At 53.1% G+C, this 69,153-nt stretch overlaps 3 protein-coding genes across 10 annotated transcripts; all 3 read left to right on the forward strand.

The window, feature by feature from the left end:
* Nucleotides 1-317: 317 nt before the first annotated feature.
* Nucleotides 318-20,331, forward strand: RAC2 (Rac family small GTPase 2). The gene is made up of 7 exons (XM_064283591.1): nt 318-473; nt 2,887-2,958; nt 12,885-13,002; nt 13,894-13,956; nt 14,476-14,635; nt 18,998-19,130; nt 19,784-20,331. The coding sequence occupies exons 1-6, from the start codon at nt 439-441 to the stop codon at nt 19,126-19,128; spliced, it is 579 nt and encodes a 192-aa protein (XP_064139661.1). The 5' UTR covers nt 318-438; the 3' UTR covers nt 19,129-19,130; nt 19,784-20,331.
* A 355-nt stretch (nt 20,332-20,686) lies between these two features.
* On the forward strand, nt 20,687-41,947 carry SSTR3 (somatostatin receptor 3). 7 transcript variants are annotated; one of them, XM_064283584.1, is made up of 4 exons: nt 20,687-31,144; nt 31,349-31,506; nt 32,230-32,379; nt 35,799-41,947. In XM_064283584.1, exon 4 carries the CDS (start codon nt 35,835-35,837, stop codon nt 37,113-37,115), a length of 1,281 nt encoding a protein of 426 aa, XP_064139654.1. In that variant the 5' UTR covers nt 20,687-31,144; nt 31,349-31,506; nt 32,230-32,379; nt 35,799-35,834; the 3' UTR covers nt 37,116-41,947. The 7 variants fall into 7 exon arrangements, with proteins under 7 accessions (XP_064139654.1, XP_064139655.1, XP_064139658.1 ...); XM_064283585.1 differs by lacking the exon at nt 32,230-32,379 and having other exon boundaries at nt 20,687-28,898; nt 30,095-31,144; XM_064283588.1 differs by lacking the exon at nt 32,230-32,379 and having other exon boundaries at nt 20,687-28,290; nt 28,774-31,144.
* Nucleotides 41,948-49,476: 7,529 nt separating this feature from the next.
* Nucleotides 49,477-56,403, forward strand: C1QTNF6 (C1q and TNF related 6). 2 transcript variants are annotated; one of them, XM_003419782.4, is made up of 3 exons: nt 49,477-49,693; nt 52,165-52,423; nt 53,930-56,401. In XM_003419782.4, the coding sequence occupies exons 2-3, from the start codon at nt 52,171-52,173 to the stop codon at nt 54,475-54,477; spliced, it is 801 nt and encodes a 266-aa protein (XP_003419830.2). In that variant the 5' UTR covers nt 49,477-49,693; nt 52,165-52,170; the 3' UTR covers nt 54,478-56,401. The 2 variants fall into 2 exon arrangements, with proteins under 2 accessions (XP_003419830.2, XP_064139662.1); XM_064283592.1 differs by lacking the exon at nt 49,477-49,693 and having other exon boundaries at nt 52,170-52,423; nt 53,930-56,403.
* Nucleotides 56,404-69,153: the final 12,750 nt, after the last annotated feature.

A 69,153-nucleotide genomic window follows, 5' to 3' on the forward strand; every position in this document is an offset into this window, starting at 1 on the left:
CCCGGAATCACCCGGCACTGTGCCTGGCACACAGTAGGTGCTCAATAAATGCTTATTGTTTAGAGTTGAGATGGACTGAGTTCTTGGAAGCCTCAAGTTCTTGTAGAGCAATCTCTGGCTCTGCTCCATGACAGGACGCATGTCTCCCAGCCGAGAGTCCTATGTCCCCGCTGGTGCCCAGTGCAGGGGTGGCCATGGGGCACCCGGCCCGGCCCAGCACCTAAGAGGCATGAGCTGTTCTGCCAGACCACATGCTCCGCCTTCTGCAAACGGCCATGGGGGAGCAGATTGGGTAAGTTCCCCTTCCGCTTCCTCTACCTCGTTCCCGCTGCTGCTGTCCCCGGCCGGTGCCTCGCAGGCTCTCCACACCCCTGGTGCCCACAGAGACGGTCCGCGCCTTGAGCTGTCACCACTGCTGCCCCCCAGGCCCCTGACACCATGCAAGCCATCAAGTGTGTGGTGGTGGGAGACGGGTAGGTACCTGTCAGAACTTCCTCACTGCCCCTACCAGGATACCCTGAGACCCTCCTGCTGATGTCCCTTGGGAAGCCCCCTGCCCGCAGGTGTAGGAGCCCCTGGGAGGCAGCTGGGAGGAGCTTCTTCGTCCAGGTTCCAGAGGGAGCAACTGGGGTGGGCTGCAGAAAGCTTCATTCTCTGGTCCATTCCACCCCGGAAGCTGCCTGGGTTGAGGGTATGGGACGGTGGGTGACGGGCCTGGGACTCCTGACCCGCATCCTGAGTGCTGGTGGCAGGTCCCCCATGGGGGTGTCTTGGCTTTCAACTTTGTGGGTGCAGGTGGAGGTGGGGAACCAAAAATTTGGTCTCTAATCACTGGCTTGGTCCTGCTGTGTGGCTTTGGGCAAGTCACAGAGCCTCTCTGAACCTCAGTTTAGCTACTGGGAAGAAGCCATAATAGTTCATGCCCCCAGGGCTGATTTAGAATCTCTTGGGATATTTTGAGTGGCTGCCTTGCTCTTGGAAACCCTGGTGGCATAGTGGTTAAGTGCTATGGCTGCTAACTGCCAGGCGTTCCTTGGAAACTCCATGGGGCAGTTCTGCTCTGTCCTATAGGGTCGTTATGAGTTGGAATGACTCGACGGCACTGGGCTGGGCCTTGATCTTAGAGTCTGCTCAAAAATGTTGGCCTCCAAACCCTTCCTGCCCCACCTCCTCCTCCCTCCCCCGCTTGGAGAGGCTGGCAGCCGCCCTTTCAACCTGCCTGGTCAGGAAGGTTGTGTAGGGTACGTGGGTGAGGATGAGAAGGGGGAGGGGGACATTGCACCCTGAGAGATGAAACTAGGCAAGAAGGAGTGAAGATGAGATAGAAGGCGACTGGGGGGAGGGACATGGGGCGGGGGGGCTGGGCTGAGGTCCTTCACAGCTGTCAAACTCTCAGTGACCTCAGGTTTTCAGGCCCCCTTTCTGGTCTTCAGTTTCCTCATCTGTAAATCCATCTCTCATGCCAGCTACCACAACGCCTTAGGGTCCAGCCCACAGGTACATTCTGGGGTTTTCCATAAGTCCATCTGGTATGTTCTAGGTGGGCAGGGCCCTCTTGTCCAACTCTCCCATCCTACAGAGGGACAACTCGAGGCTTGGAGAGACGCACTGTTTCCTAGCCTGGGTCCGGTGGCGCTGACTTTGGCTGGACACATCCTGGTGGGGGCGGGCAGGTTATCAGGCAGCCCTCAGCTGATTCTGATACGTGGTCATCATCTGCCCACTGCCCACCCCTGATCACTTCTGCTTTGTATCTAATCTGAGCACTGGAGGGCGGAAGTCAAGGGCAACGTCCCAGTCATTCAAAGTTACCTTGGTGGCAGGGCCAAGGAGGGCGGCAGTGGGGAAAGAGGGCATGCAGACTCCTCAGAACAGGAAGTGACGAAGCAGAGTGGGGAAGGCCCGAGGCTGCCCCTTTGGCCTCTTGGCTTCCCGCAGCGCTGCCTGGGCCCCACTCCCACACCAGCAGCCCGAGGGTGGAGACGGCATGAACAATGGCCATCACTGTTTATTTAGCACTTGCTGTGTACCAAGCATTGAGCTGGACACGCCTCCTCTGTTTTTCCTCCCACCGAGCCTAGAATCAGGCCCATTTTACAGGTGGGAAAACTGAAGCTCCAGGAAGCTAAGTAATTTGCCCCAGACCTCATGGGATTTGAACCCAGGTCTCTATGACTCCAAAACCCGGTGCTCTTAACTGCTATGCTTCATGGAGAGGTGGGAGGAAAAGAGGAGGGAAGGGAGTGCCAGGTACCAAAAAACCAGACCTGCTGCCATCGGGCCACTGCCAGCTCACGGCCACCCCATGTCCTCAGAGTAGGACTGCTCCACGGCACGCTAAGTGCTTTAACATGCATCATCTAATTTAATTCACGGCACACTCCTAAGAGGATGGACTTGCGTTATTTTCTAGATGGGGAAACTGAGGCATCAGGTTATGTGATTTGCCCAAGGCCATGCCACTGGCAGGTGGTGGAGCTGGTGGGCACTTGGACCCCAGAAGTGTGATGACAGGGCAGGTTTCCTGGCACCCCCTGCCCTTAACCCTCAGTCCCACACCACCACCTGAGAAAGCTGGTTAAAAATGCAGATTCTCAGTCCTGCCCCACGCCTATGGGTTAGAATCTCTGGGGTAGGACCTCAGTCTGCACTTTAAGAAACACCCCAGATGCCTCTCGTGGGCTCTTGGGTTTGAGAGACAAAGGGCGTTTCAGATGGGGAGACTGTGGGCTAGACTGGACAGCGATTTGCTCCCCACCCCCAGGGTTGGGCCTGGTTAGACACTGAGGTCTTCCCTCAGGGGTGGGATGGGTGACCCAGCAGCCTCAGAAATCTCCCCGTATCTGGGGCCCATGACTGCTGTCTCCTGTGCTTCCTGTCTTTCAGAGCCGTGGGCAAGACCTGCCTTCTCATCAGCTACACCACCAACGCCTTCCCGGGAGAGTACATCCCCACTGTGTGAGTGCCCTGGGGCCGGAGGGGCCAGCTGGGAGGGCGCATGGGCGGCCCCTTTCCAGGCACTTCCTGTGCGCCATGCTCCATCTGGGCACTTGGGGATGGGAGAATTCAGTGATGCCGAGCGAGCCCTAGTCCCTGCTCCCCCTAGTCCCTGCTCCCGTGGTGGAGGAGGGCTGTGAGCTGGGCGGGCTGAGTGCCGTGAGCTCCTGCTCAGGGCCAAGAGAGACTTCCTAAGGGTGGGGTGAAGGGGGTGGTGGGGAAAGGCAGGAGGTGGCCTTTCAGTGGGGCCTCAGAGACCATAGACCTGGGAGGAGAGCACTGGCCTGGCAAGGGCAAGGAGGGGAAAGCTGGTCTGAGTTGGAGAAATGTAAGAAGGGGTGGAGGGAGGAGGAGGTAGCCAAGAAAGCCTTGAAATCAAGATGCTAAGACCCCAATGGGGGCAGCACTGTGCTGTCCAGAGGCCAGCCTGGGCCCTGCCCTCTGGGGGATGCAGAGGCGGGGCTTCCATTTTACCCAGGTGTAGGAGTCAGACGTGGAGGGGAGGGATGAGCCAGGAAGCACCAGCTTCTCACTCACAAGCCCTCAGTGGCACCTGTCACTCACAGGACAACTTCCCAATTCCATCGCGTGGCATTCAAGGTCCTTTCTGGCCTTCTCTCAACCTTCCCTTCTAGCTTCCTCGCCCATTATTTTGCTGCACCTTCTGCTTCCGCACCCTCCTGTTTACCAAACACTTCCTGGGCATTTCTACCTCAGGGCCTTTTCTCAAGCTATTCCCTCTGCCTGGAGTGCTTTTCTTTCCCATGTCAACGTGTTGAGGGCCTCCAAGCCCAGCTCAAATGTTCCTCCTCCAGGAAGCCTTTCCAATCTAGTCTGAAGGGGTCTCTCACTCCCCAGAGTCCTGCAGAATTTATCTGATCTCTCCTGTGACTGCAAACCTGTGGAGATGCCCTCCACATTCAGTCCATTTTGAGTCCCCCCCGCATTGCCTTGGCACAAGGACTGACACACAACAGGCACTCAATATATGTGCTTTGCGTTGACCCGCCTTGAACTTCATGGGAGAGGCCCCAGGAGGATTGATTAGAGCTATCACCTGTTGCCAGCCTACCGTGTGCCAGGCCCTGCACGAGATACTGCCCACGTGTGATCTCTTTGTGGGTATCATTACCCCCAGGACACCCACGACGAAGCTGAGGCACACACAGGCTAAAAGGCTTGCTCCCCAGAGCCACCCAGGCCTGTCTGGCTACTGCAGGGCCTTGCTGGGGCCTTCATTTCTTGATCTTAATGCTGTGTTATGTTAGTTGCTGCTGTCATGTCACCTCCAACTCATGGCAACCTCAAGTACAACAGAACGAAATGTTGCCCTGTCCTGTGCCATCTTCATGATTGTTGGTATGCTCAAGTCTGTTTTTGCAGCCACTCTGTATTTTGAATGCCTTCCAACCTAGGGGGCTCATCTTCCAGCATTATACTGAACAATATTCTGTGATGATCCATAGGGTTTTCATTGGCTAATTTTGGGAAACAGATTGCCAGGTTTTTCTGCCTAGTCTTTCTTAGTCCGGAAGCTCTACTGAAACCTGTCACCATGGATGACACTGCTGGTGTTTGAAATACTGGTGGCATAGCTTCCAGCATCATAGCAACATGCAAGCCACCACAGTACAACAAACTGACACATGGGTGGTGGTCTTGATCTTAAAGGGGCTCCCTTTCAGGAGCAGGGAGGGGGTCAGGCTGTCCTGGGAAGGAGCGGGAGAGACAGGCCAATTTGCCTCTGCCCCAGCCCATGGCATTAGAGGAATCCCCATTACCAGGGGCTCTGCCCCTAGTACTGCTCCCAGACTCTACCCCCAGCCCAACAGCCCTGACCCTCTGGCCCCTGGACTGGGCTCCCTCTACAGACAGCCCTCCCTGGGACACTGCCCCAGGCCCTAGCTGCCTCAGGCACCCTGGCCTGAGCAGGAGGAGGTAGGCAGCCAAGGGAGGGCAGGAAGTTGTGTCAGGGTGCCTGGAAAACTGACTCCCATCCCAGCTCAGTCCCCAATTCCCCAAATAGCCTCTCTGCACCTGCCTTTATCTGCAAAATGGGGATGAGGGTCTCTGCCCCTTCACCACCAGTCATCACACGCTGACCAGGGACTTCCTCATGCTCAGCCGTCAGGAACCATCAGGGTTTGGAGAGGGCTGGCTGTCAACCTGGCAGCGAAGCAGGTGTGGAGTCGGGGATGGCAACTCCCGTAGAAGGCCACTGTCCCCAAGAGGAGTGTGTTGTCACTCCTGTGTTCCTGGTCTCAGGATGCCGGCTGGTGACCCTGTCCTGTCTTACCTGTCAGGCTGGGCTGGAGGATCCACTTGCTGGAGGACTCTGGACTAATCACTTCCTTTCCCTGAACCTCAGTTTCCCTGTCTATGAGAGGAGGGGGCTGGGCTGGAGTCATTCCCCAGGTGCTCCCCATGCAGGTGGGGCTACTGAGCCTGCTGAGACCATGCTGGGGCCTGGTGGCCCTGACTGGACTCGATTGTCCTGGACAACCTCTCGGAAGCTGACAGGATGCACCAGACAGGGCCTGCCTCCCTAGGACTCTCTGCCCGGGCCACCTTCACGGGTGCACCACACAGTGCACCACACGGAGCACAGGGCCCTCCTTTGTAAGGGCCCAAGCCTGGGTGCAATGCTCTGCTGTCTTCATCTTGACTTTCTTAATGATGTTTGAACAGGGGCCCCTGCGCCTTCATTTTGCACTGGGCCCCGCATGTAGCTGGTCCTGCTCCCCACCCTACTTTGCCTTCCAGCCCTGCGAGGCTCAGCTCTGGATAAGCCCCCAGAGGGGCTCCTGCTGCTGCCGGTGCCTGTGCCCCTGTGACGCATAAGAAAATAACCACCCGCCTGGCTGTTGAGTTGATTCTGACTTTTAGTGATTTTATCAGACAAAGTAGAACTGCCCCATAGGGTTTCCAAGGAACGACTTTTTTTTCTTTTTTTTTTTTCTGGTTAGCAGTGGTTCTTAACCACTATGCCACCAGAGCTCCTCCTGCCCCTGTGACAGGAAAGGTCAAATAGGACACACTGAGCCCTTGGCTTTGGAGGGAGTAGAGGGTAGGGGGAGGCGGGGGAGAGGGGGCATAGAGAAACAGGCGAGCGAGATCTCGGCGGCTGGAGATGAAGGGTGAGAGAGCTTGGGGGCAGGGTGGTGAGGTTTGCTGGGGCGGGGAGGGGGGCACGTGCGGGAGGCCAGGATCAGATAAGCCAAGCAGGAGCGGAGCTGGGCGGGCTGCCACCGGTTGGGGGTTAACAGCTCAGGGGCGGGCTTGAACTTGCTGCCTAGGAGGTGGAGTCCGGGGGACACCTCCCTAGCTGGGCGGGCCGCGCTGAGGCAGCCAATCAGGCGCCGGGCGAACTGCCCGCTGATTGGCTCTCTCTCCCCTCCTCACATTAGAGACAGTTCAGCCTTGCCCAGTTGTACACCTGGGGACACTAAGGCCTGGAGAGGTGGTGGGATTTACTCACCCCACCCGGCCACCATGGCACTTATAGCTTGGTAATTTATATCCTAGACCCAGTGTTGGAGCCGGTAGGGCCCTGTGAGAGCTTTTAGTCAAACCCCCATTTCACAGATGGGGACACTGAGGGCTGCTCTGTGGCTGGTCCCGTAATGGGTGTGGAAATACAAAGACAAGGCAGGCAAGACCCTACCCTCAGGGTGTCTGAGACACAGGGGCTCTCCTCCACCCACCTCCCATCCTTATAACCCATTATCAGACGGAAGCCCTGGTGAGCTTTTAAAAGTGAAAACAAAACTGAGCCACACTCTGGCCTAAATTCTCCAGTGGTTGCCCTTCGGTTTTAAAACTTACCTCCTCTCCTGGCGTTCAAGGCCCTGAATGACAGGCTGCACCCTCCTCCCAGCCTCACCCCTTACCCACTGCCCACCGCCTACTTTACTCCAGACACGCTTCCCCCCAGTCTCTGCACTTCCACTTACACAGCCTGTAGCCCTTTCCCCCCAAGTCTTCCTGGGGAGGACTCCTTCCCATCATTCTGTTCTCTGCTCAGGTGCCCTCTTCCCTGACCCCCTGGCTAAAGCACGGCCCTCCTCAGCCAGTCCTTCTCCACCCACCGCAGCGCTAGGGTTTCTCCGTGGCCTGTCCTGAGCTGACTCATCTTCTGCTTGGCCACTGGGCTCTCCTGCTGCAGTGGAACCTCCATGAGGACAGGGCACTTGTCCAGGTCACTCTGGCTGCACCCTGGCACGTAGGCAGGGCCCGCTCTGGCCTGCCCTGAGAAGGTACTGGACACGCTCTGCTCTGTGGTCTGCTGGGAAGGAACAGCTCATGCTGTTTGTTTAGGTGGGATTGTCCTGCCCTTGATTTTCACCTTCATGTGTGATCCTGTCTTCACTGAACGGGCAAATCCAGCCTGAGCTTCTGCAGGGGGATGAAATTCAGGCTCCCTGGCCGGCCATTCCGGGGGCGCTGCCAAGCTCTCCTGCCCAGCTCTCAGCTGCCCTGCAGCCGAGCCCCGGCCACCATACACGCGCTATGCCCTGGCTCTGGCGAGGAGCCGTTCCAAGCCTGCCTGCCTTTGCTCACGCACCCCTTCTGTTCAGTGCTCGGTTGCCTCCCACCCCACCTGTGACAACCCCAGCCGCCCTCACTGTCACCCAGTGACCATGTAAGAGCCACCCTACCAGCCTTCAGGCTGCTCCCCTGCCCCTTCTCCTGAGACTCCTCCACCCAGCTGTCAAGAGTTGTTAGGTGCCGTTGAGTTGGCCCTGGACTCATGGGGACCCCCTGCACAGCAGGATCAGACCACACGGTTTTCACTGGCCGATTATCAGACGTAGATCACCAGGCCTTTCTTCCTTGTCCACCTTCGTCTGAAAGCTCAGCTGAAACCTATTCAGCATCACAGCAACACACAAGCCTCCGCTGACAGGCGGGTGGTAGCTGTGCCTGAGGTGCCTTGGCTGGGAATCGAACCCAGGTCTCCTGCGTGGAAGGGTAGAACTCTACCACTGAATCACCGCTGCCCTCAAAGCCAAGAGGGGCCTTTTCTAAATGCAAATCCGATCATAGCACCCCTGCCTGCTAAACCCCTCCGTGGTTCCCATTGCCCTGAGGGCTAAGATCAAATCCTTGCTGTGGTCCCTGACCTGCCTGACCTGGTCAGTTCTCCCTCGCCCCATGTCACCAGCCACACACACGCTGTGGTCTCTGGGCCCCAGCCACAGGGCTGCACTATCCTCCCTCCTAAGAGACGGGCTGGGGCCCAGGCCAGGTAAGCCCCCTTCGCCTGCTCCCCTCCACTTCTTCCCTTGTCCCCCTCCCCCACGCCACTCCCGGCTCATGTCTGTCAGAGTGGGAATAGTCCTGGCAGCCCTGGGGAGCACAGACTCTGAGTGCCATGTGACCTTGGGCAGGTCACCTAGAGTCTTCGAGTCTCAGTTTCCCCAGAGGTAAAGGGGGACAGGGAGTCCCTGAGTGGTGCAAATGGTTAAGCGCTGGACTACTGACTGAAAGGTTGGCGGTTCGGACCCACCCAACGGTGCCTCAGAAAGCAGCTCTGGCAACTTGCTTCCAAAAGGTCACAGCCTTGAAAACCCTGTGGAATGCAGTTCTATTCTGTACACGAGGGTGACTGTGAGTCGGAATTCACTCGACAGCCGCTAATAACAGCAACGGCAAAGGGTGACAAGGATAGAATCTACTTCGTGGGCCTACTGGAGTGGTCTAAGTGTGAAGGGCCGGGAACAATGCGTGCCCCCCTGCCCCCGCCCCCCGCCCCCCGCCCCGCTCCTCAGCACTGTGTGCTCCCTGCCCTTCCCAGGGCTCAGAGGTCAGCTTCTCCCCACCCCTCCATGCACCAGCTGCAGCTCCATGGAGCCTCTAGCCATGAAATAGCAGAGATGCTTACCACGTGGGCTTTTCTGAATTGGGTGACAGGGCTAGTGCTTGCTATGCTACCAACTGACTGTGAGATCTTGGGTGAGTCTCTTCCTGTCTGAGCCTCAGTTTCCTCATCTGGGGGCTGGGGGCAAGGATTGGTTGCAGTGGTAGGTAAGAGTCTTCTGGTCCTGGCTGCCTGTGGGTCTCTGATGTAAGGGCACCCCTGGGAGATGACTTCTTCCTTGAGCTCTGGGAGATGCCTGTTGGGGGGCTTTTGGGGGCATCAAACATAAGGCTGCTCAGCTTCTCAGCATCTCCCAACAGGGTGACTTGAATGTCCTCTGTCTGTTTGGGTCCTTCTAACAGCCCCAAGAGGTAGGGCTCTCTTTACAGTGAAGAAAGTGAGGCTCAGAGAAGCTAGGTCCATCACCCAGGGCCACACAGCCAGGACATAGCTCCCGAAGGAACTCTGTTCCCTCCTCCCAACCCTGGGCGCTGTCTGGGGGTGAACCAAACCCTACAGTTCATTTTCCCACTCATGTGCTCACTAATGGGTGCCACAGAAGGAGCACTGCTCAAATCCCAGCTCTTACGCTTCCGAGCTAGGTGATCTTGGAAACATTACTTAACCTCTTGGGGCCTCGGTCTCCTCATCTGTCTAATGGGAGGGAGTAACTTGAAGTCTGTATCAGTCTCCTAGAGCTGCTGTAACAAATGGCCGAAACTGGGTGGCTAAAAACAGAAATTTATTCTCTCACAGTTCTGGAAGCTAGAAGTCTGAAATCGAGGTGTCAGCAGGGCCACGCTCTAGGGCACGACCCTTCCTTGCTTCTTCTAGCTTCTGGTGCTGGCTGACAAATCCTGGCATTGCAGATACATAACTCCAGTCTTTGCCGCCACCTTCACATGGCTGTTTTCCCCTCTGTGTATCTGTGTCCAAGTTTCCCTCTTCTTGTTAGGGCACAAGTCATGGTATTAGGACCCACCTTAATGCAATATGACCTCGTTTCAACTTGATTCCATCTGCAAAGACCCCAATTCCAGATAAAGTTACAGTCACAGGTACTGGGGGTTAGGACTTCAGCATATTTTTGAGGGCACATAATTTAACCCATAACGAGGCCCTTTTGTCTAGATTTCCATGGATTTCAATGCCCAATGTGCAAAGGTCCCTCACCCTCTGCCTGGCACCAGAATAGGTGCTTGGTGCCCTTACAGGTACCAGGACCCCAGCTCTTCCCCATCGCTATCGCCCCTGAGGCCGGGGGGTGGGGGGGTGGGGGAGGGCCGACCCAGAGGAGACAGACACCTTTGACCCAAGGAACCTTAAGAGACTTTTAGACGCCAGAATTTCAGTCTGGACATTGTAGGAGAGAAGCCAAAGGCAACACCAGTGAAATACCCGTTGTTGCAGAATCGATTCAGACTCATGGCGACTCCACGTGTGTCAGAGTAGAACTGCGCTCCACAGGGTTTTCAGAAGTAGGGTTTTCATCAAGCCTGTCTTCTGAGGTGCCCCTGGGTGGCCACAAACTGTCAACCTTTCGGTTAACAGCCAGGTATTTTAACTGTTTGCATCACCCAGGGATTCCAAAGACAACACGGGCGCCCCTTTCCCATCAGGCCCAGACTGTGTCTCCCTGGACAGCGCCTTCTGCCTGTGATCCCACAGTGCCGTTGAGCACCTAATCTGAGCCAGGCCCTGTGCTGGCTACATGGTGCAGCGAGGGACACACTTGGTCTCTGCTGTCTGGGGCTGCCGCTCTGGGGTGCTGAGTTCATCAAGGAGTGCTGGGTTGGGGCGGGGTGGGACCTGGGCCTGGCCTAAGAGTCAGGGATGGCTTCCTGGAGGAGGTGACATTGAGCTGGGCTGGAAGAATACGTAAGAGTCAGCAGGTACTAGGCTGGAGGAGGGAGGCAGGAGAATGGGATGTCCAGTGTGTGTGTGTGCGCGTGTGTGTGTGTAGGGGTTGCAGGAGCTCTCCTGGCAGGAGGGAGCAGGGCCATTTGGGGAACTGAGAGGTGACAGTAACACTCTCCAGGCTGATGAGCACAGGGTATTAGAAATGTCTTATTGCACACTTTTTTGGGAAGCGGAGAGACTTTCTTGGGAGTTACTCTAAAGCGTTAGGGCTTCTGCAGCCTTGCCCGGGAAGTGGCTTGGCTGGTATGTGCAGGAAGGAGTATGAGGAGAAGATGAAGAAGCCTGAGGCCTCAGTGGACCAAGTCAGGAGATGAGGAGCAGGGCCTGTGTGGGTGATCTCAACGAGGAGAGAGAAAGGGGTAGTCTCTAACCTGAGGGGCAGGGGGTGGGGGCATCCTTGGAGCCAGAGCTGTGGCATGGGTCAGTGAACACTGGATGTAGAGCCAGATGGAGCGGGCTTCTCCCAGTGTGATTACTCACACTGTGTGGCCTTGGGCAAGTCACTGTACCTCTCTGACTCCAAGTTTCTCTTCTGTAGTGTGAGGACCCAGCAGCTTCCTCTCGGGAATGTGTGGAGTGAGAAATTATTTTCTAAAGCCCCCTGCAGAGTTTGGAGCCTGGGCGTGGCCCTCCCAGAGCTCCTAGATTTCCCCTCCCCTGAAGTTTGTCCTGCTTCTTGTGACTTACTTGTCCAGTGTCTGGCTTTCCAGCCAGACTGTTGAGGGGCTGGATCAGGCTTGTGCTCCTCGGTAGCCCCAGCACCTGGCACTGTGTCTGACGAATACTAGGTGCCCAATAAATGCTCACTGAGTTAGATTTTTTAAAAAGCCTATAAACTCATATGTTTGCCCTGGGTGCCTTTCCGGTGCTGGCAGAGAGATTTTAGCATCTGCTATCGGTGCCCCAGAGTCCCTCGATGGCAAAAACAATGAAGTGCTTGACTACTAACTAAAAGGTTGGCAGTTCGAACCCACCCAGAGGCTCCTCAAAAAAAAAGGCCTGGTGATCTGCTTCCAAACAGTCACAGCCATGAAAACCTGATGGAATGCAGTTCTGCTTTGAAACAAATGGGGTCGCCAAGAGCCAGAATTGACTTGATGGCAACTGCTTTGGTTTGGTGTTGGTTGGTGCCCACCTGTTTCCCCTTGGCAGTCGTCTTTCGAGCATGCGCCTGTGGCGTTTCCTGAAAGCACCTGTGACTGAGGGCTTTCAGCCTGCGTTCTGGGGCTTACTGGAAGGCCAGGGATTTAATGCCCAGGAGCAGCCCTCTGCCAATGAGACATAGGAGATGGCAGATAAATGCCCTGGCTTCCTTGCCCCTATGGGGACACCCTAAGACATGGGCCATGCTGTCTCCCGCGGTCCCCAGCATGACTGAGCCTCAGTTGCTCACAGCAGTAACAGCTCAAGGACGTGGGTGGTGCAAATGGTTAATGGGATCAGCTGCTAACCAAAGGGCTGGAGTTTCAAGTCCCCCAGAGGTGCCTCAGAAGAAAGGCCTGGCAATCTACTTCTGAAAAATCAGCCATTGAAAGCCCTGTGGAACACAGTTCTACTCTGACACACATGGGGTCGCCGTGAGTCGGTGTTGGCTGGACAGCAAATTTTTTTTTTTTTTATTGGCTGTTGTCGCTTCCCTGTCTCTTCCTCTTTTCCCTCCTGTGACTTCCTGGGATCACTTCCCAAATAAACCACTTGCACCCCCTCCTTGTCTCAGGGTTTGCTTTTGGGGGGACCCAACCCAAGACAGTACGAACATTCGTTCAACAAATTCTGGGTGACCAACCTAAGTGTCCACACAGGAGATGGGTCAAGTTTACTCCCATCTAGCCCCGGAGGGAATGTTACTTGGCTTTGAAAAATCACCTTTCCAAAGAATAGTTAAGGATAGAAAAATGATCAAGAGGTAATGCTTTCCTCTCTTTGCTTACCTGCATTTTACATTTTTATGTAATGAATCAGTCGTGAAGAAGTGTGCCGTGTGACTTCAGTCCAGTGGCTGCTCCTCTCTGGGCTCAGCCTCTGCCATCCAGCATCACAGGACTGGACCAGAAGCCCCTGGGCTGTGGAGTCTGACCCCACCTTCTGTCTTGCCTGCTCCCCACAGGTTCGACAACTACTCAGCTAATGTGATGGTGGACAGCAAGCCGGTGAACTTGGGGCTGTGGGACACAGCTGGACAGGAGGACTACGACCGCCTCCGGCCGCTCTCCTACCCCCAGACGGTATGCTGCCCCCGCCTCTTGCTGTCCGACCTCTGCTCTCCCTATTCCCTCTGCTGGGGGTGCCCTTTAGGCCAGCCCTGCTGGTGAGCCCCGACTCTCTCTTTAAGGCCCAGCTCCAACGTGGGCTCCTCTGGGAAGCTTGGCGCCTCCTCTCTCTTGCTCTCCCAGCCCTTCATCAGCCTCCTTCACCCCGTTACCACTCTGCCCTATCTTCCCATTGTGCCTCTTAGGCTTGGGCCCCGCCTGGCTCACAGGGGCTGGGGCAAGCAGATCCTGGACAGGGCCCCAATACAGTGACCCCCCAACCAGGGGTACTGGGGGAGGGGAAGCAAGCTGGAGGGCATACCTGCAGGTGGCTTTGTGGCAGATAGACCTCAGGGTCCTTGGCTCTCCCTGTAGTGTAGGGGAAGGGAGAGCTGGGGCCAGTAACCAAATGGTGGGGCGGTGCAATGGTTAGGACTATGAATTCTGGAATCCCAGCTCCTCCCGTTAGTAGGGTGCACCTCAGGCAATTCTTTAACCTTTGTGGGCCTCATTTTCCCCATCTCTATAATGCGGGTATATATATATATATAATAGGGTCACTATGAGTCGGAATCGACTCGATGGCACTGGGTTTATAATGGGGATAGTAACAGTACTTCCTACAGAGTCCTGTCTGAGGATTAAGCACTTAGATCAGGGTTTGGCTTGTAGAAAGTGTTAGATTAAAAAGTAAACAGCATCCTGGGAGCAGAGGTGGAGAGGGCATCCCAGCTCTGCTCAGACCTTATGCCCCCAGCATCCCCCTGGGCTGTTCTGCCCCTCAGAGTCTGTCCAGGTGTGAGAGGGGCTGCGGCAGGACGCCTCCCAGCCTCCCTTCACAGCACCCACTGCCCACTCTGTCCCCAGGACGTCTTCCTCATCTGCTTCTCCCTCGTCAGCCCAGCCTCCTATGAGAACGTCAGAGCTAAGGTGAGCTGGGCAGAGTGGGGACATTAGTGACCTGTGATGGGGGCCAGTGGTCCCTGAGGGTGGGACCAGTGACTTCAGTGCTGCCCCTGGGCAGTGGGGGGGTGAAGGCAGTGAGGGACTCTAGTGCCAACCAGGGCTGTGGGGGATCTTGGGGAGGAGTCTTGGAGGGGACCCAGAGGGGGGCTGGGGCAGTTAGCTTTACACTCTGCCCTCCGTAACCTTGTGTTCCTCTCTTGTCTCTGACCAACTTCATGCCCACTCTCCTGCCCACACCACCTCGTGCCGACCTCTTATCTCCACATACTTGCCTCTTATCTCCCACCAATCTTAACCCCTCTTTCCCTGCAACCGCGTGTCCCCCTCCTCCCTACACAATCCTGTGACACCATCCTCCTGCCCTCTCCTCCCCGTGCACCCTCGTGGCGCCTCTTGTCCCCGTGCACCCTCGTGGCCCCTCTTGTCTCCACTCAACCTCCTGTTCCCTCTGCTCCTACACAACCTGTGCTCCCCACCGCTCAGTGGTTCCCTGAGGTACGGCATCACTGCCCCAGCACCCCCATCATCCTGGTGGGCACCAAACTGGACCTGCGGGATGACAAGGACACCATCGAGAAGCTGAAGGAGAAGAAACTGTCGCCTATCACCTATCCGCAGGGCCTGGCGCTGGCTAAGGAGATTGGTACTGGGCGGGAGCTGGCTGCGGGCACCCCGACTTAGCCTCATGGCGGCTATGAGTGTGGGCTCTGGAGGCAGGCTGTGTGGTGCAGACCTTGGCTGAGCCATGTCCTAGCTGTGTGGCCCTGAACCAGTCACTTAGCCTCTCTGTGCCTGTTTTCTCATCAGTAAAACATGGTGATAGCCACAGTTCCTAAGGCATCAGGTGGTTGGGAAGGTGAAGTGAGTTGATGCAGCTGAAGCTCTAGAGTAGAGGCTAAACATTGGAAGGGCTCTGTGTTAGACACTATTGTTATTATTGTCCATAAACAGACATTGAAATGAAAGGGGTGTGTTTTATGCAGACAGAAGCAGGAGGCAGAGGAGGTAATGCTGTGGTTGGTTGTTCAGAGGACAAGCAGCCAAGTCAAGCTTGGATTCTTCTGGAAGGCTTTCTGGAGGAAGTGCCCTTGTACTGGGTTTGAAGGATGACCGTTCCCTTGCTCCTCCTCCTCACCACCTTCCCTGCTCCCCTCCCCACCCCCGACCTTGAAGCATCTAGGCCCATCTCCTCTTTGCCTCTAGATCACTGGGCCAGAGAAGCAAAGTGACTTCTCAAGGTCACACAGCTAGTAGGTGGTAGAATCAGGATTTGAATGCAGTCGTGGCTTTTTTTTTTCTAGTGGCTTAGGGCTGCCTGCACCAGGGAGTTGATGACAGATGGGCCTAGGCTCTCCCATGGGCCTCAGCCTGCTGGCCCCATCTCTGCCCTTGGTTGGGCTCCAACAGGCCTCGATGCTCAAGAATGGGGGAGTTTGCCCAAGAGTCTGGGCCCACCAGGCAGGTGTGGCTGCTGTGAGTGAGACGCAGCTACAGGGGCACCCTGCCTCACTGTAGGGTCCTGCAGGATCAGAGTTTGGCCCTGAATCGGGCAGCCTCCCCACCTCCTGCCTCTGCCCTGCCCCCCTTCCTCTTACCGGAAATGGGAGGGCCCTGGGGACTCATATCTCTTCACAGGAAGAGAAACCACAGCTGCCACCTCCCTTCTTCCCGTGACCAGCCCTGTTGCTCAGCCATCTTCCCCAGGGGACCTCAGGCTGTGCTTTAGCCGTGCTCCCTGCTCCATCCTGGGGGCTCTGGCTCCTGGAACCCCCAGTCTTTGCTCACAAACACCTGGGGGTGCACCTCTGCCTTCTGTCCTTTCCAGCCAGTCTGTTCCTGTGGATTTCTTCCCCCAAGACAGAGACTCCCCAGGCTGTGTCCTTGCTGTTGCTGATCCCTTCCCTTTTAAAGCACGAGCTTTGGGATAACAAGGGCCCTGGCAGCCTGGATTCTAGTCCTGGCTCCAGCGCTGACTAGCTATGTGGCCTCGGGAAGGCAGTGCTCCTTTCTACCCCACAACTGACCCCAGGTGGGGGTGCAAACCAACCCAGGCCAAGGAGGAGGCCTTGGGTACAGGTAGGGCTGATAAGGAGGGCAGCTCTGCCCCGCAGGCCTTTCCCCAGACCTGGAATGACATGTTGTGGGGCACCTCCTGTCCCCAGCTGATGACCATGGCTGACGTGGGTTGAGCACCTCCTGAGTGCCAGGCTCCATGCATTCTCCCCATTCGTGCTACAACAGAGGGGCTCTCATCACCCCTTCTTTGTTGCAGTTGTTAGATGCCGGAGAGTCAGTTCAGGCTCAGCGACCCTGTGTACAACAGAATGAAACACTGCCCAGTCCTGTGCCATCCTCACAATTCCTGCTGTGCTTGAGCCCAGTGTGGCAGCCACTGTGTCAACCCATCTCCTTGAGGGGCTTCCTCTCTTTCCCTGACCCTCTGCTTTACCAAGCATGATGTCCTTCCCCAGGGTCTGATCCTTCCTGATAGCATGTCCAAAGTACAGGAGACTAAGCCTCACCATCCTTGCTTCTAAGGAGCATTCTGGCAGTACTTCTTCCAAGACAGATTTGTTCCTTCTTCTGGCAGTCCATGGCATATTCAATATTCTTAGCCATCACCCGTAGTTCAAAGGCATCAAGTCTTCTCCAGTCTTCCTTATTCATTGTCCAGCTTTTGCATGCATATGAGGTGATCGAAAATACCATGGCTTGGGTCAAGTGCACCTTAGTCCGCAAGGTGACATCTTTGCTTTTTAACACTTTGAAGAGGTTTTTTGCAGCAGATTTGCCTAATGCAATACGCTGTTTGATTTCTTGACTGCTGCTTCCATTGGTGTTGATTGTGGATCCAAGTAAAATGAGATCCTTGACAACTTCGGTCTTTTCTCCACTTATCATGATGTTACTTATTGGCCGAGTTGTGAGGATTTTTGTTTTCTTGGGGCTTAATCCATACCGAAGGCTATAGTCTTTGATCTTCATTAGTAAGTGCTTCAAGTCCTCTTCACTTTCAGCAAGCAAACTTGTGTCATTTGCATATCACAGGTTGTTAATGAGTCTTCTTCCAGTCCTGATGCCCCGTTCTTCTTCCTATAGTCCAGCGTCTTGAGTTATTTGCTCAGCATACAGATTGAATAAGTATGGTGAAAGGATATAACCCTGATTGATGCACACCTTTCCTGACTTTAAACCAACTCTTACTTTATAGACGGGGAAACTGAGACTCAGGGAGACGTCACTGGCTCAAGGCCATCTAGCCAGGATTTGAACCTGGGCCACCTGGATCCCTGCGTCCAAATGATCAGGGTCATCAGCTGCCCTTGGCCTGCCCCCACACTCTCTCTGTGGACCCCTGTTCCCTGCTTCAGCCATCATGTGTCAACATGTCCTAGACAGATGGGGAGACCAAGGCCCAGAGAGGGGTGACTGTGACTGGCCAAAGTCCTAGAGTGGATCAGAGGCCGAGCTGAAGTGAATTTAGGCCCCGAGTCATGAAGGGCATGAGGAGGGGCAGAGGCCAGGGAGGGTGTGGTGGGTGGGTATGAGTGAGGTAGGCACTGGCTTATGGCCCCTTCTAGGGAGACAGTGGCCAGTGACACCTTCCTCAGCACAGAGGCTCATCTGAGGACTCACCCAGCAGCCTCAGGGAGCTCTGTCCCTGCCTCGTGCTCCCTACTTCCCATATCTCTCTGCCCCAGGTCATCGGGGGGCTTCCCTTTTCCGGGGTCTCCCCTCCCTTCCTGACTCCCTCTTCCCAGCTGTGTGCCTTTGAGCCATGGCTTGCCCTCTCTGGGCCTGTTTCCCCATCTGTAACACGGGGAATCACAGTATTGCTTCACAGGGCTGTTGGGAGCACCCAGCTCAGTGTCTGGCGCGGAGCAGGTGCTGACGAGTGTCAGCTCTCTTCCTTCGCCCCAGAATAGCAGCTTCGGGGCAGGATGTAGAGTTCCCCTCCTCACCCTTCTCCTTCCTCTTATTTCTGAAATCAGCCCCCAGGCCTGCAGACCTCTTGGCAGAAGGGATTTTGCGGTCCTTCACTTAAGGGAAACTGTTTGGGCCGTAGTGGACATGGGGAAGCCACACAGGTTCCTTCTAGAACGTCATGGAACACTGGACTAGTGCTGCACCTGGGAGTTGGGCTCAGCCTACCTTTCACTGCCTGTGCCCCAGGCTCTGCCCTGGGTGGTCACTGGGGAGAAGGCTTATCTCCAATTCCCATTCCCCTCACCGAGGGCCCCCATGTCCCCAGGTGGAGGGAAAATGTCCAGGAGGTGACCTTGGACAAATGACTTAGCTTTTTCGAGCGTCAGCTCCCTCATCTGAAAATGGGGCTGAGGCTGAGGTTTGGTGAAACGCTATCTGGAAGGTCCTGGTCTGTGGGCTGCTAAGTTCCTGGGTGGTGAAAATAGTTTGCTTTCAGCTACTAACCTAAAGGTTGATGGTTCAAACTCACCCAGTGGCAACATGGAAGAAAGGCCTGGCGATCTGCTTCTGTCAAAATTACAGCCAAGAAAACTCTACGGAGTGGTTCTACTCTGTAACACATGGGGTCGCCATGAGTCAGAATAGACTCAACTGCAATGAGTTTTTGTTGTTGTTGTTGTGTGTGCCATGAGTGTCTCAGGGCTCCTGAGGGTGATTTACACCCCTGAGGGAAGCTCAGAGCCATGTACGTGGCTGTTTTCTAAGAAAGTAAGGTACCGAGAGATTGGGTCACTGAGCATTCCTGCCTGCCTTCTACAAATCAATGGCTCACACTTCCAAAACCCCCTAGGTCTTAACCTCTCTGGCTGAATTCAAGTAGGAATTGAGTCAGCGAGTTCCTTTAGACATGAGGATGCTGAGGCGCAGAGAGGGAAATGCCCTGCTCGGGCGGCACCGTCAGGGCTGGAACCCAGCCTGCGACCCCACAGCCTGGCGCTCCATAGTGTGGTTTGGGAGGGGTTTTTGCCCAGGGCCTTTCCCCTGACCAAGGCCTCTGCTCTCTTTTGCCCCACCTCAGACTCGGTAAAATACCTGGAGTGTTCGGCCCTCACCCAGCGAGGCCTGAAAACTGTCTTCGATGAGGCTATCCGGGCCGTCCTGTGCCCCCAACCCACGCGACAGCAGAAACGCTCCTGCAGCCTCCTCTAGGGGTAAGAAGCCTCTCCCACTGCTCCATGCTCTGCTCCCTCAAACAGCAGGCTCTGGCTGGGAGGGGGCACCCAGCCACTGAGCAGTGACCTGCAGTTTCACTGGGTGTGGCGTTTAGACCAGGACAGAGCGGGGAGTGTCCAGGTAGCCTTAGTTTTCCCAGCCTTCTGGTCACTTGCCTGAGCCAATCCTGCTCTGTGGAGCCCATTCCCCCAAGGAAGGCCCAGGGCATAGGGAAAGGTTGTGGACTTGCTTGAGCCAAAGTATTGGGTGTTATTGAGTACCCACTCTGACCATCCCTGTGGGGGAGGGCAGGGAGGACAAGGGTTGGAAAAATGTCCTAGCCCCTGTACTCCAGGAGAGCCAGGAGAAGGACACCCACATATGTGGGGGGACAAACTGAGCAATGAGATTCCTGGGGCAGAGGAGGGAGAGAGGGGCTGGAGGCAGCCCGAGAATGCTTCCTAGAGGTGGGGCACTTGGATGGAGAGGACTTGGCATGGGGGGAGGAGCAGGGAGGGTGATCCTGGCGGGCGGGGGGGCGACACTCGGACAAAAGCCTGGAGGTGGGGATGAGCCTTGAGCCAGGAAGCCACAAGCGAGCTCTAGGTTCTGCCTGTCCCCAAATTCTCACCCCTGCATGTCTCCCTTCCAGGTCACACCCCAGCCCTCCCAGCCAGATGGTTCTGACCCTCCAGGGCTCCTACCAAAAGCATGATGGTGCCCCACTGGCCACACTGTCCCTTCCCTGTGGTGTTTTTGAGCAGCTGGCTGCAGAGCTTGGTCGATGTCTTCTTTGTGCTGGAGGCTGGTGTGAATTTGCAGGCACTGCGTCCCGACCCCTCATGCTCTCGCCTTCCTAGGGGAACAAAGGGGAGCCCCAGGACCCAATATGCCACCCCCATGTTACTGCAGTCAGTGCTAGCTGCCTCGTGTGGCGGCATCTACCCGTTTACTCTAGTCCCACCCAATACCCGAACCCCCTCTGGAAACTTGGGGCCAGATGGCTGCCAGCTACCACTTGCATACCTTCAGGGACAGGGTCCTCACTCCCTCCTGAGGCCGTCTGCTTCAGTGTTTCCAGTCCTGCTTGTCTGAACGTTATTCCTTCTACTGAGCTAAAATGAATGTCTCAGAGGTTTGCTCCTCTGGTCTTGGTTATCCTTTTTGGGACAAAAAACCCACATAAAACAAATAAAATTCTGTAAATCTCTGGGTATCTGCCCAGCCAATCAGGAGGCTGGGTCCAGCTGACCCCCTGCCGTCTCTCAAGTGTTTCTGCTGTACTCACTGGACGCTGAACTGCGTTTATCTGTGGGGATCTTCAAACTTTCGTACCCTGACAGCCAGGACTTTTGCTATTGCAAATAGAAAACCCAATTCAACCTGCTTAAGGAGAAAATAAATTTATTGATTCAAGTTTGGAAATATAACTTCAGGTGCAGCTTGATCAAGGGGCTCGAATGGCATCATCAGGGCTCTCTTTGCTGTATCTCTTGGCTCCGCCTTCTGCTGGCTGGTTTCATCTTTCCAATTTCAAATTCAGGAAAAAAGAACAAATATCTTTGCCCCAGGTGAAGTTCTAATTAAGGTTTATTCTGACGGAATCCCTGATTGGACCAGCTGAGGTCTTGAGCCTACCCTTTAACCAATCATATTTGCCAAGGGGATTCTGTGCTCTGATTGGCTAGGCCTGGACCACATGCCACACTGGAGCAAGAGGTGGTGGCAACTCCATCAGAACCATGTGTTCTCAGGCGGAGGGCTTGGTTCCTAAATGGAAGCTGAGAGTCTTGCTGGAACTTGGGAATATGCATGTTGGGCAGCCAGAAACCCTGACCTGTATTATTGGAAGTCACAGAAAAGTGTCCCAGCAGCTTAAGGAAACAATGTTAGTCCCTGCAGGCACTCAGCAAACATGAGTTTCTTTAAAAGCGAAGTGGGGTTGTTGTAGGGATGAAAGGCATTGATACAACAGAGCTGGTGGATTCGAACCACTGACCTTTCAGTTAGCAGCTGAGTGCTTTAACCTCTGCGCCGCCAGGTCTCCCAGTCCCACCTAAGCGTTTACTAATTTACGGATAAACTCCAAGCTTCCTACTCCTCCAGAAAATGTCTCTTCTCTACCTAAACTCTTCATGCATTCGCTCAACACGTATTTATGGAGCACCTGCTCTGTGCCCAGGCTGTTCCAGGAGCAGGAATCTGGGGGTACCCAAGAGTCCCTGCTCTCAAGGGGCTGACCCTCTACAGAGCTAAAATAAAGGAGGGGAAAGGTATATGGCCTCATTGCTGACAACAGAGAAGCCCCCCAATTCCCAGACAATGAAATGCTCTGGGTTTCCATTTCCTGCTTCCCCAGAGACCCCAGCTTCCCTCACTGCCCCGCCTCCCCATACGTCCTGAAGTTCCCAGGCAGGACCTCCAGCTCACCCACCTCCCAAGAACCTCACCCTCCTGAAAGGTCCCATGGGGAAACCCCTTCGCTTTTCTTAGTTTTAACTCAGACAAGGTCGATAGGTTTTTAGAGTTACTTCTCCTCTGAAACAAAAAGAAAACATTAAAACCCACACACATGACACAAACACAGACATGGGTGGGCCAGACCCCACCCTCTGTTAAGCCTGGAGTTTTAAAGCAGCTGGGCCCCCCTCCAGGCTGCCAGAGTCCTGAGGGCAACCCCTTTCTACTCCTACTCTTTTGGGGTCTCAGGATAAATTCTGGACACTTTCCCGGGATGCCCCCCACCCCTCAGGCCTGGCCACACTCCAGCCTCCCTCTCTCCTCCTCCACTCACACCTCCGCCATCAGACTGGACTCTCATTTCCTCAAACTCACATCCACATTTCTTTCACCCCGAGGCTTTTCACACGTTGAAGCCTTTTCTCAAACGCTCTTTCTTCTGCTCCCCCTGCCCCCCAAACTCCTTTGCTTGCCAAGGGTGGTCTGGGGGCTTCTCCTTGTGTTCAGTCCCCTGAGCCTACCCCAGGGGGCAGCCTTGCTCTTAGACCAGTAACAACCCTAGCAAACAAATTCTCTCATTCATCATTGTGTCTGACCTAGCACACACTATCTCATTTAATCCTCACAATAGTCTTCCAAGGTAGGTAGGTAGTAATAGTTTATTCAGCAGAAAAGGAAACTGAGGCCCAGGAGGGCCCAGGAGTTAGAGCTGAAGCCTTTAAAGCAGAGACTCCACTTGCCCACTGTCTTCCACTGCCTCCATCCTCCCTGCTAACAGAATCTTGGTTTCGTTCAGGGCGGCAATATACCCAGGCCCAGGTGAAATACTAGTTTTCCCAGCCTGCTTTGCAGTTAGGGTTTCAAGGTTGCACAGTTCAGGTCAACGAGGCATAAGTGAACGTCAGCTGGAAAGGTGGCTCTGTGAACATTTTAGTTCCCTCCAATAAAAAATGATGGAGCCAGCTGGCACTGCCCTTTGTCCGGTCCCCCTTCCTGCCTTGAATACTGATGGGATGATGTCTGGAGCTGCAGCAACATCTTGTGACCTTGGAGCTACAAGCCAGCGTGCTAAGAATGGAAGAGCAGAAAGATAGAAAGAGTCTGGGTCCCTGACAGCATCGGTTGGCAGCCAAACTAATGACAACAGCTGCCTTGTTAGGGGAACGAAACAGAAATGAAACCACCTATTTGCTCAGGCCTTCTGTTACTATTAGCTGACAGCGTTCATAACCGAGGCTGCAGGACTCCTAGCCAAGTGCTCTTTATACCATATCACTGTGCACAGCAATCACTGGACATGGGGTGAGTCACTTGTTTCTACTCTGCAAATCAGCCAAGAGCTGGAGGCCCCTCAGATAGGAGAGAGAAACCGCTAGGGAAGTTCTGTTTTGAAACAGGAAGAGCTGTTGGTTGTGGGTGGGAGCTGACAGCTCTGTGATACTCACTCATTTGATAGCAACTGCTCTCAGGCGCCCATCTAGTGCCAGGCCTGGGCTGGGCATCAGGGCTTGATGTGCCAGACTCGGCCGTTCTTGTGAAGAAATCATTGCCTGGTGGCTGAGGGACGTACTGCTGAGCAAGACACTTCATTTGGGGCTTTCTGTGTTGAAGCCTGGTTGCTCTTCGTTCCTGCTTCCAAACCACAGACCTGGGGGTCCCCTAGGCTCTTCTCCCCCACCCCCCACTCCCCCTACCCCCAGCATTTCAGTGGTCCCCAAGTCTGGGCAATTCAGCTCCCAATATTTGTTAACTCCATCCCCTTAACTAGCCCACTGCCACTACCTGAGCTAAGCCTTGGGCTCTCTTCCCTGGACAGTAGCTCCAGCCTCCTCGCTGGCCTCCCTGCCTCCACTACCTCTGCCTCTCATCCATCCTCTGCCTGGGGGGGGTCTTTCTTACAAACATAACTGTGCCACTCAGATCCTGTAAAATACTCCTGTTGCCCCAAACATGCAAATCCAACCATCAATTCATTCAGTCATTTAATCATTCAACAAATAATTACTGGGATTGTGTGCCAAACGCAGGGTTTGAGGGGTGAGCCAGGCTAAGGCCTGCCCTCAGGAGCCTCACAATCCAGTGGGGAGGCTGCCAAGTCAGCAGAGAGACCAGTGAGCAGGGCCCTCTGCTTGGATGTCTCCAGAGCTTCTCAAACTCACACTCCCACCCAGGCTTAATCACGCAGTAAATGCGCCCAGCCCCTCAAACCAACAACCTGGGAGTCATTCTTAATACCTTCTACTTCTCCCTTTTCACTTCCAACCAGTCACCAAATACCTCCCCAGCTGTCCCCCTACTCCAGTGCCACTACTCCCGCCCTTGTCCATGCTGGTATCATTTCCTGGATTCCTGCCCTGGCCTCCTGTCATAGTCAGCTATTGCTACAATGATGCTGTGTAAGAAAACCAAAAACCAAAACCAAACCTATTGCTGTTGAGTTGATTCCGACTTATGGCGACCCCAGGTGTGACAGAGTAGAACTGCTCTGTAGGTTTTAATTGCCCATAATCTTTATAGGACATCATGCTTGGTAAAGTAGAGGGTCAGCGAAAAAGAGGAAGACCCTCAACGGGATGGATTGACACAGTGGCTGCAACAATGGGCTCAAGCATAGCAACAATTGTAAGGATTCCCATGGGAATCAAGGCATGGTAAGTCCTAGAGAGGTAGAGGCAGGTCTAAGATGGTTCTAGAAGACTTCTGAAGAGGGTCTACAGGAGGGAGAAATTAGCAATTATCTGTATAATCCAAAATTCAATTCTGTCCAGTTCCCATGGATTAACCACGTACCCTGTGCCAAGCTGTACCAGGAGTTGGAAGTGCAGAGAAGGCTGAGACAGAGCTCTGCACTCACCAGGGCCTCAGAGGCCAGTGGGAGAGACAGATGTGTAAATAAACAGCTGCCACGCAGCCCAGCCCTCATACCGCAGAAATATGCTCAATATAGAAAAGTAGACACTTCCTTCCAGTCTCAAGGTGCCTGGGTAGAGATGTTTCCACTCCCTCACTCTTGATGAAAAGCAGCCCACGACAATAAGGAGAACAAGAAACAGAAACACAAACTCTTGTTTTCAAAGAAATCAAGAGACACCTGTAACCCCAAACCACAAAACACGAGGACCGAGAGCAGATGGAGGTGGTAAATGATTTAACAGAGCCCAGGAGAGGCAAAACTAACTGCCTGCTGTTAGGTGGCGGAGCGTGGTGGGAGGCTGGGGGACAGAAGAGATATAAACCAATAGGCCTTGTGGAACCCCAGAGAAACTCAGGATTGGGGGGATCTAGGGACCACAGATGGCAAGGCATGAGTCTGAGAATGGAGAATGTTTGGAAGCCAGTTTAAGGAGCAATTAGACACCCAGATCCCCAGAATTATGCAGCCAGACAACCTCCTCTCCCTAACCTGGGCAGGAGAAACTGAACCAGAGAGCTCTGGCAAGGAACCAGGTAGAGTGGGGCCAGGCACCAGACTTATTATTGGGAATGTGGTAGATTTGATTACATTTAGCAAAAACGCCCTCCACCCCCACCTCCCCGAGAGGAGGGCACTTCCCGACTCCGATAATGTTGGGCTTGGCCATGTGACTAGCTTTGGCCAATAGGATGTTAGCATATGCACCACAAGGAAACACTTGAATGTGCTTGCTGTGTTGTGCTTCCCGAAGAACAGGCCCTGGAAAGCTTGTTAGTTCCACAAATAGGAGGCACATTGAACAGAGCTGTCCAGCTGACCCACAGACCTGCAGCTTCAAGCAGATCTGCTTGGCCCAGCCCAGCTTCTGTCAACCCATCCCAGCTGTTATGGACTGAATTATGGCCCAGCAAAACACGTGTTGTAATCCTAACACTATGCCTGTAGTTATCCCATTTGGGAGGGAGCTGTCTTTATTTTGTTAATGTGGCAGGATTAATATAGGGTTTACCTCAAGAAGATGGCTTTTGAGATATAAAAGAGATTCAACAAGCACAAGCAAGTGAGCAGAGATGGAGGAAGAGAGATGCCAAGCCACATGAAGATTGCCCAGGAGCTGGGACAAGGACCTTCCTCCAGTGCCAACAGAGAGAGAAAGTCTTCCCCTAGAGCCAGCTCTGTGAATTTGGATTTCTGGTCTCCTAAACTGTGAGAAAATAGGTTTCTGTTTGTTCAAGCCACCGATTTGTGGTTATTTCTGTTATAGCAGCACTAGATAACTAAGATACCAGTTGAACCAAAGAGGTGTGAGTGAAATCAATGCTTACTGTTGTGTGCTACATAGACTTTTGTAGTTGTTTGTTACACAGCTCTATGTGACTGATAGAGGGGAGTTATGCAAAAGTTCTGGCCCGGTGCGGGAGTGCTAGCACTCAGGCATATACTTGCCCCCGACAGGAAACTAGAGGATCTGACCACCTCAGAGAAAAGGCTTATAGATGGTGATATGTGGTTTCCTTGACAAAAGATACAGTTGTTCCTACAGAGATGTCACCGTTGTGCAAGCCCCGGTCTCCAACATGGAGCTTCCGGTCAGACTTTAATGCCTCATTCTGAAATAGGAGTCAGTAACAAAGCATGATTGGACGGATGAGGAAAGTTCTAACATGAAAGTGACCTGATCAAACAAACAAACAAAAAGGAGTTGCAAAAAAGAGACAATGCACTAAGCAGAAGAAAGCCTTAAAGAAACAATCATTGCTATCCTCGGAGAGATAAGGAAACATATTATATCCACAAATAAGTATGGGATGCCAAGGTAAAGGAGAAATCACAAAATAGATAAGAGGTATTGAAAGTTAAAAATAAGTTAATAAAAAATAATAGAAGTGTTTGAAGATAAAAAGATAGTAAAAAAAAAAAATACATAAAAGGTAAAGGCAGACCACAAGAAAACTAAAGGATTGATTGATCCAGGAGGCCCAATATTCAACTAATAGAAGTTCCAGAAGGAAATAATAGAAAAATATTGCCCAGAAGTGAAGAACACAAATTTCCAGATTAAAAGAATCCTCTGAATGCCCGAAACAATGAACAAAAGAAGACCCAGGCAAGGGACATCGCTGTGAAATTTCAGAAATACAGGGATAGAGCAAAGATCCTAAAAGTTTCCAGAATAAAGAAAAAACAGTTACCTAAAGCTACACACAATGGATTGGGAATAAAAATAGCATTGGACCTCTCAACAAAAGTACTGGAAGTTAGAAACATGGACAGATACCTTCTACCATCAAAGTCATTTTCAAGCTAGAATTCTATACCCAGCCAGGCTATCAAGTATGAGAGGAGAATTACGTAACCATTTTAAAACATGTGTGCTTTCTCGGGAAGCTACTAGAGGATGTGCTCCACCAAAACGAGAGAGTAAACCATCAAAGAGGAAGGTATGGGGTTCAAGAAACAGGATCCAACACAGGAAAAAGCTAAAGGAAATATTCAATACAACAATGAAGAAAGCACCCCAGAATGTCAGTTGGTCCAGATCAAAGGAATACGGGAGTTTCCAACAAAAAGTCGTCCTGCAGTTGGACTCTGGAAATTCTACCGTGAGGTTTTTACCAACCTGTAGGAACGTGTGAGAACATTTAGTCGAAGAAAACTAAGATATTCAAAGAAAACTAAGCAAAGGAAAAAACAAGACAATTACTAACTCCTGGCTGAGCAGGAAATAATATTTACATGGCATCAGTGATGAAAACACTGAATATGCATTTAATTGAAAATTATGTTGAGAGGATGGAGAGAAGGGATGAGAGTGTATAACAAAAATCTAAAATCCTCTACCATAACAGGAAGTTAATAGAAAATGTGGGAAAACTGGGGAATCAAGATAGAAGGATAAACGTGGTATTTAGATAGATGGAGATACACATATAAGGAGGGTAGAATTGTCTCTGGGACAAGAGGTGGGCCAGGGCCATTGGGACTGCAGCTTTTTTTTTTTTTTTTCCTGTTACAAGCCTTTTTTTTTAGTACTATTGGCTTTTTAGATTTACTTGCAAACAGTACTCGGATAAAAATAAAAGCAAATTAAAATTAATTACATTACAGATAAAAAGGAAGCCCAGAGGTGGGAGTGCTAGAGACTAGGAGGCTTCTCACGGTGTGTGGTGTTTAAACCTGTTGAAGGGTGAATAGAGGGACAAGGGAAATAGCTTGTGCAAAGGGCCTGGGGCATGTGTAAGGTTCAGGATGAGGTCATGATGATTTAGGACAAGGGGGAGAGAGTGTGTGGAGGAGAAGCAGGCAGAATGCAGGTTATGTGGGGCACTTAGGCCATGGTTCAAAAAAAAAAAAAAATCAAAGCAGTTGCCATCTAGTTGATCCCAACTCATAGTGACCCTATAGGACAGAGTAGAACTGGCCCATAGGGTTTCCAAGCAGCAGCTGGTGGACTTGAACTGCCAACCTGTTGGTTAGCAGCCAAGCTGTTAACCACTACACCACCAGGGCTCCTAGGTCATGGTAGGGACTGTGGATTTTATTCTATGGGCAACAGTCGGCCATTGGAGTGTTTCAAGCAGGTGACTGGCATGACATATCTTTAACTCTCACTGCTAGGTAGGGGGTGAGAGCAGAAGAGACTTGGTCCAGAAAAGAGGCTGCGAGGATGGAGAGCAGAGGACAGGTGAGAGAGGAGAAGCAATAAGAGTTGGTGCTGGAAGGAAAAAGCGGACAGCTATTGCCTTCATTTACCTTTCACAAGAACCCCCAGAGTAGGCCGGAAGGTGAGGCATGTTCCATCCAAGAAGAGGGATGAGAAGGCCTGGGAGGATCTTGGGGGTGGAGGGCTGCCACAAGATCACTCCCCAACCCTGAGGACCAGCTTCCAGGAGCCCCGTGTGTTTAGGCTGTCTTGAGGCCAACTTTGACCTCATGTCTTTGAACAACAGACAGGAGACAGACAGGAGGAAGGGTCTTGTTGGACCACGTGGCCAGTGGAGGGAGAGGACCAAGGGTGTCGGTGGGCTTTAGGCAAAAGCGTGGGTCCTACTGTGTGCTGCAGCTGCCAGGGTAGCACCTCTGTTAGAATTTGATTCCCAGTTCTCTGAGGTCCTACCGTGTGCCAGCCCTGGGACCTGGGGACAAGTAGGCCCATCCTGGTCCTAGGAATGGTCCACTATGAAAAGGGGCTGAGACGGCGCCTAGCACATAGTAGGTGCTCAACAAAGACTGATTTCCTTCTCTATTACTCCCCTTGCCCTCCTGAGGCAGGGAACAGGCCACCCAGGCTGGGAGTTAAGAGCACGAAGCTGTTCAGCTTCTCCACTCCAGGACTGTGCGATGGGGTCAACTCCTTCGCTTCTCTGAGCCCAGCTTCCTCATCTGTGAAATGGTAACGTATGGGAAGCAGCGACTCATGGCGATGGCTAATGACAAACAGGTGTCTTTACTAATGGAGCCTTGTTGTTGTTAGTTATCATTGAGTCGATTCTGACTCATGGCAACCCTATCCTATTCCACAGGGTTTTCTTGGCTGTAATCTTAACAGAAGCAGATCGTCAGGCTTTTCCTCCATGGAGCCACTGGGTGGGTTCGAACCAGCAGCCTCTAGGTTAGCGGACCATCTTTGTTGTTGTTGGGTGCTGTCGAGATGATTTTTTGGCTCATAGTGACCCCATGTGTGCAGAGTGGAATTGTTCCACAGGGTTTTCTTGGCTGTGATCTTTCCGAAAGCTGATCACCAGGTCTTCTATGGAGCCGATGGGGGAATAGCCAACCGTTGTATCACCACGCCTCCTTAATGGATCCTTAGAGATAAGGAAACCAAACCCATTGCCACAGAGTCGAGTCTGACTTATAGTGACCCTATAGGACAGAGTAGAACTGCCCCATAGGATTTCTAAAGCTGTAATCTTTATGGAAGCAGACTGCCACATCTCTCTCCTGAGGAGTGGCCGGTGGGTTCGAACCGCCGACCTTTTGGTTAGCAGCCAAACATTTAACCACTGTGCCACCAGAGCTCCCCGATGGATGCTTAGGTGTTTAAAATACACATGCTGCAGGAGGAGTTTGGGGAGGATCTAGCCCAACCTCCCCACAGCCCAATGAGGAAACTGAGGCCCAGAGAAGGCATGACTGGCCCGCCGTCACACGGTTGGTCAGTAGGAGCTGGAGCACTGTGTCCAAGGTGGCCAGGCCTGTGTTCAGGCCCCAGGGCAGAGAATCTTAGACGGGAGCCAGCAGCAGACTGTGGTCCGTGGGCCAGATCCTGCCCACTGCCTGTTTCTGTACAGATGACGTCAACAGATGATTACTTGCAATCGATTTGATGGTAGGAAGTCCCAACTTTGAGCTCCAGCTAAGCCAAATGTTATCCCCCCAAAGAACTCCATTTTACCTGTGAGTAGACCAGTATTACAAAAAATTGTCCTCCATTATTATTATTACAGTTTGAATTTCGTTAATAAAAAATTGTGAAAATTGATTTTCTTTCCTCATAATGTCCGTGATTTTGCCTTTTGGCCTTCAAAGCCTAAAATATCTCTTCTTTACCCTGTCTTTCTGCTCCTCACTCTGCCTGGGGCTCAGCACATTCAGTCCACGGGATCTCACGGCTCAGGACTCCTCCTCTCTTCTCCCCTCACCCATGCCTGTGACCACAGGACAGCCTGGCCCTCAGGACTGCAGCCTCCCAGCCCAGTGCTCTCTCCCACGCTCACGGCCCTCCTCCCAAGCTTTCCCAAACCCACACCTGGCCTTGCCTTGGGACACAGTTGTCCCCTGGTTTTCAGTCCCACCTCCCCTGAGCCCCACTCTCCTCTGCAACTTCCCGCAGGAGCCAAGGCCAACGTGGGTGGCTGGAATCTCCCCGGTAACAGGGTCCGCCCCCTCCCCCTCCTTCTGCCTCCTCTCCTAACCTGCCGTCCCTCCTCCCTCACCCCTCAACCGGCACCTGCTCTCCAGCCCTCAGCCCCTCCTCCCCGCCCCTCCCGCACCCCACTCCTGCTCTCTCCTTCGCTGGCGCTCCATGTCACCATCTGTGGCACAATCCTTCTCTGTCATTCTTCCTGCCACCCCCTCGTTCTCCTTCCTTGGGCTCTGTTCCTGCCTCTCTCTGCCTCTCCCGCTCTCCTTCTCTCGTTCTCCTCTTTCCTCCTCCTTTTCTTCTCCCTGTCACACATCCCTCATCACTCCCCCTCATTCTGGCTTTCCACCCACTCACTGTCTTCTCTCTCTCTCCACCTCCGACCCCCCTTTTCCTATATTTCTATTGGCTTCCTACAGTGCCCTGTTCCCCTTTTCTCTCCTTCACCTTGGGAAGCTTCTCCTTCCACCAGCCCCTGCCTGCAGACCCCACCTGTACCCCTGCCCCCCTCAGGATGTGTCCTGGAGATGGGGGGTGAAGTGCTACTAGGTGCCTGCGGGAAGTCAGGGCCAGAGACCAGATGGGAGAGGCTCTGTGGGCAGACGTGACCGCTGCGGGCCTAGGAGGACATACAAGCAGTTTAGAAGTGGTCGCCGCGTGGAGACCCCTGCCAAGGGGTGCTGTGGGGGCACCTGGGGCCTGGGCAGAGAGAGGGAGCAGCAGGACGATCATCAGCCTGGCGGCAAGGAGGGGAGCCCTCACCCCGTGGGCAGGTAAGGAGACTGGGGCCTGGATGGGGTCCCGGAGAGTAGGGGGCTGGAGCTCAGCCTCTGCCCACGATGAACTTGGGAGGCTATGACTGAGGGCTGGGAGAGGGTGGGGAGGCCCATGGAGGAAGGAAAGTGGCCTCCCCGTGACCTCTCAGTGGGCTGCAGGGGTCAGAACATTAACCTCAGAATTTCTCGCCACGATTCTAGAATCTTGGAATCACAGAAGAGCAGAGTGTCCAAGCGGAAGGAAACTAGAAACATCATGCCGTCCCACCTCCTTGCCTCATGTGCCAGCTCTCCTGAGCTCCCCCTCCATGCTGGGCACTGCTCAGCACACTCCATTTAACCCTACAGCAACCCGGGAGGTGGGTACGGCATGTCTTAATTTTAATGAGGAAACTGAGGTTCAGAGAGGGGAAGTGACTTGCCCAAGGTCACACAGCAATTTGGCAGGCACTCAGTGGCAGAGCCCAAGCCCCAACCCAGGGCTTGTGTATTGTGTTCTGGGGTGGGAGTGAGCCAGTTTGCACTGGCCAGCACAATCTCGGCCTCTGGGGAAGGTCCAGGGTTGAAGGGCAAGCAGAATGCAGGACTGCCAGGGGCTCTCCAGCCCTTGATTCCTCCCAGCCCGAGGCTGTTAGAGACACCAGCATGCGGAGGCTGTACCGGTGGTTTAGGAGTAGACAGACTTGGGTTCGAATGCTGGCTTCCCACTCACTAGCTGGGTGACCTTGCACAAGTGACTTAACCTCCCTGAGCCTCAACCTCCTCTTCTCTAAAAGTCCATCCTCACCCCCCACCCCTAACCACCAGCTTCGTGAGGATTTCGGGGTGAGTTTCTGGCCTCCACCCACCTCAGAACTCCACTTGCTGAACCCTTTGGTTGTTTCGTTTGCGATGTTCTGGGTGCTGTGCTGTGTGCTGGGGGTTAAATAAAGATATCATCCAGGATCCCTGTACCCCAAATTCTGTGCTCTCTGGGGAGAGGGAGATAGATTGAGGATATCCATCTTTCCTGAGGGATCGCCCTGATTGCTGTGGGGCTCAGGACCACTGCTCATCCTCTCTGGGCCTCTGTCTCCTCCCAGGTTGTCCCTGGGAGAGTCCGCCCCCAGCTTTCAGGCAAGCTTGTGCCAAAGATAAACCAGATGGGGAGGAAAAGTCCCTCCTCCCCAAGGATGAACTAGATTACACACAGGATTCCAGCTCCTCAAGAAAAGGCGGCACCGAAATTACAGGTCTGACTTACACATGTGGAAAGCTATAATTTTTCTGCTTCTGGCACCCGGCCTGCTAAACTTTGACAGGGAAGATTGGCCCAGATAGGGGTGGAGGCAGGGAGCCTTGAGAGGGGCCAGGGGCTGTGGGAGAGGCTATTTCACGTCCCAGTACAAAGAGAGGGTCTTGCTGGGTGCACTGTGTTCCTGCTGGACTGTGTGCTTGTGTTTGCAGGTGCACATGTGTGTCCCAGGCAGAGCGGGGGCTGTCCTCGGAGCTCACCCCCAGGCCTCCCCGGGGGCATCTGTCCCTGAAGCCTGGAAATTAGATTTGTGTGGCTCACTGTTCCTCTCTTGGGAGACTGTGTGCCCCTCCCTCCTCCAGTCCTGGGTTGCGATTGGCTGACAGTTGGGGTTGCTATAAAAAGAACCAGTATACAGGGTGGCAAGGTGGATGGATGATGTAGGGCCCTCCCAGCTGAGGAAACCAGGACAATGAGGGTCCCAGATTCTATAGTTCTGGGTTTAAGAAGGTCTGATTCCAGCATTCTGGGATTCTAATGCTTGCTGTTTCATTGTTCCAAGAATCTAAAATTCTATTCTAGGCCTCTAGGAGTCTAGGGGAGACCCTGGGTGATGCATTACTAACCAAAAGTTTGGGTTCGAGTCCATCCAGAGGTGCCTTGGGAGAAAGGTCTAAGGATCTACTTTCGGAAAACCAGCCACTGAAAACCCTATGGAGCACAGTAACAGGAGGTCACCATGAGTTGGAGTCGACTGGATGGCAACTGGTTTAGAAGCCTAGGGGTTTTTGAGTTCATCATTCTATAAGGCTAATTGGAAGAGCCCCTGAGAGCTGCCCTGACCAACTGTGACATTTAGGCCAGTGCCTTCCCTGGCCGGGCCTCAGTCTGATGACCTGTGAAATGAAAGTGGTGTTGGGGCGGGGGAGGGGGGGAATCATGAAATGGTCACAAGGGTCCTTTCAGCTTTGCCCCTTCCTAGCTGCCTGGCTGGGGCACATGGCCTCACGTGCATTTCCCATCTGTATAGTGGGGACAAGAGTCCCTCCCCATAGGACACGTCAGCAGCCTAGCTTCGTGCCTGGCACAATTGGGGCACAGTGAACTGGAGCCAACACACTATTAGAATCCTATGAGTCCTCTATCCAGATTAAAAAAAAGCATTTGTTGGCGAGTTGACTCTGATTCATGGCGACTCCGCGTGCGTCAGACTAGAACTGGGCTCCTTAGGGTTTTCAATGGTTGATTTTCCAGTAGTAGATCTCCAGGCCTTTCTTCCAAGATGATTCTAGGTGGATTTGAACCACCAACCTTTCAGTTAGCAGCAGAGTGTATTTACCATTTGTACCACCTGGGGGTATCCTCCTCTTATTGCCGCTGCCCCAGGCTTAGGACTGCTGAGGAGGCCTGGGGTGAAGGATGGGTTGAGGGCTCCCCCAGTCTTGCAGCACTGTTTTCTCTCCCAGCCTCAGGGTAGGGAATGGGTGTTCTGAGTCCAGCCAGCCAGAAAGAATCATCAGGAGGAGTCATCAGCCAAGGGCACTCTTTGCCACCCTCAGCCTTACCAGGTCAGGCCCGCTGGGCCCTGGGCAGCCCAAGGTCCCCAGGGCATAGCAGCCTGGCAAGCCCAGTCACCCCAGGTGCGTGCTTGGAGTTGGGGCATCTCCCCTTCCCAGGAGCTCTGCACCTTAAAAGTGGCATACTGAGAGGGCAATAAGGACTACCCCTTCCTGCTGGTGGACTTTCAGGCTCAGGGTGGGGTCAGCGGGAGATATTGGAGGGAAGGCTTCTCCTCCCAAAGAGTTTCTTGCTCAGGGTTTTCTGATCAATAAGGTCACCAGGAAACCCTGGTGGCATAGTGGTTAAGTGCTACAACTGCTAACCAAGAGGTCAGCAGTTTGAATCCTCCAGGCGCTCCTTGGAAACTCTATGGGACAGTTCTATTCTGCCCTATAGGGTCGCTATGAGTCGGAATCAACTCGACAGCAGTGGGTTTGGTTTGGTTTTGGTTTTTAAGGTCACTAGGTGCTGGGTGTCAAGGGACTGGGGAGTAGGGTTAATGAGAAAAGAAGGGGTAGGAGAAAAGGTCGAGGCCCAGAGGAGGCTCTAGCTTTCAGCCTTGGCCTCTAATTGGACCTCCCGAATCAGAACTCTTGTTAAGGGAGGTGAGCAAATTCTGGTGGCCTTTCTTGAAATTCCACTATTAACAATTCATTCCTTTAGGTTAGTCCAGTCCGGGTTCCCCTTTGATCCATCTGATGCCACAAACATTTATGCAGAGCTTGTGCTGTGCGAGAAAGCAACTGGTGGGTGAGAGTGGGGAGAATAGGTTCGAAGCTGAATGAGAGAGAGTCTCCATACTGAAGGAGCTAGGAAGAGTCCTAGCTACTTACAATATACAGGAGATGTGATAAGAAAGATGCTAGGAAAGGAAAGAAAGTAAACAGGGACACTGGGCACCACTGTGTCCCCAGGGCAAGCCCCCATACATGCTTCAAGACCCATCTGAAAATGCCTTCTTCCCATCTGAAACGTCCCCTATTCTTGTGCATACCCCTTCAACAGTACCTGTCAAGGGTACTGTTAACCCTTCCACCACAAGTCAGATTCTGGGGAAAAGAGGCCTCAGCTGCCCACCTCCCAGGTTCCCAGTCAACTGTCCCTGGACAGAGCCTCTGTGTCTCATGGAAGGGGGGACGATGGCATGGGCTGGGGCAAGGGAGTTCCCAAGGGCTCTGACTCCCAGGAAAGGGGACATCCCTGAGCCTGTGGCTCTTAACTCAGTTCAGAATCTGAGGAATCTGATGAAAGCTCTGAGCTCTGCCCAGAAAAGACACGGACGCATTAACTTTCGCCTACAGTGTCAGGGGTTATCGCAGCCTCTGAAGTTATTCAGGGACCCAAGTTCAAGATTAAGGACCTGTGATATGAAGCAGTGGTTTTCAGACTGGAGGATGAGACCCACTGGCGGGCAATGCCATCCACTTAAATGCTCTCTGCTGGCTGGGGCATCCTAAGTAGAAAGGCTGAGTATTGTTTTATGAAACAATATGACTTCATTATTGCTCATTCCTTTATTTACTGTCAATGGAACACTTATGTGCACAGAAAAGGGACATAGTGGGGGACAGGCTAGCATTGTCCCCGGCCCTTTGGAGCCAGACAAGCCCACGTTTCACTCCACAGCCTGCCTGTGTGATAGAAGGTGGGTCATTTCACCTCTCTAAGACTTAGATTCCTCATTTGAGAAATGGGGGTAGCACTACCTACCTCTCTGGGCTGGGCAGAGTAGATAAAATGGTGCCTGTCAAGCTGTGATCTGCTGCACAGTAGGCCTCCGAGTCCAGTGTCTTGGGGGAGGGGGCAGCAGAGAGAACCCATCCGCTGCCATGACTGGCTGTGTCTCCCTTCTTCCAGGCCAGTAGCTGACTGCTGACTGCCCTCCCTTTGGCTATGGACACCTCTGGCTACTCTCCACCAGTGCCCACAACCTTGGAACCCGGGAACACCTCCTTGGCTTGGCTCCTGGATGCTACCCTGGGAAATAGGTCGGGGGGCCCAAGCCCAGCAGGGCTGGCTGTCAGCGGCATTCTGATCCCCTTGGTCTACCTGGTGGTGTGCGTGGTGGGCCTGCTAGGCAACTCGCTGGTCATCTACGTAGTCCTGCGGCACACGGCCAGCCCATCAGTCACCAACGTCTACATCCTCAACCTGGCGCTGGCCGACGAGCTCTTCATGTTGGGGCTGCCCTTCCTGGCTGCTCAGAATGCCCTGTCATACTGGCCGTTTGGCTCCCTCATGTGCCGCCTGGTCATGGCCGTGGATGGCATCAACCAGTTCACCAGCATCTTCTGCCTCACTGTCATGAGTGTGGACCGCTACCTGGCGGTGGTGCACCCTACCCGCTCGGCCCGCTGGCGAACGGCGCCAGTGGCCCGCACGGTCAGCGTGGCCGTCTGGGTGGCCTCAGCCGTGGTGGTGCTGCCCGTGGTGGTCTTCTCGGGTGTGCCCCGTGGCATGAGCACCTGCCACATGCAGTGGCCTGAGCCTGCGGCGGCCTGGCGGGCCGCCTTCATCATTTACACAGCCGCCCTGGGCTTCTTCGGGCCGCTGCTGGTCATCTGCCTCTGCTACCTGCTTATCGTGGTGAAGGTGCGCTCGGCTGGGCGGCGGGTGCAGGCGCCCTCGTGCCAGCGGCGGCGGCGCTCTGAGCGTAGGGTCACACGCATGGTGGTGGCCGTGGTGGCGCTCTTTGTCCTTTGCTGGATGCCCTTCTACGTGCTCAACATTGTCAACGTGGTGTGCCCACTGCCTGAGGAGCCCGCCTTCTTCGGCCTCTACTTCCTCGTGGTGGCACTGCCCTATGCCAACAGCTGTGCCAACCCCATCCTGTATGGCTTCCTCTCCTACCGCTTCAAGCAGGGCTTCCGCAGGGTCTTGCTGCGGCCTTCCCGCCGCGTGCGCAGCCAGGAGCCTGCAGCAGGGCCTCCGGAGAAGACCAAAGAGGATGAGGAGGAGGATGGAGAGGAGGGCGAGGAGGAGAGTGGAAGAGAGGGGGCAGAGAAGCAGGCGGAGGGGAAGGAGAAGAACAGCCGGGTCAGCCAGATCACCCAGCCTGGCACCAGTGGGCAGGAGCAGCCACCCAGTGGCTCGGCAGGCAAGGAGCAGCAATCCCTGCCCCGAGAGCCCTCTGCTGGGGAGAAGTCCAGTGCCCTGCACATCAGCTATCTGTAGGGGTCTGGGGAGGGCCAGGGCAGCCCGAGGAAGGGGCAGAGGCTGTAGGTATGCTCGGGCATGCCGCCCAGGGTGCCAGAGACTCACGATGGGATGTTCCAAGGGTTCTGATCCCAGTGCTGCTGGGAATTGCTGTGTGGCCGTAGATAGGTCGCTTCCCCTCTCTGGGCCTGGCTTTCTCCTCTGTGACTCAGGGATGGGGTAGTCGGCCCCAATGAGATCTGATAGGCAAGAGGTCTGGAAGGGCCTCATTGCTGGGCTGCCTTTCCTGAGCAGGGTCCAGGTGACAGGGACGGTGCACCTGACCTTCCCCAACTCTTGGGGACTTGGAGTATCCCTGGGTATCATCAGCCCTCAGAGGGATAGAGCAAAGCCTGGATTTCCTGGGCTTGAATTCAGGGACACAGGAGCTGCTGGGGCTAGACTGAAGCCCCAGGTAGAAGGAAGTCTTACCTGGTGGGGAGGAGGGGGTGGAGCAGCTCAGGCCCACCCAGATCAGCTCTGCGCCACAGGCAGTGTGGCCTTGTACCAGCTCCTGCCTCTCCAGATCTGGGGAACTCACCGGCTAGACAACCCGATAACCTCCAGGCCCTTTTGACCCAGGTGGTTTTTGTGGGGACTCCTGTGCTCCTGGACATGGTGGCCAGAGGGGGATTTTCCAGGAAGCTGAGCTGAGTGAGATTCAGGGCCCCTTATGGTGTGGGCCCTTGCGAGGCCCTGCACTTAATTTTGCACTTGTAATTTTATATGACTTTTCTTAAAGGAGATCCCCAAATTATATAGGCTTAAACCCATTTACCCATTGGTGTCGAGTCCTTCCGACTCATAGCAACAATATAGGACAGAGTAGAATTGCCCCATAGGGCTTCCAAGGAGCTGCTGGTGGGTTCAAACTGCTGACCTTTTGGTTAGCAGCCCATCTCTTTAACCGCTGCACCACCAGGGCTTAGGCCACACAAAGCCTAACTCAGCCCCTGGTGGGGAAGCTGCCCAACCCCCAAAGTAGCTCGCTTTGAGTCCTAAAGCTGGGGTCGGGGTGTCCCCAGGTCTTTGAGGGCTCCAGGAGCTTCCTCCCAGGAGGGACCAGGCCTGTTCCCCGCACTGTGACCAATTGCCCCTCTTCCCAGAAACCAAGGCAGGAACTGAACCCACAGAAGCTGGCTGGTATACTTAGAGAGGCAAACGATCTGCACAGCACGGTGCAGAGGAGGAGGGAGGAATAAGAGGAGGAGGAGAAGGGTGGATGAGGAGGGAGAGACAGAAGGAGGAAGACAGATCTGCTCTGTGACCCTGGAGCTGACCTTGGCCCCCTGGGCCGAGCCCAGTTGCAGTATCTGTGGAACTGGGACGCCAGCGCCTGGCCTGACAAGTCCCAAGGAAAGGATGCCATCAAGAGTGGAAAAGCAGCTGCTCTGAAACATACAGGGCTGGCCCCTTGAGTGGTCCTCAGTGGTGGTAAGAAGGGCCTGGGAGGAGTGGTGAACTTCCCGTGGATGGGGGAATGGGTCTTCTGTTATCTAACTTCCTGGGGGCTACAGGTCTGGGAGGCCAGGGAATTCAGGGGAGAGGCCACTGTCCAAGGCTGGGCCTGGACCTTCCCCAGAGATGACCTTTTAAAGCCACTGGGAGGCTGGCCCTGGGGAGGGTGGCACCTCTGACAAAACTGTCTCCCCTGCCCCCACAGAGGGCAGGGGGTCCTCAGGGAAAGCCTGTGAACCAGAAAGCCGGAAGACCTGGATCTTCAACCCACCTCATGATCCTTGGCCAGCATTTACCTCTCTGTGCCTCAGGTTCCCCATCATAAAATGGAGGGAGGTTGTTCCCAGTTTGCCTGCCTGTTGAGATTTGGGAAGGAAAATGGCCAAGTCATTCTGGGTACACTGCCCAGCTCACTGGAATGGGGAGGGGACAGGGCAGACCAGATTATGAAGTGGAGGCGCTCTCCCAGGCTTGGCGTACACCCCGACTGCTTCATCAAGCAGGCCTCTCTGCCTCTGGCCCCTGGGGATGAGGATGCTGCAGGCCATGAGCAATGGGGACTTGGAGGCAGAGGTTGAGGAACAGGGAGGCAGGGTTGGGGGGAAAAGAAGTTCTGGAAACCAGATCCTGTATGGAAGGTGGAGGCCGGAGGTCCAGCCTGGGGCTTTGTCTGGGGCTTCCCTGAGGAGGAGCTGAGGGGCTGAGGGACAAAACACCGATCATTCTGGCATTCCCTGGCTGGCCCTCATCCCTCCCCTACCTTCCTCACATCTGGGGCAGGTGGGCACTGTTCTGCAAAGCTGGCTGGGGAAGGCGGTTGAGGAAGTCCTTTACTGCTTCTGCCTCTAGCTCAATAAAGATGGAGGCACATGACAATGCTGTGTGGCTGGGCCCTTTGTCTGCAGGAGGCTGTGTGTCTGGCTGGGTGCGGACAAGCAGGGGTGTGTGGCAGGCGTGTGTACATAGCACCCACGTCTATCAAGATGCTCCCTCCTAGCCATCTCTCAGCTCTGAGCACACTGGCCCTTTGTGTGTGGCCTCCCAGAGTCCAGGTTCTCCAGGACACATGGAAGACCCCCAGCTGCCCTCAGCCCACACCCTTACAGATCTTGATTCAAAAGCAATAGACCTCTCTCACTGTGTCCTAATAACAAATCTCATGGAAGGAAACTGATTGGCCCTAACTGGGTCATATGATTGCCCCTTGGGCCAATCACCAAAGAAATAGGATGCTGTGATTGGCCATGTATAGCCTGTCCTTTCAGCCAGGGGGAAGGTGGACACTGTGACGGACAGTCTGGCCCAACCAGTGGGGTACAGGGCGGGTCAGGGGCAGACTATCAATGGCAAGGGGAGGCAGGCCAGGCAGGCAGTGGGTCACAGTGGTCTACACGTGTGTGTGGTTCACTGTATGTGGATGCTTTTGCTGGGTGTGATTGCATGTGTGTGGTTTATGTGAGCACAGTGCAGGGCTCTTAGTAGGCCCTTAGGATATCTCAGCAGGGTCCATGAGTGAATGTGTATTGGGGATGTTAATGCCAAGGGGCCTGCTGTGTGAGTGGCAGGGGTGCACGGGGTGGGAGCAGAGAGTTGCTGGGGGTCTGGGCTCCTCCTCCGGCCCCCACAACCTCCAGGCTTCCCGACTACATTGGTGTCAATGCCCATGTGTGCTCTCAGGTGTGTGAGTGGGTGTCCCACTAGCCTTGTCCCTCCCAGAACAGGGATGATGCCTGACCCATCTGCGTTCCCAGGGGCTGCCAGCACCCTGGGCCTTTCATACAAGGATTTTGAATAAATGAATGAAGGGAGGGGCCATTGAATTTCTCAACTCCAGGGGCACTATCCATATGGTGACTCCAGCCCTCTTTGTTTCTGCCAGGTGTTAGCTGGCCATTAAAAAAAAAAAAAAAAACTGCTCCTGTTGAGTCAATTTTGACTCCTAGTGACCCTATAGGACAGAGTGGAACTGCCCCACAGGGTTTCCAAGCAGCGCCTGTTGGATTCGAACTTCTGACCTTTTGGTTAGCAGCCGTAGCTGTTAACCACTACGCCACCAGGGTCTCCTAGCTGGCCTAGCTTATTTAATTAGTATAATTATTTTCACTTTACAGACAGGAAACTGAGGCAAAGAGAGGTTGAATAACTTGCTCAGGGTTGCACAGAAGTGGCAGAGTCAGGATTTGAACCCACGTGTCTGATGCCTGGGTCTGGGGTCTGTGCTCTTAACCTCCATGCCACACCGCATGCCCTTCTAGCCCTCTTTGGGATTGTGCAGTGTGGTGCCCTGAATAACTGACGGTGTGTGTGGTTGGGGGCGGAGGGCAGGGTGGTGAGGCAGGAGGGACAGACGAGCTGTATGGGGTTCCAGGCTGGAATCTGCGGGTTATGGGGCCCGCAGGGGCTGCAGGCTGAGTGAGAGAAGGGAGGAGGGAGTGGTGAAGACCCCCTCTGCTGACTCCGCCTCTCCAGCTATCCCTGCTGTTGGCACTCAAGGCCTTACCTTGAACTTGTCTCTCAGAGGCAGTTGCCAGGCAACGGCCTATGGCTACCCAGAGAGGAGCTGGGAGTCGCAGGGCTTGGGGAAGCCCCTAGGGTTTGGGTCCCTCCTCTGCTGGAAAGAGTGGGGGTGGGGGGGAATGGAGGTCACTGTCCCACGGGGAGGTGACATCCTGAGCTCCACAGGACCTAGACACAGAAGAAAGCACTCTAAAGGCAGTGACAGCTCCAAGCTGTGTTGTGAGGGCGCCCCCTGCAGTTGGGCCGGGCCACATCCTGCGCGGGCCTCAGGGTGCGTCCCTGTTAGGGGCAGCTGCTGGTGAGAATCTCAGTGAGTACTCTGGAGGATTGTGGGGGAAATGCCTCCCTGAAAAAGTCATGGGACCCAAAGTCAGGAGGCCTGAGCCCTAGATCCCCTCTGTCAGGAACCTGCTGTGCAGCCTTGGGCCATTTATTTCACCTCTCTGGGCACAGTTAATTTAGTTAACAAATTTTCTTTGTTAGCACTGACTGTATGCCTAGCCCTGGCCCTGGGCTGGGGTACTTTGGAGGCAGACAGACACGGCTCCTGAGCTTTGGGCGTTCACAAGCAGCTGCATGAATGAGTGTTTCATCACCCATGAGCTGGGCAAAGGAGTAGTACAATGTGCTCTGGGAGAGAATCATGGGGGTATCTGTGGGGTGAAGGTGGCCCTTGGCAGTGCCAAGAGTTAACACACTTGCTACTAACTGAAAGGTCAGAGATGCTCAAGTCCACTGAGAGGTGAGAGGTGCCTCAGAAAAAAGCCTGGTGACATACTTCTGAAAAACCCCGTCATTGGAAACCCTGTGGAGCACAGTTCTACTCTGGCACATGGAATCATCGTGATTTGGAGTCAACCAGTCAGCAACTGGTCAATGGGTGGGTGGGTGGGGGTGCTGCGCTGAGAGCAGAAGGTTGGTCGTGAATGTGCCAGGCAGAAGGGCTGTGTGTGCAAGGGCCTGAAGGCTGGAGGAACTCACTGAGCGAAGCAGAGAAGGGTGCAGGTGAGGCTGGAGGTAGGGCAGAGGCTGAGCAGAAAGGGCCTCCTACAGGTGAAATTCCCACCTGCAAAACCAAGATAACGGCCCCTCCTCTCCAGGGCCTCCAAGGACCAGTTAGACTAACCAGTTCTTTCGTTCGTTCACGTGTTTATTGGGCGGCTGCCAACTGCAAGAAGGAGCCCCGGTAACACAGTGGTTAAGCACTTGGCTGCTAACTGAAAGTAGGCAGTTTGAACCCACCAGGCTCTCCACACAGGAGAAAGATGTGGCAGTCTGCTTCCATAAAGATTACAGCCTTGGAAACCGTACGGGGCAGTTCTACCTTGTCCTATAGAGTTAGTATGAGTCGGAATTGGCTCGATGGCAATGACTTTTTTTGGTTTTGGCCAACTGCAAAAAGCAGAGGACAGAGAAGTGCAAGGCCTGTCCTTCAGGAACAAAGTCAGTCACAGCAAAGACAAAAGGTGACGTGGTAGTTCTTAACTATGCGGACTCCGGACTGCCTGGGTTTCGATACCAGTTCCTCCACTCACAGTGGGCCAGTTAATTAATCTCTCTGTTCCTCAATTTCCTCCTCTCTAAAATGAGGATTGGAGACCTAGTGGCACAGCAGTTAAGAGCTTGGCTGCTAACCAAAAGGTTGGCAGTTCGAATCCACCAGTCACTCCTAGGAAACCCTGTAGGGCAGTTCTTCTCTGTTCTAGGGTCGCTATGAGTCAAAATTGATTTGATAGCAATGGGTTTGGTTGGTTGTTTTTTTTAAGATGAGGATGATAGCAAAGGGCCTTACTGTTAAAAAGTTTAAACATGTTAGTATTTGTAAACAGCTTAGAACCGTGCCTGGCGCATCGTAAGTGCTGTGTAAGTGTTAAATAAACACAAGAGGTGCTTCAAGGAAAGCAAGAATCAGCCCGTGGGTGGGTGGAAGTCTCCCCAGAGAGGTTGTCCACACGGGAAGGAGGTGTGGAAGGTGCTCCAGGTCCAGAGAGCAGCTCCGAGATCCATTTTACAGCTGAGCACAGTCAGCCTGGGATGGTCTTGTGACTTGCCCAGGATCCCAACTCCAGGATGTAGGATGAGATCCCAGGTTCCCAGCCCCCAGTCCAGTGCCCATAGCTTTTAAAACCTATGCAGATGTAGTGTTTTGGGGGGCTTGAGTGGACAGGAGGGATGCTGCTGGTGGGGAGAGGCTACTGGTGCCAGCTCCGTAGAGGCCACTCGGTTAGACAGGACAGGCCTAAGGGGCAGCCCAGGCCCCACAGGCCCGGCAGGAGGGAGGAGTGATGGGCACACACGTGTGTGTGGTGGCCAAGGCCTGTTCACCTTCTCACAGGGTCAGAGGATGTGCCGGGGCCACACCAGGTATCCCCCAGAATCCCAGACCCTCGGGTCCTGACTCATATACCCCTGCAACTAAACCCCATAGGCTGCCAGGAGCCCATGTCCACTATCACCACCTTGTGACTGGTGGGGAAACTGAGGCCCAGGGTGACAGGGTTTATCAGAGTCAGAGGCTGGTGGATTGGCCCCTGTGGGGAAAGGGGCAGGACATGGCCACTCAGCCCTGCTAACCGATTTAATAACCAGAATACATGTCAATATTTGCTCATGGGAACTGCTGGCCCAGCCGCACTTGGTCAACAGGCCAAGGCCACTGCGGCCCCAGAGCCGGCTCAGTTTCTCCGTCACAAGCTGAGGGACTGTCTCTGAGCTCTGGGACCCAGCCAGAGGGGGGGTGGGGGGGGGCTCTCCTCCCCTCCAGGCATAAGAAATGGCAACTCCTATGAGAGGTCGAAGCAAGCAAACAATAACCCCTTTACGCGCAAGTGAGCTCTATGGCACACAATTAGGTTCGATCTCCAGCTTTATTCCTTCTTAGCTCTGCGTGCCTCGGAACCTCCCAGAGCCTCAGTTTCGTCATCCGTAAAAGGGGCTCCACACCCCTGTCTCACAGTGCGGCTGGAGGACTGGGAGGCAGCGAGGGGCTCCGGCCAAGGCCAGCGCTATGCTCCCTCTGTCCGACAGGGGGCGCCGCGGGGCTCTCAGGCCTCGCCCCCTCGCTGCGTGGCGCCCGCCCCGCCTCTCTGTTCGGCAAGACTCGGGTCCATTCGGTCGGATAAGGCTCTATTCGGCAGGACTCGGAGTCACTCGTCCAGACTCGGCTATGTTCGGCCGCACCCGCTAGATTCGGCCAGTCTGCTGGGCCGTATTCGGCTACACTCGGCCAAACTCGGCTCTACTCGGCCAAACTCAGCCTTGTTTGGTTTTGCTCAACTCCTCCCGGTTCTGCACCGGCAAAGACCCTTCCCCGGCGCTGTGGCAGCCCCTTCACGCTCTCCTCCGGCTTTCCTGATGGAGGCCGGGAGGCCTGAGCAGAAACCCACTGCAGCCCTCCTACAGGCCTCTTTCCCCGCGGCAGGGGTCCACTTTGGCTAGGCTATGCCGCTGAAAATTGGGGTGGGGATGGTGGAGGCTCCCGTAGACATGTGGGGGTCACCCGTCTTACGTTTGGAGGAAGAAGAGGGAGAGGTTGACTCTGGCCTTACCACCGCGGTGGCGGCCCCACCGTCCTGGCTTTGCCACTAGCTGGCCGTGGGGTGGGAGCCAATTACTGCACCTCAGTTTCCCTGTGTCTCAGCCTCTGTAACAACTGGCAGGTTCTTTGTGGGGTGCAGAGGGCCTGGAATGGCGCCCGCTATTTCTTCCTCTGGGCCTCTTGGGGACTCAGTTTCCGCTTCTGTGAAATGGGATTAAACTCGCCCAACTAGGATTAACATCGTGGTTGCTGAAAGCCCAGGATATAGAAACGGAGTCCAGGGAGTGAAGTATACCCAGGGCCACCCAGCTAGTCAGTGGAGGGACTGAGGAGAACCAGGCCTGGGGCTTGCCTGGGAGGAAGCCCTGAAGCTGCTTGGGAGAGGGAGCGTCCCATTGGACCCACTGGGTTTTGGAGGAGGAACTGAGCGAATGGGCACCCTAGCCAGGCCCTCAGGGGTGCTGTTAGCGCCAGTCGTGGATTTGAGCCACCTGCCGCAAAGCCAATACTGAGACAGGAGGAGGTAAGCAGCAAGATGGCTTTATTGAACACCGGTATCCAAGAGACAGAGGGGGTTAAATCGCTCCCAAATTCTGGCTAATTTTAAAGAGAAGGGTTTTATAGGGGGAAGGTTAGGGTTACCTAATGTTTTTAAGCACGTAGCCCACAGATGGCCTTATAAACGACTACAAGAAACTATTAAACTAAAGATATACACGCCAGACATCTGGACTTTAATCTGTATGTTTGTAACAGGCTGAAAAAAAACCTAATGAGAATCTCTTGGCTAGTGGAACTGCTCCGCCAAGTCCACTCTGGTTGAGATGGGGAGCAAGAAAGAAAACTGCAGATTAAAAATGTCAGGCAGCTTTTCTAGCTGCGGTCTTGCAGGCTGAAGGCCATATCTCAAGAGAACAAAGAAGAGAGACCAAGGCCACAGGAGCCAAGAGAGCGCCGCATCCCTTGGGAAGAGACGGGTGCAGCTCATGCAATAAAAAATGTTTAGAGATTACTTAGAGCATCAGTATGGCGTTAGTCATGTCAAGCTCTCAGTCACCCATTGTGAACAGGAGAAAACAGGTTGTGAGGTATTAGGCTGTTAAGAGTGGAACAGGCTGCTTAGCTGTATCTTGAACAGAACCTGTGCCATTTTCTAAAGACTAAAGATTAATCACAGCTTATACAGCTATACTAAAACAAACGAGAAAATATATTCCCTCTAATATTAAAACACTGGAGAAAATGTGTTTTCTCTACTTCATCCTGGGTCCCCTCTGGTATCCCCTTACCTTCCTCAGAAATAAGTGGAGTAGGTGGGGAGCGTTGTAGACCCCTGGGCTCCTGGTTCTTCCCAGCAGGTGGCGCTCAAGTTTTCTTTACTTTCATTGGCAGTTAATTAGATCTGTGATTTGGGATTGACAATGTATGTAGCCCCTTCCAAGAGTCATCATGTTTTCTGCTCTGTCACATTTTTGGACAGGTACACATTTTAGTTTTTAAATATATGAAGCACAGAGAACGGTTCCTGGCTCTTTGTAAGTGATGACTAAATGTCACCATTTTTACAGCCCTCCATCCTTGTCGTGGAAACCCTGGTGGCATAGTTGTTAAGTGCTACCTCTTACTAACCAAAAGGTTGGCAATTCGAATCCACCAGGCGCTCCTTGGAAACCCCATAGGGCAGCTCTGTTCTGTCATAGGGTTACTGTGAGTCAGAATTGATTCGATGGCAATGGCTTTGGTTTGGTTTTGGTATCCTTGTCACTTGGGCAAGATGGTGGAGGATCTTGGCTAAGAGCTTGGTTCCGAGAGTCAGTGAGTCTGTGCCTCATCTTCCCTGTCTGTAGAATGGAGATGATAATAGTGCCTACCTCACAGGGCTGATGGGAAGATTAGATGAATTGATATATGTAAAGCTTTCCGATAAGGGATGGATACAGTATAAAAGCTGTCTCTTTGAGCTGGGGGAAGGGCAGTGGGTGGCTGGGGGACACTTGGCTCATGCCCTGAGTTCCTGGCCCTGGTGACAAGAGCTCAGCCCTTCTGTGTCTGGGTTACATCTTTGCCGATGGAGTTATTATAGGTGATGAGGGGCATTCTGGGCCAACTGCCCCTCCTGGCAGTGCTGTTGCTATGGGTCCCAGGACTTCTAGGCAAGGGTGTGCACCAGGTGAATGGGGATATGCCCTCACCATATCCAGGGTTTAACCAGGGAAAAGTGAGTGGCCAGTATGGAGCAGTCCCATTGGGTGTCCCATCAGGTGGCTCAGATGGTCTTGGCCTCCTCATATCCATCTGGCCTAGGGACACCGAGGCTCAGAGAGGTAGAGAGACTTGCCCAAGGTCATACAGCTAGGAGGAGACAAAGCTGAAACATACCCAGATTTTTCTGCCCCAGGCCTGAGCTCGGTTTCCATGCCTCCTGGCCGGCTTGGGAAGATCCTCGGAATGGCTGGGTGACTCAAATGGAGGAATTTCAGGCCTGGTAAAAGAGAGCAAGAGGAAAAATATTGAAGTGTAATATTCCTGAGTCCTGTGCTTTTGTCTGCCCTGCCCCAGCTGGCTGTCCTGGACCATGTGGGACAAGGGGCCCTTCTCTGGGGTGTTGTTGTCGCTGGTCCTAGGACCTGGGCAAGTCACACATCTCTCCAGGCCTCAGCCTCGTCTGTAAAGTGGGGTTGTAGCCTGCCTCTGAGAGGAGCTGCTGAGTGTGGCCATTTGTGTACAGTGCTGGGCACACAATCGGTTATCCACAAGCCACTCTTTTGCCCACTATGTCCCCAACCTGCTTCTCCCCATCCCCCCTCCATCTCTGTCCCTCCCGCTGCCCTCCCCCCATGGAATCTTCCTCAGATTTTCTAATCCAGAGGGTTGAGAGGCAGCGAGGCGCCCCCCTCTTGGAAGTGCCCCCCCCCAACCCCAGTGCTGCTGACTCAGCCCTTTCCCTCCCTGGTGGCAGCCTGGAGGATGACTCCCTTGGCTCCCTCCCTCTGCGGCCCTGGCTCAGCGCCCTGGGAACGCTGCCTGGGACAGGGCCACGTAGGGGGCATGGCCAATGTGGGCCTGCGGGCTAGCAGGGGCCGGAGTCCTTTGGCCTGTTTTCCTTTGGCCCCCTGAGCCCCTGAACAGGCCTGGGGGGCTCCAGGTGGGCTTAGGGCGAGCCAGAGCACAAGGCTGGAAGTTGGGAGAGCCCAGCATTCACCCTAGTTTGGACTCCAGTCTGCTCTGTGACCTTGAACAAAAGACTTGACTTCCTGGGACTATAGTGTCCCTGTTGGTTACATTAAGGAATGGAATTAGATCATCTCTCAGAGCCCTTCCAGGCCTCATGTTCTGCTCTTCGATTATCCCCCAAACAACTAGGAAACTGAGGCCCAGAGACAAGGTCTGGACAAGGACACACAGCCCAGGGGCTGTTTCATCCTCCACACTTTGCCCAGATGTGAGTAATAGCTGGAGTTGAACCCAAACCCCGCCCCTACCACCATCTTAAACACACCCTTCTCAGGTCTCTGCATTCCTTTGCCTCCCTAGGGCAATGATGTCACACCTTCCTCTTCCCAGGGACAGAACCCTGAACTGCAGCCTTGCCCACACCTGGCTGTGCCATTGTGAGAACCCCATGGGACAGGGAGCGCGTCCACTCTGTGGGGCTGTGGGCTCCTCCTCATTGGCTGTGTGACCTTGGACAAGTCCCCTCACCTTTGGCTCTAGTTCCCTTTCCCAAGGCTGGGGGAGGGGCAGCCAAAATACTGGATGTAAACACTCTTTGAGTACCGAAAGCCACTACAGAGCTTTGGCCCTGTCCAGGCAGTAAGTACTCAACAAACAGAATAAAGGAGTACACAAGGACGAGGGGACGAGGGACACTGGAGACAGTCTTACTCAGGGGTCTCTGACCCCAGGAAGCCGAGTCATATGGCAGAGAACAAAGGCTGTGGCCTTTGTAAAGCCTCTCCCAGCCCAACTGGAAGGAAACTGAGGCAGGGCTGTGCCCAGACCAAGGGCTCGTGGCTGCTCCCCTATGAATTTGGGATTGGCTCGAGAAGACCAGGAAGATCCATCAGTAATAGCAGGATCCTGGGTAGAGGAGAAAGACTTTGGTATATACTGGGGGTGGGGAGCCCCTGCTGGTACAAACCGTTAAGTACTTGGTCACTAACAAAAAGATTGGCAGTTTGAACACACTCAGAGGCACCTCAGAAGAGAGGCCTGGCGGTCTCCTTCTGAAAGGTCACGGCCATGAAAACCCTATGGAGCACAGTTCTACTCTGACACACGGGGTTGCCATGAGTTAAACTTGACTCCATGGCAACTGGTTTGGGTTTTCTTGGTTTGGGGATGAGGAGATGCCCTGGCACCACCCTCAGATACCCCAGAAGGTCAGACCTGCTGATTCACTCACTGCACCTGGCACTGACAGGGCTGGGGCTGGAGTTCTACAGACACTGAGGGCCTGAGGGGCCAAGTCACTTGGCAAGTCACTTGCTCTGGGTGGCAGGCCAGGATTTGAACCTGGGTCCATGGACCCCATGCCAGTGCCCTGTCCACTAGCCACCCTGCCTAGGGGACCCAGAAAGAGTCCTTCAGCGCAGGTTGGAGGACCCCGGGGGAGAGGAGGTTCCACGTTGCTTTGCCTCCCCTTGCTGAGCAACTTTGGGGGCTCCTGCCCACTCTCCCCCTGCCCCATGGGGCCTCATCTAAGGGGCCTCAGACCTCAAACACGCCCGTCTTTGACTTTATTAGGCCTTTGAATCAAACGAGACGCCATCCGGCCACCAAAGGGTTAAACAAAGGAAATCCTGGGCTCCTATATCTCCAGAGCCCAGTGGCTGGAGAGAAGGGAGAGGAAGGAGGGGATGTGGGAAGCCAGCTCACCGCTCCCTCCGCCCTCACTCCACCCTCCCACTGCCGTCCCTCCCTCCTTGGCTGGGCCTGGGGTCTGGGCCAGCTACAAGTTATTATCACAGACATGGGCCAAGGAGCAAGAGAGAGCCGGGAGCCCCGGGGCCCGTGAGCTGCTGTTCAGGCCACAGGACACTGGGTGAGTGACAGGAGGCCCCACAGCCTGCACCCTGCAGGGCTGAGGAGGGACTGGGGTCAGTACAGCCCGGAAGGCCTTTCCTCCCTCCGCTCTGTGGTCTTCTCTCTCCCCCTGACCCCAGGCCAGCCCCTCTAGGCCCTTGCCTCCCCACCCCTTCGGGGCTCCTGCTCAGGGCCCCTCCTGGCTTGTGCCTGCCTGCCTGGCCTCACTTCAACTCAGCCCAGCTGGGCCTACCTGGACTGGGGGGTCACCCTACCCACCCTCCTCTCAGAGATCCCAGAGTCACCCCCAATGGCATGCTCCGCATACTTGGTCCCCATCTGGTTGTTCTCCTGGTGGCCAATCAGTAATCGTAGCTGTGGTTTTTGTAACTGTTATTAAAAGGCTGGTCCTGGCCACCCTGCTCCTTACTCCCTGGGTCCCAGTTCTGTGTCTCGGAACTTTTGACTCCCGTCTGGCCAGGGCCAATAGGAAACAGAGATGTCCCCAAACAGTGCCAGTCCTCTGGGGGATGTTCTGCTGCTTCCCATTGAGGGCAGGCAGGGGAAGAGGTCTGTGGGGGGCCGAGAAAGGAACAAATTTTTATTGAGTCTTTTACAAGGCAGACACTTTACCCTGTATTTAAATCTTCCCAAATAACCTGGAAGGGAGAGAGGTATTGCTGTCATCTCCTGGTGCCCAGGAGCAGGAAGCCCAGAGAGGTTAAGCCACTAGCCCTAGGCCATACAGCTTCTAAACTGCTCTGGAATCGCAGGCCTAAGTGTTTCCCATGAGGTCACATCTATGGCCAGGAAAAAGACGGGGATTTTGCTGTTCTCAGAAACTGGTTTGTAGATGCTGAGTCTGCAGAAGAAAAGATGAGGGGGATAATACCTGATAGCGAGGTTGTCAAGTTCTGAGGATTTGGCCTGCCTTATTTTTTTTTTTTATTGAACAGGACCAGGAAACCCGCCTAGGGTAGGCAGAGAGGAGCTTGGGAAGGGTCACCTCCGGGAAGGGGGTGGTGGGTCTGGAGACTGCCCATCCCCCGCCTCTTCTGCTGCTAGCACCCAGATTGGGGTGGGGGGGAATGGAAATGGAAAGGGGAGACCCTTCTGCCCCTTTAAAACCTAGCTCCCACCCCAGTGCTCAGCTGCATCCAGCAGAGATAGGCTGGAATTAAAAAAAAATAATAATTCTATCATCTCTACACATATTAACCACAGAAAAATATTTTTGAATTGCACTAAACGTTAAAGGGGAACAAAAAGGAAATAAACAAAGAAACGCCAGAAGTGTAAAAACCAGTCTGGTTTCAAAAGCCGAGTTTCTGATCCTGCTGCGATAACTCAGCGCCAGCCCCCAAAGCCTGCCACCACCTCAAAGGCTCCTTGCTGGCTTCCTGCCCACCCAGCCCCGGCCTGTTGCCAGTGGCTGGTGCCCAGGCTACTTCCTGCCTCTCTCCTGGAACCCCCTCCTGGCCAAGACCAAAGACAGATCCTTACAAACCCTTGGACTTCTCCCATCCTTTTGAATTTTCCAGACCTCTAGTCGTAGCCCTTAATTCCTGTTTCCCACTGGACAACCGATTGGCAGGTCTATGATAATTGACGCAACCACCTTCCAATAAATTAACTCTGTGTTAATTCTGTGTGAGGTTGGGTTGTGCAGGTTGTTCACTGCACAAAGGTGCTGCCGACTGACACCAGCCCTTTTCAAGCTGCACACCCTCAGCATTGCTTTCCTCCAGAGGGGACTTTTCTTTCTCTTCTAATGTGTCCACCCAGAGGACAAATGTGCACTACATAGACCAGCAGCGGCCTATAGTCCACGACTCAACATACCTGCTCCTGACTTCTCAGCGACACTACAGCATCATTGCCACGCACTGACCCCGTGCACTTTCTCTGTCTGCTAGAATAAATTAAATTTCCTATCCTCTGTCAGGAACACAGTATGTCCGAGCCCGGGCTCAGCTATGTGCCCCCTTTCCTGGTGAACAAGCCTGCAGAGTCCTTAGTGTTTTTCCCAAGTGTCCACTAGCCTGCTTCATGCTGCACGGTGGCACGTGCTTGCTAGAGGTGGCAGAGCTGAAGGCAGGAAAACAAGCCAGAGGGAGGGGATGGGTGGGAAGAGCATTTCACAGCCTCACTGCTTATGACATACGGGCATCGAGGGGCCTCTTCCTAGCCCACCCCTGCAAAGGTCTCCTGGCAGCTGGTCTGCTCTTGGCCGTGGCTCTCTTTAGAGTGGCTCCCTCCTTCCTAGAGTATCCATGGACCAGGTGGAGAACCAGTCCTACAATGACCTTGGGAAACTGGCTTCCCCATGTAGGCCTCAGTCTTCTCATCTGCTCAATGGAGTCATTAGCACCCTTCCACCGAGCTTTATCAAAAGTGCACTTGGTGTGGGTGGCTGTATCCACCCCGGTCATAGGCACATCATAGATGTTAATTTACACCTGGTGTTCTGTTCCTCCTTCCCTGCTCCAGATCACCATGGGGATGGTCGCCCTGGGTCCCTGCTGGGCACTGCTCCTGCTCTCTCTCTTGGTGCTCGGGGTCCCCACTGAGGAGTCCACCTCTGGAGAAGCTGTGGCCTTCAACCCCTCTGGGGGTTGCCGATGGTGCTGTGACTCTGAGGACCCCCTGGCCCCTGCTGATGCTGCAGGTGTGCCAGCATCCTCTCCATCCACCCTCCCATACATCCTGCCTGAGGTCAGGCCCTACATTAACATCACCATCCTGAAGGGTGAGTGCCCACACGTGGCTCAGCCAGAGCCTGGGCCGGACCTGCCAGGTCGGGGGCAGGGAGGGCACAGGGGCTTCTTCCTGGGCCCAGGGTAGGGGGGAGGTGGAGAGATCGGGAGAAACCACTACAGATAACTGCCCCAAACCCTTTATTTCATTCGCACATTTACTGTGCACTTACGATGTGCGTGGTGCAAACGACTAACGTGCTTGGCGGCCAACCAAAAGGCTGAAGGTTTGAGTCTACCCAGAGGCACCCTGGAAGAAAGCCCTGGCAATCTACTTCTGAAAAATCAGCCATTGAAAACCTTACGGAGCACAGGTCTACTTTGACACACATGGGGTCACCATGAATCGAAGTCAAGGTGCCAGGTGCCAGAACTCTTCCAAACACTGGACTACAGCAGTGACCAGACCAGACGAAGACCCTCCCACCTCGGAGCTGCTGGTCTAGTGAGGGCGGGGGCAGACAATGAGCAGTAGGCGTAGAAGATAAGTCAATGAAGCAGATGTGAGGTGGTGATGGGGTCTCTGGCCAGTGAAGAGGTGGAGCAGGGTGAAGCGTACTGGGAGACCAGGTTGGGGGGCAGGAAGGCTACGTGTTGAATGGGGTGGTGGGTATAGTCTCACAGAGAAGGTGGGATCTGAGCAGAGACTCCAAGGAGGTGAGACAGTGAGCCATGCAGCTATCAGCAGGCAGAGTGTTCCAGCCAGAGGGAACAGCCAGTGCAAAGAGCCCAGGGCAGGGGTGGGCCTGGAGTGCTTAAGGAGCAGGGGGCAGTGAAAGGGGCTGAGGTCAGAGACAGGGACCAGATGGTGCAGGGCTTGTCAGCCTCCGTCAGGACTGCACTTTGAGTGAGATGGGGAGCAGGGGAGAGTTTGGCCAGGGGAGGGATGTGATGGACTGAGGTTTCAAGTGGGTCCCACTGGTGCCTCGGGGAAGAGAAAACCCAGAGCCCAACCATGAAATGTCCCAGGTCACAGTCAGACAGGAACGCTGACTAAGGTCTACCTGGCTCGTAACCTCAGTTTTTTTCTCCAGGTAGGTATTTTTCTTACTTCTTTCTCTGGGTCAGAAATGCAAAAATGCATCTCACCATGTCCCCCTTCCTGGCCCTGGTCAGGCTGGGTGCAGTGGCTCCCAGGTTGGGGTCTGGGCCTGGCCCCCCAGAGACCACAGTCAGACCTTCACTGCTGGGGAGGGAAACAAGGTAGGTCTGGAAATGAACTGTATTTGGAATTCTGCCTCTTCTGCTCCTGAGCTGTGTGGCCTTGGGTAAGTCACTTAACCTCTCTGAGCCTCAGTGTTCTCTCTGCAGTGGACACGGTCATGGAGTTCTTCAGAGAGCCATTTGGGGAGGTGATGGCTGGCATACAGTAGGTGCTCAATAAATGCTGGCTCCTTCTTTGGGCCGGGACGGGGCAGAATCTTCCAAAAATGAGCATAAGCACTCCTTGGCGCAGGCCTGGGTGCCTGCCTTGACTTCTCCCGTCCTTGTCCCCACAGGTGACAAAGGGGACCGTGGCTTGGTGGGCACACCAGGGAAGCTGGGAAAGGAGGGTCCCCAGGGAGACCGAGGCCCACAGGGCACCAAGGGCGCCAAGGGGCAGGTGGGCAGCCCCGGCAGCCCGTGCCAGACACGCTACTCGGCCTTCTCGGTGGGTCGCAAGACCGCCCTCCACAGCAGTGAGGGCTACCAGCCACTGCTCTTCGACACGGTCTTTGTGAACACAGACGGGCACTTCGACCTGGCCACCGGCCACTTTGCCGCCCCCCTGCGTGGCCTCTACTTCTTCAGCCTCAACGTGCACAGCTGGAACTTCAAGGAGACCTACGTGCACGTAGTGCACAACGAGGAGGCAGCTGTCATCCTGTACGCGCAGCCCAGCGACCGCAGCATCATGCAGAGCCAAAGCGTGATGCTGGCCCTGGTGCCCGGCGACCGCGTCTGGGTGCGGCTCTTCAAGCGCGAGCGCGAGAATGCTGTCTACAGTGACGACGTTGACACCTACATCACCTTCAGCGGCCACCTCATCAAGCCCGAGGACGACTGAGCACCTGCCCGGGCCACCCGTCCCTTCCCGGGACTTGCCTCCCAGCTGGGCGGCTTGGTGCTGGGTGGCCTTGGGCAGGTCCTGTCCCCCTGCAGAGCCTTGGTTTGCACCACCGAAAGGGGGGAAGGGCACGGTGGGTGGTCTTCAAGGACCCAACACTCTAAGTAGGGCCCCTCTCCTTTCCTTTCCTCCACCATCCTTTCCAGTCTGTTGCTGCCTCTCTCCTCTCTTGGGCATGTTTTAAGGAGACTTCTAACTGAAACATTCTAGAACTTTCTTTTAGACCAACATTTTTAAAACTTGAATGTGCATATGAATCACCTGGGGATCTTGTTGCAATGCAGATTCTCATTTGGAAACCCTGGAGTGGGCCCGAGATGCTGCGTTTCTAACAGGTTCCTAAGTGATGCTGATGCTACTGGTCTATCGACCACACTTGAGTAACAGGGTTCTAGAACCTCTCCAAAATTCGATGATTTTCGGAACATTCTAGAATCCTCCAAACATTCTAGAATTCTTCCCACATCCTTAGATTCACTCATCACTCCAGGACTCCCCCTCTTCTGCTCTCTTGCCCTGTCCCCTTTCTCTTTCACCATCCTCTTCATGCCTACATTTATAGCCACCGTGCGTTTATTCATTCATCAAGCGCTCATTGTGGACTCACTCAGCCCTGGGAAAGCAGAGGTGAGGGCGCTGCCCTCAGTGAGCACCTAGTCCAGCCAGGGGAGACCAGTGGGTACACAGAAGACTGAAACCAGAGCTAGAGACACGCACGGGGCCCTTGTCACACAGGTCTGTGTTCTGGGCATTCAGGCACCTTGGAGGCCTCCTTACCCGGCGCTCCCCAAGGCTGGTGGGACAGGACCCCCAAGATGGGAGGATGTCCCTAACCCAGTCCTCCCCATCCTGACTCATGCCCATAATTAAAGCAAACCCCAGTGGGAGCCCAGAGGCTTAGGGGCATTTTGGGGTGAATGTGACCCCCAGGAAAAGGAGCTCAGGTCATGGTCCCTCACATGGCTGGCCTGGTTACCTGTGAGGACCTCTACCTTCCTCACCGGCACCCCCCTCTCTGCCCCTCCTGGGACTCTGTTACCACCTTGCTCAGCCCCTTCTGCCAAAGGCATCTGACCTTGGTTCTTCCAAGATGAAGGGCCACTGACAGACACAGATGTCTGTCCCCAGGTGCTCACTGACCCTCCTCGACCCCCTCACCAGCCCTGTACCCCTGGTTCTCCAGGCTTTACCAAGATGCTAAAGGCCCTGATGGGCAAGTCCCGCCCAGTAGAGCCCTCCTCTGACCTGGTGGGCTGGGGGCCAACATGGAAGGCGCCGGGCTTTGGCTCCTCAGCAGGCCTGGGGAACTGAAGGGGAGACATTCCAGGTCAGTCAGGGGGACCTTCTCTGAGCCATGATGCCAAGGAAGAGGCCGAGGCAAAGTCAGGGACTTCAGACCTTCTACCCTTGCCCTCCTGATTCTTACCCTCAACCTGCTCAGAGAACGGGGCTAGAACTTACCGTCCCGCCAGGCAGCTTCAGGGTGATCCCAGCCCTGAGGCCGAGGTGGCAAATAGAGCCTGGCAGGAGGGCTGGGGTGGCCTGGCGACCTTCTAGCCTCCCTGTCCCGCACCCCAGTGGCATGACCTCTCCCCAGAGGGAGGCAGCTTCACCTATTGGTGCTTACGCAGACTCCGGGGCAGAGGTGGCCCCGGCAGTTGTCTCTGGTGCTCACAGCCAAGGGAGCCATGGCTGCGTGGCCGGCAGCAGGGCCTGACCATGTGCTTCGAAGGCCAGTCCTAAAAACCCCCCCTCAGCTCTGCAGCCCCTGTCCTGCTAGTCCGGTGTGATTAAAGGTCAATGCGTCTCTTCTTGGCAGTTCAGGCTGGTTCTTTCTGCTCTGCTCCCCTTGGAAGGATTTTGCAGGGGCCCGGATCCAGGGCTTCACTCCACGTGGTCCCCACCCAAAGAAACCACCCTCCTCAGTCACTCAGGCAGCCCATGTGCCTTGGAGTTAGTGAAACTGACTGAGAGTCTGCTAGGCTCCTTCCTGGCTGTGACCTCAGGCAAGTACCACATCTCTCTGAGCCTCAACTGTTCTGTCTGAAAAATGGGGGATGATGATAGTATCTACCTCATGGGGTGGCCATAAGGATTAGAAGAGAGGTTACATGGTGATTGCAGCATTCATTCATTGAACCAGTGCCTACTGAGCACCTACCGTGTGCTGAACACTCTGCTAGGCGTGGAGGTTACAGCAGGGAACACAGTTGATCGCCTCGCCTTGGAGAACATCCATGGAGTTCTAGGGGGGCGCTCGAGGTGCTGACCAAACCATAGTACCTCATTTGGGGATTCTGTCTGGTGTTTTGTGTTTAATATTTACAAGAGAACTGATGGGTATTCTCTGAAGAAATTTTACAGTGGAACAGCTAAACTATGTTGACAGCCTCGGACTTTCTATACTAGCATGGCAGCTACTTACATACACATATTGAAGGTGATCCATGTTAAGTCCCTTTATCGACTTGCGGGGGAGTATCCTGCACTGCTGTCCCTGGTGTTACTCCTGTGTCTGGGTGACTTTCTGGGCACCATATGGAAGAAGCATTCTTTATAGCACCAGGAACACCCCAGAATCCAGACCAACCCAGGGGTCCAGAAACCTTTTACTTGGAGCCCATCTGGCCACTGAGGAACGGCTTCCCAGGACACCGAGCTCTCCTGGCTCTCACAGCAGAGGCCCCTAACATTGTCACAGGCTCCCCAGAGGGACCAGTCTCCCTCCCCGGATGCTGCGGCCAGGCTCTGTTTATACATCCTTGTCCTGACCAGCATTAAAGCTGTGGCTGTCTCTGGTGGCAAAGGCTGCTCAAATGCCAAGGGGTCTCCTGCCACGTATGTCGTGAGGAAGGACAATTTGTTCACTACCGAGGTAGCATTTGAAACTTCTTGCCAAGCACCTGCAGGCAGATTGAATTTTGCCCTTTGCAAACTGAGGCCAAAGTCACCATTTTCAGGTCCATTTAGTCTAGGGCTTCAAGATTGGCATGGCCCCTACACTGTCCCATCTGACCTGCTGCCAATGCTTCTTCTACCCACAGCTCAGATGCAGCCTCTTGACCTCTTGTTTTTTTTTTCCCCCATTGGACCCCAGTTCTTGACTTGGTGACAGAGCCCAGTTCTTGACTTGGTGACAGAGCCCAGTGGGTGGTAGAAGCCATTTATTCTTTGTGATGAGGTCCTCTGGACAGGCAAGGTCTTAAGAGCGTGGGAAAGGACTCTGCAAACAGTGTCTGGAGGCCCTCGAGCCTGCTGCCTGGTGCTGTGGGGCAGTGTTGCCAGGGAGATCTTCTGTATTCCATCCTGGTGACCTCCAGTGAGCGGGTGAACTGCTGAGGCATCCACCCTCCTCCCTCCCCCAACACAATCCCTTTCGTTTACATATTTTGAAAACTGCATTTCCTTCTGAAATGTTAACAACAGGGAAAGGGCAGGGAGAGGAGGCCAGGGGGAGAAGCAGTCCCATGAAATGGGAACTTCCCCAGACTGGGGGTCAGGGGACCTTGGCTCCACTTGGCCATCCTTTGTTGGGTGGCCTGGGACAAATGCCTTCCCTCCTCTGGGCCTCAGATCTCTGGTTTTAGAGGAGTGGGAGGTGGCAGGGGGTGGGATGGGGATCATGGGCTAAGGTCTTTGTCAAATTGTGCCTTCCACCCTGTAGACTTTGGGTTGTGCCAGGAAGGGGGTGCAGAGCTCCTGGTTGAGGCTCTGATCTGAGCTGAAACGGCTTATCTAGAACCAGGAATCCCAGGCTAATGGACAGAGGGATGGGAACTTGGTCCTGATTCTCTAGCTTGCAAGCAACAGAAACTCAAAAGAGCCTGAGCAAACAAAAGGCATTCATGGGCTCATATGACTCAGAAGTTCAGGAAATGCTGGCACAGCAGGATCCAGGGGCTCATATAATGGCCCAGGACTCTGTTCCTTTTCTCCATCTTTCAGCCCCTCTTCACTCTTCTTCCTCAAGGAGGCTGAGTAACAGCCACCAGTTCCAGCCTTATCTTCTACCAGCATAGCAACCCCAGAGAGGCTGGTTCTCATTGGTTTTGCTATGAGTAGGTGCCTGTCTCTGAGCCAATCACTGTGGCCAGAAAAATGGAAGGCTCTGATTGGCCAGGAGTAGGTTGGCTCCATCGGAACTACGAGGATTGAAAGTGCGCCAGAATCCAAAACCAAACCGGTTGCCCTCGAGTTGATTCCGACTCATAGCAACCCTATAGGAGAGGGTAGATTGCCCCACAGGTTTTCCAAGGAGTGGCTGTTGGGCTCAAACTGCCTACCTTTTGGTTAGCAGCCGTAGTTCTTAACCGCTGCACCACCAGGGCTCCTGAAAGTGCACAGGGATAGTTAATTTTCCAAAGAATCATCAGGGCACCCTCAGCAGGAGAGAAGTAGGACTAGATGATGAACAGGGAGAAAAGATAGACGCTGACTACCGGGCTGGAGCCACAGGTGAGTGGGTAAGAGAGCATGGAGGTGGGGCGGGACAACACAGGGAAGGGTCTCAGTCTGAGGCCCTCTTACTTCCTGTACGTCCACCAGAAACCATTGGTATGATCCCAATGGACCTGCTGTGGGTGTGGGCATGGGGAACTCAGCTCCTCCTGCTTTATTCCCTTCTTTATGTTGTTGCTGTCTACAACGCTGCTGTATTCATAATGGCGAAGACTTAGAGAGCACTCACGCTAAGTGTTTCTATTGACTCCTCATGTGCTCTGTTTCCAGACTGAAGCCCAGAGAGGTAAGTGATTTGACCAAGGTTATCAAGCCAGTAGAGGTGGAGGTGGAATTTGAACCCCCACAACTGACTTCAAAGTTTATGCACTCAATCTCTATGCTATACTCACCACTGAGAACAGCCACCACAACTTAATCCCCTCTATTCAATTCCTTGGAAACCCTGGTGGCGTAGTGGTTAAGTGCTATGGCTGCTAACCAAAAGGTTGGCAGTTCAAATCCACCAGGTGCTCCTTAGAAACTCTACGGGGTAGTTCTACTCTGTCCTATAGGGTCACTATGAGTTGGAATCAACTCAACGGCAACAGCTTTGGTTTTTGATTTTATTCAATTCCTGAGAAGCCAAGTAGTTTAGCGGTTAAGAATCTAAAGTCAGTCTCCTGGGCTGGAATATGAGCCCCACTAGTTCCTTGTCAGATGATCCTGGGCAAGTGGTGTCAACACTCTGTGCCTCAGTTTCCTCCCCTATTAAATGGCATAATTATGATGTCCATCTCATAGGGTGGTTGTGAGGATGAAAAAATCTTCTTCTGGTGGAGGCGTTTAGCACAGTAATGGACACATGATTGGTACTCAGTAAATGGGATTCTTACCAGAGCTTGAAGGGCTGGAGGCCAGGGAAGACTAGAGCAAGGGATAGTGGGGAGGAGAAGGGTGACTAGGTGGTGGTCTGAGTGAACACCACTGGCACAGCTGATGCCTGTCCCTGGTGGCCTGCTGCCCGGATGGATGGGCTGGATCCATTCCATGTGCTTGGGTAGGGTATGTCTGGAAGTCCTCATCCTCTCTGGGAAGAAGACCCACACAAGAGCTCCTCTGCCACATGGGAGTATGGGTGGGGAAGAGATTGGCTAAGTCTGGTGGGGTCATTTGGGAAGGCTTCTTAGTGGAGGAACCATTTGATCAGGGCCTTGGAGGATGGGCAGGAGTTTGAAAGACACATAATGTGGGGAAAGGGGACGGTGGGAGATGGGACAGTGCAGTTTATGTTCTGGGCGGTGGGAGAGAACTGTATGCTATATAAATATTTGACAGGGAGGCAAGGGGGGAGAGCACCTGGGAATTGAGACCGGAAAGGTAGGGGCCAAGCTGTGAAAGGCCTTGAATGCCAGGGTAAGTCTGGACTTGACCTGCTAGGTGCTGGGGAGCTGCTGGAGGGTTCTGAGCAGGTGGTTAGTGGTTAGAGCTGGTTGAAGGGGCAGAACACTCTGGTGGATGTGGTAAATGGGGTGTCAAGGGTGAGACTGGAGGCAGGGAGGGGCCCAGGTTGTGGTCCAAGGGAGGACATGGAATGCCTGGAAACTGGGTGAATTGTGGACATTATCCTTGAGGAGAGCACCATGTACCCACTGGACTTTGAAGGATGTGAGTATCTTAATAACAGAGATAAGGGAGGAAGACAGCCAGGTGGGGGGCCCAGATTGGGCAAAGGGTCTACCAGTCTTTGTTACTCCAAACAGACCTTTCTCTGACAGAAGGAAGAGGCCAGGCCTAGGTGCCAGGAGTCAGGTTCCTGTCCCAGCTCTGCCTGGGAGAGTCACTTACTTGACTCAAGGACTGGAGGATTCTGGGTAACTCATTTAGCCTCTCTGGACCACCTCTTTGTTCTTACCTGTAATGTGGATTAGAAATCCCTTCTCTCTTGCCCTGTCAAGGCCTTTAGGGGTATCCAAGGTTATATGGGGTTGATTATTTTCAGAAGCCCAAATCAGGACCCATGGTCTGACAAATGGGCAGAAAACGTACAGGTAGCCCTGATCGTTCTGGAAAGTACAAGATGGCGGCTTGAGATGGCTCAGAGAAGCTTTAGTGCCCAAGTTCCAGAATGTGGGGGCTCTGGAGTCTGGCTACAGGGGGTTCAGGTCCTGGCTGACCATGTCGTTAGACCAGCTCCTGGCTCAGAGCAACAGCTTCCTTCTGCCGGTACGTGTGACCCAGGCTTGACATTTTCTCTCTCCAACTCTCCGTTTGTCCCAAGTGAGGGTCAAATGTGATGCAGTGTTCGTGCATCGGCAGGGTGCCTGGCACCTGGCGGGCACTCAAGGACATTGGCTTCATGGATGTCAGGGAAGTGAGTGGTGGGAAGGCTAGAACCAGGAGTCCTTGGCCAGAGAGCAAATCTCGAAACTCTCCCCTCTTCTTCTCTCTCCTCTTCCCTCCTCCCCTTACCAGCTCCGCTTGCCAAGCCCTCATAGTAGCCACATACTGCCACGTGTACATCTGCAGGCAACCAAGAAACATAGGCAGAAACTCCACATGGCCAGAAACAGATGTCAAGAACATTATGGGTGGGGCTAAGCAGGGGAGCCCTGGGGGACTCAGGGCAGCCACAGGGCCAGAGAGAGAGGAAGGAGAGATTTCTAGACACAAGTCAAGGCTGTGTGGGGCTAAGCCAGCTTGGCTGGGGAGCAGCTGGCTTCCGAAGCCGGGAGTCCAGAGGCTGCAGTGGCCTGGAGGGAACCAGCGTTGAGGTGGTGTAATAAAGGTGACACAGAAAGTCTCAAGACTGGAGTTGTCTGCGGCAGAAGGGGGCTATTTGGAGGGGAGGAGGTGGTCCAGGCACCTGAAGGAAGCAGGTGACCCGCTGCAGGGTGGGGCAGATCCACTCCTGCAAGTTTCCTCAGTGGCTGACCTTCATCTGGTTGATGACTTTTCATCACTGGGGGAAACGAATCAAAGCTACAACCTCACATGTGTGTGGAATAGCACTGGCTTTATTTCTCTGCGACTACACTTAACTTCCATTAGGTGCTTCCACTCTGCTGACAGAGAAGAAATGGAATGTTGTCTAGCTGGGGGCTGCTCTCCCACCACATCCCTGGAGCTGCACCTAAGGGCCCCTCCCTGGCAGCCCCGTCCATGTCCATGTGGCATCTGCAGAGTTTGTCAGGGTCCCATCTGCTCATATTCCTGCTGAATTACGCCCCTTCCCCAGACCCACCTGGGTCATCATGCCTTGCAGGACTCCCAAGCCCTCTCCAGCACACACACTTGCCTCAAATCTCCCATCTGTCACATTTGCAGATCTGTCCAAGCCTGGCCCCATCTCCCTGGATACACCATGTGACCACTTCTTCCCTGGGGCCACAGCCACTCTCCTGGGTGATGCCCCAAGTCTGCGGGGGGTTTCTGCTCTGTGGCCCCATGAGGCTAAACCTAGGGAGATGGGGAAAGGATCCTCTTTGGCCAGGAACCCCACCTCTGACATGTTTCTTGCTCCCCCCCCCACCCCCACCCAGGGGCATCTTTAGCTCAGTGGGTGCCGGGGTACAGGAGACTACGAGTGTCTGCTTATCACATCCTCTCCCAAAGGTTCTGGCTGGACACATAGGTTCTCACCTCCTTGTTTTGTGCCATTCTCACAATCGTTGATACGTTTGAGCCCATTGTTGTAGCCATTATGTCCATTTTAAGGTATACACTTTTATTATACTAATTTTACTGAAGAAGAAACTGAAGTGCAGAGACTGAATAATTTCCTTCCTTCACCTATCATTTTTTGTCCAGTAGTTCAACAATTATGGGTTGACTACCCATTAAAGATGAGGCATTGGGAGTTCGGTGGTAGAATTCTCACCAGGAGACCCAGGCATCTCATGTGTAACTACCACCCATCTATCGGTGGTGGCTTGTGTGTTGCTATGATGCTGAACAGGTTTCAGTGGAAGTTCCAGGCTAAGAGAGAGTAGGAAGAAAGGCCTGTTGAGCTACTTTAAAAAATCAACCCTATGATTTACAATGGTTTGATCCATAGGGATGGCACGCGATTGGACAGCGTTTCATTCCGTTGTACATGGGGTCACATGAGTTGGGGGCCAACTGAACAGGCAGCTAACAACAACCTATTAGAGACTAGCACTGTGCTGGGTCCTGGGACAAAGCGATGAACAAAAATGACATAGTCCCTGCCCTCATGTGGCTTACAGTCTAGTGGGGGAGATGGACAGTATACATATAACCACACCAGAACTTCGAACCTGGGTAAATGCTATCAAAGAATAATGGGAGAGCCTAATTTGGAAGGGGGGAGGTTGGGAGGGAAAGCCTCTCTTAGGAAGAGATGGTTCGGCCGAGATCCAGAGGAGTGGGGTGGGGGTGGGGGGGGGTGGGGGTAGGGGGGCAGGTGGGGGAAACAGCACCACAGGCAGAGGGATCAGCCTACAGAGAGGCCGGGAGCTAGTAACTGCTCAGCACTTCCAACACACTGAAAGAAGAACCAGGAGGCAGAAAGTAGCTAGGTTTTGCAGGACGGTAGGATTTTGGATTCTACCTAGTGGGCAGGACCTGAAAGAATTTAAGGGTGCAAAAAATTTTTTTTTTTTTTTTTTAGGGAAAGAGGTGAATCCAGGACTCAGATCTGGGCCTCTCTGACAAGCATCCATGACCTGAGCTATTGCTTCTCAGAAAAAGGCTGGAGGAAGCGATGCCTCCTCAGGCTCTTCTGGTCGGGCTCCTGATTGGGCAGGACTCATTACGGGAGTCTGTCAGGAGCCTCACATCCTTGGCCAAGGAAGAGGGGCTGGGGCCAGCTCACACAGCTCTCAAGAGCTGATGGTGCACATTTCTCCCAGCTCTGGGTTCAGTGACATCACATTGTTGGCTTGAAATTTGCCACAGTAGGAGAATTTACACCATGGAAATTGGCAAATGTTACAAATTAGGGCTTCCCCATCCCAGCCTCAGAGCCAGTTTTTCAACACACCACTGAACAGCCCTCAATACTGCTCTTAGTTAAGGCATTTAAGAAAAGCTTTTTCAGTAAAAATGTAGCCCCCGGGGGGGAAAGATGTTTCTGAGTGCACCTAGGTCTATCCTGCTAACCATTCAACAAGGCTGGAGTTTCTGGGCTTCTCACACATGGTGAAGGGTATACATGGGCTTGGATGGGGGCTGGACCCAGTGAAGGAGGCACTTTGGGTGTGGCTGCAAGGTTCTGAGTGATCTCTTCTTTCCCTGGGTCCCTGCCCTGGGAGCCATCATCTCTACTTCCCCCTAACCCCTGGTGGCTCCAAAGGAGGGGAGTTGATGACTACAAAGGAAACCCCAAGCCCAGTGGGCCAGCCCGAGTCCTGCTCTTGGGATCTGGGACGCAGAGCTACAGCTGGTAGCTGACTGAGCCGAGCACATAAAGGCTTCAGTCAGGGAGCCCGGGCATTGCAGGTGCCAAGGTCCTGGGGCTGCCTTGGCTTTCCACTCCCTGAGGTTTTTTGGTCCCTTCTTCCTTTGCTCTGTGAGGTACCCCAGGCTTTAGCACTTTCTCCTCATTACCAACATTGCATTTCTTTTTTCAACATTAGCTAACAAGGGTTGAATTCTCTTGTTTGCAACCAAGAGAACCTGAACAAATGCATCACAGGTCCCCAGAAATGCGAATGACTTACTTGAGAAGGAACTTGGAAGGGACAACTGCATTTCAATTCCCCATCCATTAAGTAAGCGTCTACCAGGAGCGGCTCTGTAGTTGTGGTGGTTATTACATGCTTTCCAGTCAGTTCCATAGCAACCCCATGCACAAGAACGAAACACTGCCTGGTCCTGTGCCATCCTCACAATCATTGTTATGTTTGAGCCCATTGTTGCAGCTACTGTGTCAATCCATCTCGTTGAGGGCCTTCCTCTTTTTGATGACCCTCTACTTTACCAAGCATGATGCCCTTCTCCAGGGACTGGTCCCTCCTGGCAACATGTCCAAAGTATGTGAGACAACGTCTCACTGTCCTTGCTTCTAAGGAGCACTTTGGCTGTACTTCTTCCAAGACAGCTTTGTTCGTTCTTTTGGCAGTCCATGGTGTATTCAATAGTCTTCACCAATACCATAATTCAGTGCATCAGTGCTTCTTCTTTATTCATTGCCCAGCTTTTGCCTGCGTATGAAGCGATTGAAGATACCACAGCTTGGGTCAGGCGTACTTTCATCCTCAAAGTGACATCTTTGTTTTTTAACACTTTAAAGAGGTCTTTTGCAACAGATTTGCCCAGTGCAATACTTCATTTGATTTCTTGACTGCTGCTTCCATAAGATTCACTTGTGGATCCAAATGGAATGAAATCTTTGACAACTTCAATCTTTTCTCTGTTTCTCATGATGTTTATTGGTCCCGTTGGGAGTATTTTTGTTTTCTTTATGTTGAAATGTAATCCATACTTTGTTCTTCATCAGTAAGTGGTTTTAAGTCCTCTTCCCTTTCAGCAAGCAAGGCTGTGTCATCTGCATATGGCAGGTTGTTAATGAGTCTTCCTCCAATCCTGATGCCCCATTCTTCTTTATATAGTCCAGCTTCTCAGATTATTTGCTCAGCATGTAGATTGAATAAGTATGGTGAAAGGATACAACCCCGAAGCACACCTTTCCTGACTTTAAGCCACACAGTATCACGTCATTCTTTTTGAGTGACTACCTATGTACAGGTCTGCATGAGCACAGTTAAGTGTCCTGGGATTCCCATTCTTCCCAATGTTATCCGTAATTTGTTATAATCTACACAGTCAAATGACTTTGCATAGTCAATAAAACACAGATAAATGTCTTTCTGGTATTCTCTGCTTTCAGCCATGACCCATCTGACAGCAGGGACATCCCTCATTCCACCTCTTCTGAATCCGCCTTGAATTTCTGGAAGTTCCCTGTTGATGTACCGCTGCAACCACTTTTGAATGATTTTTAGCATAATATTACTTGTGTGTGATGTGATATTAATGATATTGTTGGATAATTTCTGCATTCCGTTGGATGACCTTTCTTTGGAATGGGCACAAATATGGATCTCATCCAGTTGGTTGGCCAGGCAACTGTTCTCCAAATTTTTTGGCACAGACGAGTGAGCACCTTAAGTGCTGCATCTGTTAGTTGAAACATCTCAGTTGGTATTCCGTCAATTCCTGGAGCCTTGTTTTTCGCCAATGCCTTCAGTGCAGCTTGGACTTCTTCCTTCAGTACCATTGGTTCTTGATCATACGCTACCTCCTAAAACAGTTGAACATCGACCAATTCTTTTGGGTACAGTGACTCTGTGTATTCCTTCCATCTTCTTTTTATGCTTCCTGTTTCATTTTTCCCTGTAGAATCCTTCAATGTTGCAACTTGAGGCTTGAAATTTTTCTTTACTTTTTTCAGCTTGAGAAATGTCAAGCGTGTTCTTCCATTTTGGTTTTCCAGTTCCATGTCTTTGCACATGTCATAATAATACATTACTTTGTCAAGCTGCCCTTTGAAATCTTCTGTTCGGTTCTTTTACTTCATCATTTTTTCCATTTTTTTTTTTTAGCTATTCTAGATTCAAGAGCAAGTTTCAGAGTCTTTCCTGACTTCCATTTTGGTCTTTTCTTTCTGTCTTGTCTTTTTAATGACTTCTTGCTTTCTTCATGTATGATGTCCTTGATGTCATTCCATAACTTATCTGGTCTTCCATCATTAGTGTTCAATGCATCAAATCTATTCCTAAGATCATTTCTAAATTCAGATGGGATATACTCAAGGTCATATTTTGGCTCTCATGAAGTTGCTGTAAGTTTCTTTAGCTTTAAATTGAGTTTGCATAGAGCAATTGATGGTCTTTTCCACAGTCGGCCCTGGCCTTGTTCTGGCTGATGATACTGAACTTCTCCATCGTCTATTTCCACAGATGTAGTCAATTTGATTCCTGTGTATTCCATCTGGCAAGGTCCACATCTATGTTGTTGGTGATGGTGGTGCCATCAAGTTGGTTCTGACTATAGTGACTCTATGTACTGCAGAATGAAACACTGCCCGGTCCTGTGCCGTGTTCACAATAGTTGTTATGCTTGAGCCCATTGTGGCAGCCACTGTGTCAATCCATCTTGTTGAAGGTCTTCCTCTTTTCTGCTGACCCTCTACTTTACCAAGCATGATGTCCTTCTCCAGGGACTGATGCTTCCTGATAACATGTCCAAAGTATGTGAGACGTAGGGTTGCCATCCTTGCTTCTAAGTAGCATTTTGGTTGCACTTCTTCCAAGACAGATTTGTTGGTTCTTTTGACAGTCCATGGTATATTCAATATTCTTTGCCAACACCACAATTCAAAGGCATCAATTCTTCTTCAATTTCCCTTATTCACTGTCCAACTTTCGCATGCATATGAAGTGACTGAAAATACCATGGCTTGGTTCAGGCACACCTTAGGCTTCAAGGTGACATCTTTGCTTTTCAACACTTTAAAGAGGTCTTTCACAGCAGATTTGCCCAATGCACTGCCTCTTTTGATTTCTTGACTGCGGCTCCCATGGGTGTTGACTATGGATCCATGTAAAATGAAATCCTTGACGTCTTCAATCTTTTCTCCATTTATCATGATGTTGTTTATTGGTCCAGTTGTGACGGATTTTTGTTTTCTTTATGTTGAGGTGTAATCCATACTGAAGGCTGTGGTCTTTGATCTTCATCAGTAAGTGCTTCAAGTCCTCTTCACTTTCTGCAAGCAAGCATATCACAGATTCTTAATGAGCCTTCCTCCAATCCTGATGCCCTATTCTTCTTCGTATACTCCAGCTTCTCAGATTACTTGCTCAGCATATAGACTGAATAGGTATGGTGAAAGGATACAACCCTAATGCACACCTTTCCTGACTTGAAACCATGCAGTATCCCCTTGTTCTGTCTGAACAACTGCCTCTTGATCTATGTTCAAATTCCTCATGAGCACAATTAAGTGTTCTGGAATTCCCATTCTTCGCGGTGTTATCCATAATTTGTTTTGATCCACACAGTCAAATGCCTTTGCATAGTCAATAAAACACAGGAAAACATCCTTCTGGTATTCTCTGCTTTCAGCCAGGATCCCTCTGACATCAGCAATGATATCCCTAGTTCCACGTCCTCTTCTGAAACCAGCCTGAATTTCTGGCAGTTCTCTGTCAATATACTGCTTTCGAATGATCTTCAGCAAAATTTTGCTTGCGTGTGATATTAATGATGTTGTTCGATAATTTCTGCATTCAGTTGGATCACCTTTCTTGAGAATAGGCATAAATATGGATCTCTTCCAGTCAGTTGGACAGGTGGTGGTCTTCCAAATTTCTTGGCATAGATGAGTGAGGGTTTCTAGCGCTGCATCTGTTTGTTGAAATATCTCAGTTGGTATTCTGTCAGTTCCTGGAGCCTTTTTTTTTCTTTTTTTGCCAATGCCTTCAGAGCAGCTTGGACCTCTTCCTTCGGTACCATCAATTCCTGATCATTTGCTAGCTCTTGAAATGGTTGAACATCAACCAATTCTTTTTGGTACAATGACTCTGTGTATTCCTTCCATCTTCTTTTGATGCTTCTTGCATGGTTTAACATTTTCCCTGTGGAATCCTTCACTGTTGCAACTTGAGGCTTGAATTTTTTTCTTCAATTCTTTCAGCTGGAGAAATGCCTAGTGCGTTCTTCCCTTTTGGTTTCCTATCTCTAGCTCTCTGCACATGTCATTATAATACCTTACTTTGTCCTCTGAAGCTGCCCTTTGAAATATTCTGTCTAGTTCTCTTACTTCATCATTTCTTCCCGTTGCTTTAGCTACTTAATGTTCAAGAGCAAGTTTCAGAGTCTCGTCTGACATCCATCTTGGTCTTTTCCTCTCTTTCCTGTCTTTTTAATGACCTCTTGCTTTCTTCATGAATGATGTCCTTGATGTCATTCTGCAACTCATCTGGTCTTTGGTCATCAGTGTTCAACGGTCTCTAAATTCAGGTGGGATATACTCAAGGTCATATTTTGGCTCTTGTTGACTTTTTCTAATTTTCTTCGGTTTCAACTTGAACTTGCAGATGACTAATTAATGGTCTGTTGCCCAGTTAGCCCCTGGTCTTGTTCTGATATTGAGCTTTTCCATCATCTCTTCCCACAGATGTAGTCAATTTGATTCCTATGTATTCCATC

This window comes from Loxodonta africana, chromosome 4 (genome assembly GCF_030014295.1).
Source record: "Loxodonta africana isolate mLoxAfr1 chromosome 4, mLoxAfr1.hap2, whole genome shotgun sequence".
Classification (NCBI taxonomy): Eukaryota; Metazoa; Chordata; class Mammalia; order Proboscidea; family Elephantidae; genus Loxodonta; species Loxodonta africana.

Bases quoted from the DNA above. Each gene is read 5' to 3' on its own strand.
- RAC2 (XM_064283591.1), top strand. From the start codon at position 439: ATGCAAGCCATCAAGTGTGTGGTGGTGGGAGACGG. The intron at 474-2,886 runs GTAGGTACCTGT...CCTGTCTTTCAG, and splicing joins TGTGTGGTGGTGGGAGACGG to AGCCGTGGGCAAGACCTGCC. The intron at 13,003-13,893 runs GTATGCTGCCCC...CTCTGTCCCCAG, and splicing joins CGCTCTCCTACCCCCAGACG to GACGTCTTCCTCATCTGCTT.
- SSTR3 (XM_064283584.1), top strand. From the start codon at position 35,835: ATGGACACCTCTGGCTACTCTCCACCAGTGCCCACAACCTTGGAACCC.
- C1QTNF6 (XM_003419782.4), top strand. From the start codon at position 52,171: ATGGGGATGGTCGCCCTGGGTCCCTGCTGGGCACTGCTCCTGCTCTCT. The intron at 52,424-53,929 runs GTGAGTGCCCAC...TTGTCCCCACAG, and splicing joins TAACATCACCATCCTGAAGG to GTGACAAAGGGGACCGTGGC.